General features: G+C 37.0%; 1 long non-coding RNA gene across 2 annotated transcripts; it reads right to left on the minus strand.

Annotated features, from left to right (window-relative positions):
* Positions 1-19,316: 19,316 nt before the first annotated feature.
* Positions 19,317-52,618, minus strand: LOC121485007. Of its 2 annotated transcripts, XR_005986180.1 has the most exons (5): positions 52,403-52,618; positions 42,106-42,184; positions 34,224-34,297; positions 24,092-24,228; positions 19,317-19,781 (listed from the first exon to the last, which is right to left on the minus strand). It is a non-coding gene; the product is annotated as an uncharacterized LOC121485007 (long non-coding RNA). The 2 variants fall into 2 exon arrangements; XR_005986179.1 differs by lacking the exon at positions 42,106-42,184.
* Between the last annotated feature and the right edge of the window lie 19,471 nt (positions 52,619-72,089).

Below are 72,089 nucleotides of genomic sequence, written 5' to 3' on the forward strand. Positions count from 1 at the left end.
TAAAACCATGTCAAATACCACATTTCAGAAGATGCTAAACCCCCAGAAAATGAGTGAAAACTCAACTGGTTTAAAGAAGAGGGTACCAAAAAATTAGAATGTTCTGAAAATAAGGTAGTAAGCTTCCTATCACTACAGATATGCAAGCCAAGATTGACCAGTCACTTTTAAGGGATCATATGCATTAAAAACTTAGAATAAATTATCCTCAAGGTTTTTTCCAATTCTGAGATTCCATGATTTTAAGGCCTAACCTCATACTTTTTAATTAGTTACTATTGGATGAATCCTTTGTAGAATAAATTTTGACTCACTCTTCCCGCCCCCCCCCCCCCCAAGAGAAAGCTGTGGTTGTTCTCTATTGCCTTCCAAATGAAATACTTTGTGAAATGAGGATTACTCCTTCCTTTTAACTTGGTTAAGTTTCTAATGAAGTTTCTACTTGCTTATTCAATCAAGCAGTTTCTTTTCACTTATACTCCCTCTGACTTTCATTTTAGCTCCTCTCCAAAAAGGAGACATTTCAACCCCAAGTCTAAGGTCATTTCCTAAGTAGAAACTCCACTGAAATCAACAGAAGTCATGAGCATCTTAATTAATACCTAACTTTGGAGTTAGGAATATTTTCCCTCATACTCCATCACAGAATTAAACCTGGGCTACTCTCATTTCTGAGTTTCTATTTTGTTTTTACTTCCCATTTCTTAAAAAAAATAACAACTGCAACATTCCTCAAAAAGGTGAGAAGGGTCCAGACTACTAATCTCTCTCTCTCTCTCTAAAGAAAAGAAAGAGAATTTATAGCTTTTAGTGGTTGTGAAAACCAGGAAATAATAGAGAAATCATGCATTCTGCAGGAATTCTCCTGAGTGTATTAAATTAAACTGACAGCGTTGATATCGCTATTCATGTTGAAATAATTAGCAATTCTAAGACTATTAATGGTGTATTGTATCACTGTTTTAGAATTGGTAGGATGAATGCAAAAACCTTTTGGTGACTTTTGCTCCTACTAAAATTTAATTAGCCTTAGTTACTGACCTCATGTTTTATGTAACAGTACACTCCAAAATGATCTCATAAAGAATTGAAGTTTTAGAAGACATTCTTGCTTTAAAAACTAGCATCACATAAAAGTTCTCTGAGTGTTTTTAAACTACTTTTACAAAGTATTCTTATAATTGCTAACATTACCTATGGGACTGACTGACTTTGAATTTAATTGAAGTAAAAATGCATCTCTTTGACAAGGTCACTCTTTAAAGTGGAGCTGCACTACTTTGCATTATAGTTCTGATTTTTTTCTTTCTAAATTAGCTATGATCTATAAAATTATCGATAAAGAATAATACCTTAGCCATCAAATATTAATAATGATTACAAGAGAGAGAAACTACCTTTAATGCACCTAAAATTTATGGGTGGTAATGATCTCTACTAAATCTGGAAGATTGGGTCTGTGTAGCTGGGGGTGGGCAATGCAATGGGGTTCAATGGAAGGCTCTGAGCCAGAATAGATACGCTTCATAAGAGATTTGAGACTATGAAGTCTAAACTAGCTGAAATCAAGCAAAGTCTTAAAAATAAAACAAAACAGGAGGTACCATACATGGTACAGTATTGTTATTTGGGGGTAGATGGGAAAGAGTTCATCCACCAATATTTCCATGTTATTTAATGGAAATCTTATGAATGCTTTGTGATTGCACATTGTTCTGAAAGTACATTATGGAAATGAGTATTTTGTATTAATAGATTATCGTTCTTCGATGATTTCAGACATATTGGACTTCACCTCAGAAAGTTATTAAATGTCTTCTCAGTTTTGAAAAAAAAGGAGAAGGATGTTCAAATCTTCCTTCTAGTGGGCAGCAGGCCTAGAAGCTTACACTAAACTTCCTTCTGAGCTAAAGCCAGAATCATGCTAGTCAAATGAAGCACAAGAGCTCATTATGCTCAAAATGCAATGTCTGAGTGACCTGCGACTTTTTTTCCTTGCAACCTTAGTTCTATAAGACCTCTTATTTGAAAAAAAAATGGGGGGGCATTTTATTTCAATATTATAACTCTATTATGCTAGAAACTACAGGGCATATGGTAGTTGTAGAACTCTCTTGGTTAATAGTATTTACAGATATCACTTGAGGCAGGGATATTACTCCAGAATGAGTCACAAACCGTGAGCATTGCAGTGATGGCTTTATGGAACGAGGGAAGCAACACGGTGGGCTGGAAGGAGCATGAACCCTCGAGGCAGAAGGAAACAAAACAAAACACTGGGTTCAAGGTTCAACTACTTCTAAGATATAAATATGGATAAAACACTAAATTCCTGTGAGCTTCAGTATCTTCAGCCATAGAACAGAGTCAATACAGACTGACTGTTTTCTGTGAAAATCAAATGAGATAATATATACTAAAGATATCTGAATTTCCAAGGAGCTATACATATATAAGTTGCAGTTATTAATAAAGGTAATGCAATTTTTGCCATGTCAGACCCCTCCTCATTTAGCACTCCCTGCAAAGGACACATGGGATACAAAAACACACTCCTCTTCTGATTTTTATCTCATCTCCACACAGAAGAGAGGGTTGTACTAACCCTATACGTGGTCAAATAATTTATTGTACGTATGATTCATGTCATTATAATCAGTCAACAAAGCTATTGACTGCTTTGTATAGAGCAACATGTTAGGCCCTGTGGAATTAAAAAAATAAGTAATGAAAAAAGAAGTGTGTGATTAATTTAAAAGACTAAGCAGAAACATGAAAGAGCTGAAGAATGTTTGCAAAAAATATATGAAATCAAATGAAGCTATCTAGGTATTTATAGACAACTGAACTGTGTCAATAAAGAAGGCTCTGTAAAAGAATTAACTTGTATAAAGGTTCTGGGCCCGGAATAGCAGAGTGCAAAGGGAAGTGGTATTTTCAAGGAGAAAGAATAGTGTGGCACAGTGTGACTTATTCCATGGCCCCCTTCAAGTGCCTATACAACCTAGTAATCATATATTCTTCCCTTACTTCTCCTCCTGACATTTGTCTATTAAATAACTGTAGTTTGAGTGCTGTAGAACCAGATATCTGCCTTCTAGAAGCCTAAGTCCTAAAATTAAATTGAAGCAAAAAACAGACTCCCCTAGGAAGAGTTTAGAATATTGCATATATACTCATCCAAAAAAAAGAAGGTTTTGTGGGAAAGATTACTTTTTTTATAGTGAGAGCTTGAAAGGGCACACATAGGCATTTCTAGCTTTTTCCTCTTCTTTTCTGAGGTAGAGCTGGGTTGGGTTTCTTATTTTCTTTTTACTTATAGATACAATACAGTACTAGAGGCTGAGAACTTGAGTTTTTTTTTTTAAGACTTTTTTTTTAAACTTTTATTTATTTATGATAGTCACAGAGAGAGAAAGAGAGAGGCAGAGACACAGGCAGAGGGAGAAGCAGGCTCCATGCAGGGAGCCCGAGTGGGACTAGATCCTGGGACTCCAGGGTCACACCCTAGGCCGAAGGCAGGTGCTAAACCACTGAGCCACCCAGGGATCCCTGAGAAGTTGAGTTTTAGATACAGTGAGACTTAGTAACCTTGGGCAAACTATTTGCCATCTTGAGTCTCAGTTTTTCCCTTTCAAAATAAGAATTCTGTATAATCTCCAGAATTTTTAGAACAGAGCATATTGAATTCCCTAGGAGGGAAAAAACACTATAAAGATTAAATATTGGCTTCTGTTAATATTCTCTTAAAAACAAAATCCAAAATACCTGTAAGAAAACTTATCTGCCTTCTTCAAGCACAACATTTTTATAAGTTACTCTTACATCAACTGCAACTGAACCATTAGAAAAGTCTACAATGGATTAGTGAAGTTTAAGATGAAACTTAGCTCTTGTTGAATAGAAAGAAGTCTGTGACCCTGAGACATCTAAAGAGGTACCCAACCAAAGAGGAAAGAATCATTCTACCTTATGCTAAATCATTGCTCTTCTGCTTTTATTGAAAATTTTCTAAATTCTCTACTAATTACTCCTAAATATGTACATAGATTAGCCACTCAACTAGAATATTTTAAATTACCATCCAATTTTATTTCTGGACTTCAGCCTCTTAAACTACTCAAGGACAACAAAGGATTCCATTAAAGAAAAACGAACATATCTGAGTTATTTCCCACTGAGTGATCAGGAAAGATGTCTTCTTTAATGAAAGTATAATGTGAAACAACATAAATCAAGAAAATAGGGGAAAGGGTATCTATGTAGAGCCCTACTTTTACAACAGTAACAAGTGAGTAAAAAAAATAAATAGATAAAAACATGAAGCCTCGATATCTTCAACAATTCTACGTGGGTGTTCAAAACCAAGAACTTACCTGTCATTAATACAAGAGAATGCAAGAGATGCTAACTTTTATTTTCTCACATAAATTTTAAATAAAGCCTTGAAAATGGATTCGTTGAGTTGACAGCAGCAGTAGTCAAATCTCATTCTAACCCCATCCCCAGACGAGGTCAGGAAAAGCTCTTGAAAGTGGCTTATTTTACATCATAGCCTCAGGTTAAGCCAAAATAATCCAGGAGGAGGAAAACAACAATCATAACAACAAAAAAATTCCCACAGTGAGCTACACACCCCAGATGCCCAGACCTTCCATGGGATCTTAATGAGGGTCAAAGGTCAGTGCTAAGAAGCCTGGTGAAACAGTGAGAACCAAGATCCTGTTTCCATTTTAATGCCCTTATGTTTATGTTTTGCGTTCTGCAGGGGAAAGGCCGAGACAATTCTACTTCCAGGGAGGCCAGAGAAAAATGCACTGGATGTAGTAGTTTGACAGAAAAATAAGGGTGTGCCACAGGGCCAAAGGTAGCTTCAGTTCAGAAAAATACAGAACTGCCAAAAAATATACTGTTAGCTGGAAGTTCTCATTCAACCCTGGCCTAAAATTAAAGTACATTATTAAAAGAAAGACCATTGTTTTCAATCTGCCCCTTCACCTCTCCACCCACACACCTCCAGAGAAGGCTGCTCATGTTTAAATTTAGCAAAAATATTAGTTATATAATAGTCATGAGCCAGCTCAACATCCCAGTTTCCCAATTTGTCACGCCTGACCTTCCTACGGCACTCTGATACACCCCATCTTATTACAGCTGCTTATTTTGTTTATCTGAGAGACTCAGATTATAGTTTATCATTAATTAAAAGTTACCTGTGTGCTTGGCCATTTCAGTCAAAACTGGTTTTTATCTCTATAGAACAATTTTCCCCTGAGGGTATAAAATGCTAGACCCCCCCTCCCACCAACCCTAACTGCCTTTCCTATCTCAGCTTCTGAACCTTTGATAACCTTTGAAACTAGATCCAAATCAACATTTCATGTAGTTCCTGAGCTTATCATTTTGGGATAACTTTAGCTTCTGGTTTCCAGGCCAAGACTTGCTGGAAATCCTGAAACAACATGAGTACGTTCATCCTAGAGGGAAGTCCAGTGGGGATCGGAAATGCCATAGTCTATTTTGACCTTACCAAATGTCTAGTTGGTCCTGGCTGGGATTCAGGAGGAGTAAGCTTCTCACACCATCCTGTGGTTAAACAGATGAGAGAAAATGTCATGACAGCCTCTCCCAAGAGAACAGGGATTGTGGCTTTTCCTCCTAGGTCTAGTACTGAAAATGAAATAAGTCACAGGCCCTGATGCTTAGCAATTATAAAGTTTTTTGAGTGCCTACTCTGTGCTAGGCTCTGGGATATGCACTTTATGTGGCTTATCTCCTTGAATCCATCCAATAGTCTTCTGAGGGTAGTTCTGTTATTCTCTCCATTTTATAGATGGGAAAACTGAGGCTCAGAGAACTTAATCTTAAAGTTAAAAAGCTAGCAAAGACTAGAGACAGTTTTAAACTCAGTCTGGATCAGAACTAGCAGCCTACCCTCTTCTCCACTATGGAAACTTCTGTCAGCATTGTGTGCCAGAAATCACCTGGTGAATGTTGACACCTGTTTCCTTCACCATCTCTGCCACTTCCCAGAAAGATTCCATTCCCTGAGTTACTTTGGGTTATAAACATCTGAAAGAGAGAAAGGAAGGAAGGAAGGAAGGAAGGAAGGAAGGAAGGAAGGAACGAAGGAACGAAGGAAGGAACGAAGGAAGGAACGAAGGAAGGAAGAGTCTATCCAGGTGATTCTGATACAAACCAGAGTTGGAACCACTGAATACTGCAGGTAATAAAGTAGGTTAATAGATTCTGTCAACTGTAAAGCCGTTTGTGAATGCTTTTTAATCAATATGCTCCTTGGGGCAGAGACATCATCTTATAGATTTTTGCATTATTTTTTTACTCATTGAACAAATGAATACTAAGTGCCTACTACATTTTAAGAACAGCAAAGGCCTTCCATAAACATCAGAGAAAGTCTCTGGGCTCATAGAGCTTAAAGACTAGCTCTGTAAGACCCTACAACAAAGCAGGGTCACAGGGGCCATTCAAGAAGCAACTATCAAATTGTTAAAGTATTTCTACATATTGCTTTGCTTTAACCTTTTCATTGTAGTTTGGGGTAGATAACTCTCTTGGTTAACTACTGCACAAAAAGACTATACATTCTGTATGAACACTCTTCCAGAACCATAACCCCACCTCCTTTCTTTTAAACATTAAGCCCCTATGTGGTTTGGAGCACAAACATGATGCTCTACTGATATGAAGATACTTTTCCCGTGGGGGCAATACTTTCAGTTTTCTTTTCTAGTGCTAGGTCTATGTTCTCAACTCATACTTTTTGGGCACCACTGCAATAATCCACTGAAAGGTGGTAGTTCAGAATGACTATGTCCCTAAGTTCTCAAACTCCAATTTGGTTTGCATCAAGTTTCTCCTTGACCATAAATCAAAAACCTGCTATCAAAACCAAAAGGACAAACAAGATTTGGTGTTTGACATTCTAAAGACATGTCTATGGCCATACCACCCTGAACGCCCCTGATCTCTTCTGAAATTCTGATTTGTGCACTTAAAATTTTGTTGTTGTTGTTACAAATTTTCATGAAATTTATCTGGATTTGTTTCTAGATCTGGTAGACAGGAAATGTCTCAATAGTAGTCATGAATTAATTCAAAACTTGGGGCATGTAAACTACTGATTTAAAAAAAAAAACAAAAAACTGTACCTCCCAGAATATATAGTTGAGAAGACTAAAAACACATTCTTTCACCAGACAAATTCCACTTCTTTAGTCAATTCATTTTCACACGATCCCAGAATTTTTTCCTAAATAATGATTTAAAAAATATACATCTAATAAGCCCCTCCTTAAAATAAGACAAACACATCTCCAATCTCTTTTGGTTCCCTTTTAAAATACATCTGATTTCAGGAAATTGCTGTGATTTTGTTTTAAATGAGTGTGAAAAGTGAGCACATAGTTTTTGACAGTAATAATTCAAAAATAACATATATATTTGATATTTAATATTCCTTGAAAAGCCAAGTCCTCCTTGAGTGCCTAAAATAGGTAATATCCAATCTAGAAACTTTTGTCTAATTAAGAGCATGGCCATGAATTTGGGAAGAGATCAGGCCAAACCTTGACTTCTCTTTGAAACACTCTTTTAAGAGTGAAAATAAAAGTTACATTCACACAGAGGCCCCTCACAGGCCACTGAACAAGGGAAAAGCATTGTTGTTAGAGGGAATGCAGAGGAAGGGAGGGCGGAATCATCTGGATAATGACCCTAACCTCAAAAGCCTAAGCTCACCTCTCGAGGGGCTACCTGGAAATTGAGTGAGACCCAACACTGTCTGAGTGATCTCTCTGGACTACAGAACTGAAAATTGGGCCTGAGAATTTTCTCACTTTGTTTTGCAGTCAGACTATAAACAAAGATATTTTTATTACCTTCTGAACAATTTCCCTTTGCAAACACCATTTGTCAATCATGTTGGGCACACAGAGCATACTCAAAGTCTATGAAAGAAAACTTCCCTCTAGAGTAGCACCCAATCCAACACCCAATACCTATTTTTTGAGTCTCTTCTGCTCACAAACACTGGAAATTCAATGGAAAATAAGACACAGGGTGTCTTCACAGGGTGAAGGAGAATATCAGGAAACTGGGGATGAGGCTGGGAACTGTGTCTTAAATAGAGTAACATTTGCTCAACCAACCAGCTTCATAACCCACAATTATACCAAGGTTTTGTTTTTTTTTCTTCCTGTGGTCACTATATCTAAAGGTTAAAATGTACCAAAATAATAAATAACAGAAAACCTACAAATTACTTTATTTTGCAATTCATTTTCCTTTTATTTTATTTTATTTTATTTTATTTTATTTTATTTTATTTTATATTTTTGTTGTTTTGTTGTTGTTTTTATAAGAGCTTGTCTAGATGCATAGCATCTAGAAGAGTAGCGACTGACATCAAATTTTCATTACACTATTCCAAGACCCCACTACAGCCAGATGTCTTGGAGTTGCTTTACAACACAAATATGGGCACTTTACTGTGACATAAATTTGTAAAGAATAAAATCTGGGGTATGGGGAAAATCCTTTAAAAACAAGCCAGTCCCACCTTAATAAGTTAAACTGTTTGATTAAGTTAAACTTCTGTTCTCTGCAGCTATAAGTAGCCTTCACACCTTATTCATTATATAGTGTTTTGGGCAGGATTTCCTTCATTGTCAAAGTGACCCAAATGATCATATAGTGAAAGCCTGTCTTTTTCAATTCAGTCTAAAAATAATGGACATTTTTTTTCTTTTTTCAAAGGATCTTAATGAAGGTAAAATAATTAAATGTCTCTTTCTGAAAAAACACATTTTCTACACTCTTACCCTCTTAGCCCATTATTAAAAGTTGCCAGGTCTTTACAAAGAAGGGGAAAAAAAAGGATATTAAATCTGTGGTGCCAGGGGAACTGACCAGATATAAACAGGGAAAATAAGATTTGACTCTTTTGGGGTAGTTTGAATACCAAATGTTACCATTTGCATTTGAATAATTGTTTTCTAAGGTGATCTTAACACTACAAAATACAGGCTTTATGAACTCCTTCCCTAAGGATGTGAAGTTACTTATTTCACAAGTATATGCAAAGATTCACCTTATGTTATATCAAAATGGGTCAAATTACAGCATTTCAGAAAATGTGTGTGTGTGTGTGTGTGTGTGTGTGTGTGTGTGCCTTTCAAAGAACAGTAAGGAAAGTGGGCTCCTGAAAGTCGCTCAGATAGATAGCACAGTGGGAGGGAAACAAAACGCCCTTCTGTTTTCCATTAAAGTTATGTTCTGCACCAAGTTTGATTGCTAAACATCTGGCAGTCTTTTCTCTGATAACGTAGTTCAGTGGAGTGGACAATGCTAAGCCTTTGAAGCCCTCCCTGTAACTCTTAGGTGGTAGGTGAACAAGAGCAGAAGATAAGAACTCTAGAATTTTTCCCTTCTATCAAAAGTGGCAAAGAGGTTTACAGTCTTTTATTTTCTTTATTCTTTGAGGTCCCATTGTTTCCATTCCCTTGAATAGGATATAGGAGAAATTATGGGGGAAGTCACAAAAGTGGGCTTTGCCCACTTCCACTATCAGAAACAAAGCCTCTACCTTTTCCTTCACTGAGGGAAAGGAACCGAAAACCAACTGAAATATTCATGATCATGTATTTAAATGCTCTGAGTAATTTATAGTTAGAGAGAAGACAGAAATATTCAAAGTGAGAAGATCTGAAAGATTCTCCTACATTGTTTAGCTCTGATATTATGCATCACTTGTTTCTAAAGAGTCTTCCCTTCATTTATCCAAGCTATCATTTCCAACAACAACAAAAGGAACTCGTTTTAATTAAGAATCAGCATATTGAAGCTGGGAAAACAACATGTAAGTCACCTAACCCAACTTTACATTTTAAAGACAAAGGAGCTGAGGCATAGTGACTTGGTCAATGACACCCAACTAAATAAGAATAATTGAAATAGTTTACAAGATGCACATAGCAAAAGATTTTTTTCACAAATAAGGATGTGGAGGTTTATGAAACTAAAAGAAGGAGAAACAAAAGCTGTGATGCAGGAGAGTCCTATATAGATAACTAGAATGTGTTGGCTATGAATTTGCCTATGTGACTCTTAGCCACCAAAGCAAAGAAAGAAAAATGATCTGTTACATGTTCACTGTTCATAGATAAAAACATCTGTTTTTATTTGGACTCTCACAAAGTCCCCACACTGAAGTGTGAATCACTCCTGGAGTTAATGCATGCTTACAACAGTAAGTCTCATGGGAATCATGCCCCTCAAAGAAATCTTACAGCATAATGCTGAACAAGAGGAAGCTCACTCCTACTAGATACCACCATGATCCCATTTACGTGCATTTTTTTGAAGTTTGGCTTTATCCAGAGAGAAAATTTGCATGGAAGAATGGAAGGACCAAAGATTATTCAATGCACAGTTATCGGTTGACCATTTACTCTCTGTCAGGCTATATTCTAGGTGTCTTATTTACGTTAACCAATTTCATCTCTTCAGCAATCTAGGAGATATATATACTATGTCTTCCCATTTAACAACTGGGGAATATAGGTGTATGACCTGACCAAGTTCATGTAGCTAATGAGGGCTAGAGGCCCACACTCAGGCTTCAGAGCGTAGGCTCTAAGCCACCCTGTGCTATTAACCTAGCACTGCTACTGCTTGACTCCTCAGTAGGTCATTACTCTCTCCTATGTGTGTTATGCTCTTTCAATAGTTCTCAACCTTAAGATTTACTAAGGGGTAAATATTGACACTGAAAATTATCTTTCTGGTAAACAATGCTATTTTTGTATAACAAAAGTAGCTGAAAGTTGATATTTTTAAGCTCTGGAGCCATGCTGAAGAAAAACTATTTCCCAAATTGATTTTTACCAAAACCAACCAACCCTGAGAAATGCTGAAAAGGACAGTTTTCAGATCTCCATAGGAAAACAGAACAGGAAATGCAAGTCAAGTTCCAGGGCTCCCAGTGAAATAATTCACCATAGAAAAGGCTCCTGACACCGCAGGGAAAAGGCACTTCTGCTAACATTTCTAATGTCCCTTAACCATGCTCTCCTACTTACTTTGTAATGATTGCATGTTTTCCCTTTGGGCCTACTAAAGTATTTAATTGCAATTACACTCATTTACATAGCAGATGAGGCTAATTGCTGGTATTAGTTACCAAATGTATGCTTGTATTGTGAGGGTGAAAAAAAATGCCCTACAGAAAAGAAAACGACTGTGCCTCTAATTAAGGAGTTATGAAGTCAGAATGAGCTGGTTCCAAGATGTAAATATGAAATTGAGGGCTTTCAGAACACTATAATGGTTTTTTATTACTCCATCTCACTTCCTTGATTACACACAATGTTTAGGGACTAAAGATAAATACAGTGCAATGTTCATAGTGCTGACCTGATTGCTAGGCACATTCTCTCACACATAGATGGAAATAAATGCAGTTGTCTTGCAAACCCGTGATAAATGGTGGGTTATGAATACCTGGTCTTCATTTACTTGGCTATTCAATTGATAATTCTGGCTCCACTTATTGCAAGAGGAGCCTTGGCATCATCAAATACACACAAATTGGTATTTGACGCTTGTTATGCATACTTGATATACAATAAACAAAGAAATCATGAAATTGGTACAAATTCTTTGAGAAAGACCAAAAGTTGAATACCTCTATGTTGTTCTATTCTTTGATTAATTTCTGTGTTGGCACAATGTTTAAAAATGGCACTCTGTGGTGACTTATCTTGAAGAAGGTTACAATCTCATTGGGAAGACAAAATCTGTACCCTGAAACTATTCTATACATATTTTCCCCACCCACTTCAAGCCAGAAAGACTTTAAGGCAGAATGGTAGCCAATTAGAAGAGACAACAATATTTAGTACTAAGTATAAACCAGAAGATCAGAATGTCAAGCTGTCAGAAACGACAGGAGCTTTAAGAAGATAACATAAATATATATACTTTTTTTTTTCTTAAAAAAGATTTGCAATGGACAAATAGACAACTTTCACAATCACAGTACTTCAACTGCCAGGACTGACAAACTTCATTGTTTAACAGTTTGTCTTTAGAATGATTTTTCACCAGTAACATTTTTTCTAATTTCTCCTTCTTCTTAGTCTGGATCCTCACCATGACCTTATCTCAAGGATAGGTTGTTCCTTTAAAAAGAGAGACAGACAGACAGACAGACTGAGGAAAGGAGAGAAGAAGAGAGTGAGGGAAAGAACGCATGAAAGGAAAAAAAGAAAGGAAAGAAAGAAAGAAAGGAAAGAAAGAAAGAAAGAAAGAAAGAAAGAAAGAAAGAAGAAAGAAAGAAAAGAAAGAAAGAAAGAAAGAAAGAAAGAAAGAAAGAAAGAAAGAAAGATTACTTGCTTTGTTGATTCCCTCTTTACTGAATGCTTAACTATGATATTATAGTGTTCAGTTACCTACACAGTTCATTTCATGAAATGAGTCTGGCCATCAGCCAAACCTCTGACTCTTCTTTTTCTCTTTGTTTAAAAAAACAAAGAAAGAAAGAAAAAAGGAAAAAGAAAAGGAAAAGAAAGAAAGAATTGGAGGAAGAAAAAAGAAATGAAAGAGAAAGGATAAAGAAAATCTGCCATGGCCACCAAAAACTGCATTCCATGGATACCATGGCCTCACCCTTCTTAGTAAGCATTCTTTTTAAATATAAGCCTTTGGTAAACCAATCCCAGGTAGTTATGATGACAAGTAAGCAGAGTGTTATTTTTTAAACTTGTGTGAAAAATCCATTTTGAGTTTCATCTCTTCTCGAGGGTACTCAGGCAGTGCAATCACTAGGCTCTGATGCCAAATGTAAACAGGACATCCTTTCAGATATCCAGGTCCAGCTGGAGAGAACACACACCCTCTGGTTCTTGCCCTGTTCGGGAAACCGACCCCAGTCCTTTCACAGAGAGATGCTGGAGCAGGGAAACCTACTCCTGCATGTGGGATGTAAACAGAATCCTTAAAAACATCTTTTTCTAGCTATTGTTTGATGTGTTCCTCCCCACCCCTTAATTCTTCTTACACCACAGCAGCACCTGCAGGCTAAAATTGTCAGAGACACCCCATGCTTGTGATTTGTCACAATTTTCCATTCACTGGGGAGAGTTTATATCTTAAGCCCTGGAATCAGAGAATGTTAGTAGTAGAAAGCATTTGAGAGCTCATCCAGCACAATTTTTCTGGCTCTGCAGTTAATAATTAGATGCTGAGGAGTGAAGAAAAGGCACAGCCTTTGAGTAGCCTAATCTCTAGGTGAATTACTGCTTTAGGTGCTCTTAGAAGCAGGTGGGTCATAAAGAAACAAAAACATGAATTCTACTCTGAAGAAGTAGTATATGCATATACTTATCATTTCTCTGCGTAATAGAGCAGTATCTTATGAAGAAGTTGTATACGTATATTCCTACCATTTCCCTACGTGGCATAGCACTAAAAAAGCCTCATAAAATATTATATTAGCAAGAGCTCTGTAGCAACAAGAACTGCAGAAGTTTAGAGGTTAAAAGCATCAGTGAGAAATGACAGTTAGGAAATACTTTAGGTAGGAGGCAAAATTCTCGTAGTGCTCTCCACTTCCACACTGGCAAAGGAGAGGAAATACTCTTACTCGGAAGCTTAAGAATGGCTGACTCTAATCCTGGTTGATAAAAAGTTATTTCTATCTCTACTCATCTTCTCATTTTCCCCTACCCTGTTGCATCAACTCACTGAACTCCATTTCAACCTCTACACAACTGCTCTTGAGTATCTGCCCAACTCAACTTGCTTACTTCTCTTTGAAAATTGCTCACAGAAGTAGGTCCTCAGTTGACTGGTCTTCATTAGTTCAGTTTTCTACTTACCCCACTCGACTCCACCAGACAAAGCGATTAGACCAAGGCTCAATGGCTGATCCAAGTTGGGTCAAACCACTTCTCCCAGGAATTTGGAGTTAGATTATCACTGTTCAATTAGTCTCAACATGCAATTAGAAGTATAACAAATACCTCTGAGACCTGTATACTAGCCATGTGTATTTAAAGCAGAAAGAGACAGAGCAAGAGTACTTTCTGGCTTTCATAGGAACTACTTCAATTCCTTTTCAGGGATTGGCTGCACTTGTCCTCAGGCACCCAGCAATGCAACTGAAGAGTCTTAATTAAAACTCAAGTCCTGGAATTAAATATTTTCCCAGTAGTTTCATCTGAAAAGATTTCTCCTGTTCCTAATCATCTATCTAATTCTAGAATCAACCCATCCTGTACACTAAATGTGAATCCAAACTTGTCAATTTTTCTTTTCACCCTCCAAATTTGTCAGAGCACCGCCAAGTTCAAACAAGATTTAAGACTAGTTAACTAAAATCAGATTCTTCCTAACAGCTTTCAAAATAGTAATTAAATGTAAGGAAATACCCATTGGGGTCCCCAGTGCAGTCTAACCCCTAGTGTACTGACTTATCAGAGCAGTCCCACTTTAAGTTAAAACCTGAAATAATGCTGTTACTTCATGTTTTTACATGCCAATATTTACATGATTTAATATAATCATTTTAAAAATAAAATCAGTAAAGCAAACATGCTTATACAATTGCATGGGACAACAATTTAAATTATTTATAAAAGAAGTTTGTCTTTACAATAAGAATTCCTAAGTAAATGAGTAGAGAAAGGACTGATTACAGTTAGAATTGACTTCAAAAATTTCATGCAGAGGTCTGAAAAGGAAAAAAAAAATCCACAAGACTCAATATCTTCATTGGACTATTAATATACATCGCCCACCATCAAGTAAATACATCAGGAATAACACTTGCAGAGACTTTGGTCTTAGCAACCAAAGTGATATTTTCTGAAGAATCACTGACTTCACGTTTCTTCAAGAAGGTCACAGAGACCCTAAAGTATCACATTGCCCTCTGATGTCTTCTTACCAATCCCCCATCATCACTATAGAAGGGCTCAGAACCAGGTCTAAGCCAGACTGTGAAGCAGAGCTCTGTTTTAATATTATCTCCCCACAAAGACTCTTAGAATCCTCACATTGCCTCTTTAGACCAGGGATCCTCCCCATGGTTCACCCCACTTCCACCTCCAGCACTTTTTTTCCTGGACAATGCCCAATGAACTTGATTTCACCGTTCTCCACCATTATCACCACCTTTCCAAGTCCTGGGTTTTTTTTAATATTTTATTTATTTATTCATGAGAGACACACAGAGAAAGGCAGAGACCTAGGCAGAGGGAGAAGCAGATTCCCTGCAGGGGACCTGATGCAACTCAATCCCAGAACCCCGGGATCATGACCTGAGCCAAACGCAGATGCTCAGCCACTGAGCCACCCAGGTGCCCCTTTCCAAGTCATTTTATCTTAGGACTCTTATCCTTGATGATAAAACAACAAGTATTTAGGAATGCTGATAAATTAATTAATTATGTCATCCAGCTAATTAGGTTTATATTTTAAGAAAGCTCTGAGACAATGTTCATATTCAGGGATATCTTTTAAACCTCTTTTACATATTCTATAAGATGTAACATAGTGCAGTTCTAGTAATAGGTGCCAAATATAAACTTGGATTGAATTTCTGAAAAGAATTAAGCCAGATGAATCATTCTAGGTTTTCCCCAATGTCTTTCCATCCATCTCTCCTTTCCTTCCCCACATATCCATATGTTCATGCCAAAAGAGGTTACATTAATCAAACTATATGTGGCTCTAGGTAAAAACCACAAAATAAATCTAGAATTTATTAGCTTTGTTTCTATATTATGGCCCCATTGAAGTCATTTGGACATACTTCATCTCAATTTCCTCTTCAATGAAATGGGGTTATTATTGATCTATCACTCCTAGAGCTTTTGGTACATTCTGTTTTGGTAAAACAATTTGGGAGCCTTCCAGGAAAACTGTCAGGGAAAACTAAATATGGACTATTAATTTAAAAATATATACATCGGGATCCCTGGGTGGCGCAGCGGTTTGGCGCCTGCCTTTGGCCCAGGGCGCGATCCTGGAGACCCGGGATCGAGTCCCACGTCGGGCTCCCGGTGTATGGAGCCTGCTTCTCCCTCTGCCTGTGTCTCTGCCTCTCTCTCTCTCTCTCTGTGACTATCATAAAAAAAAAAAAAATCTTTAAAAATATATACATCAAGCATCTATGGTGCATAAAGCCCTGTATCAGCTTTTAGAGAAGATACAAATATGGCTAAGATTTTCTGCCTTTAAAAAGCCTACTGTGGGAAAGTCTAATGCAGAACTTTATAATCTAGGTAATTTTAGTTAAGATAAAATCACAGTAAAAGCAACAACATTTCTATAACTGTTGTGTAAAAAAGAAAAACACACTCTTATCTTTCAGAAATTTCCACATCAATAAATGAGGAAAAACGATGAAGAACCTCACATGTCCCTGAAGGTGTAGCCCAAAGAAGATAGGCAAGTTCTATAATTTTCTATGCTTGTTTTGGTAGCTCCACAGAAATTGACCTTACATCTCCAGAACTGTCCTTTCAATATCATTCATCTCTATGGACTCTAGGAAATTGTCGTAGAGTGCCTTATAACAGTGTTCACCTTGTTAACGTTAACTGTGAACTTCAGGTCCTGCTGGAGGTACTCAAGGGATAATAATACATAGAATTTCAAAGCCCAGGAGACAGCTAAATAGAAATGAAGATAACAGTTAAGCTAGGAAAAGCCAGAAAACTCTGAGTTCACCCCCACACACACCCAAGTCAACAGAAAGCACATCAAGTAATTTGTTGAACTGTACACTGACTATGTTGCTGGGATGAATTTGTGTTATACCAGGAATTACCACCTCTAGAGAGCAGATTCATCTGAAAATGCTGTCATGTTACAGGGAAATGCTGAAATTTTAACACTGAGGTCCCTTCTATCAATATTACTTTACAGAAAATCCCAGAAATTATATGGTTAAATATGTCTAGGGATGTTTGGAACATTCATCAAGTTGCTGCTATTTCTAGGATTAAGGTAAAGCATTACTTTTCTTCCTAATTTCTTTCATATGAAAGGAACATATTTCAAAAAAAAATGTTCTTTGAATGTTCCCTCCAAAAACAATCAAGGACATTTAGAGACAATGATATTCTCCCATTTTGAACTTGAAGGCTAATCTGCCAGCTTCTTAGCCAACAGTCCAAGGAAAAAAAGATTTTCTTTCCTAAGCGTGTAAATAAAAGCATCACTTACTTCAAAACTTTCCTCTCTTTGGAAGTTATAGTTTTTGAACTTAGCATTAAATGCAGCTGTCCAAGAAGTACGTGTGTAGAGGAAATTGGAGGGTGACAGACAGGGAACAGCGAAAGGGCGTTTTTATCTGGTCTCTGAGAAAGCTTGTGGAAAAATTTTCCAAATACTTTATGGAATAGCAAGAAAAGTCAAATGTTTGCAATTTAGGTAAATTTCATTATATCAATGAAGAAACATGGCAGAAGTATTAAGGCACAAAATTTTCCAAGTTTAGGCTTAGGGAAGTTATTACTGTATGTGTGCACACGTGTACAAGTGCATGTATGCCTGTAGTGCATGTGCATGTGTTTTCATTAGGAAGTTCAAATCTTGAGCAACCCCATTTTTTTCCTTTCTTACCCCCAAATTTCCACCAATATTAATTATGTGCCTAGTTAATTTGTCTTTTATTTAGGTATGACACAACTACAGAAGTTGGATTCCAGGAAGTAAGAAAAGAAGGAAGGAAAGAAGGAAGGAAGGGAAAGAAAAAGATTTCTCTACCTTCCTTCTTCTGTACATTTTCTATAATAATCCTCCCCTGACAGCTACTCCCTACATTTTTCCCTATATCCACTTTGTGAATTCAACATACCAAGTCACATATTGGGCTCTTTGATATTTCAAATAAGTTTTGTTATATGCTTGCAAAGAAAGCAAATATGATCCATTTAAAAATAAATTCACTTCAAGAAACATAAGTAAGAACTTGGAGCAGAAAGATGGATCTTAGCCATTACTGCATCTCTGCAGGCTACCCTTTTCTTCTTTGACCTGATCTGGTAACAAAATTACAGTTTCAGAGAAACCTGGAGTTAACAAAAAAAAGCTAATATTTCCCCCTTATATCTGCTCCTTATCCTTTTGTATCATTTTGTGTTAAAATATCCAGCTTGTCAAGTGCTCTGGCCTTTCAGAGATGAGCACTAGAAATACATAAATACATAGATGTCTTTTATATAGGCTTTTTCTAACTAAATTTAGCTGCAGAAGGATATAAAAGACAAACGTGTTGACAAATGACAAGAATGTTACTCACTGTGAAAATATTATTGCATGCGCACAATTTCCGGTTATGGTGCATATATTGAATGCAACTTTGTTCAAAATGAACTGCATATTAAGAGAAATGCTGCCTTCTGATCTGTTCTAACTTGATTTTGGATGCTATAGAAGTAGCTATTTTAAAAAACTTTGCTCTTAATCTAATAATTACAAATAGAAGGGAATTTGCTTCATGAGATGCCACAAATTAAAAAAAAAAACTCATTTTATTTGGATCAAAAGTGGTTTTGGCCAGAAATTCATAAAAATATTTCAGACAAAGTATGGGAATGATGTAGCTCTGGAGACACATTAAGGAGTGTTACTGCCAACCTCTGCTAAAATGAATGTTTTTTAATAATGATGTGCAGATAGGCATTTGGCTATTTAAATTTATTATCTATATTTCAAATAATTCTAATTCTTTAAAGACAAATTTGGCAGAAGTATTTGTATTTGTGAGGGCCTTAGAAACTCTAACCTCACAAGTGTTAATGTATAATTGGTTCTAATCTATTGGTTACCTAAAGAATATATATTGTAGTTCCAGTATCTGTAGCAATAATAACAGAATCATGTGGTCCAATTTCTTACTTAGCTGAGTTGAACTATATTTAAGTATAAGACATCAAAAGTTTAAAAATAATATATCAAGAATTCATATTCTCATTCTCCATCAAGCCTTAGAATACTTAAATCTCGGTTATTATTATGACACATAAAAATGGAACAAGTTACACATAAAAAGAACAACCCTGAATGCACTCACCTTGGGCAACCCAGGACTTTTGGACATAGAACTGATTTGGCTTGAAAAGACATCACAGAGGGCATCAGACTTCGGCTAGGGTCATAAACCTAGATGACTGATTCCACTGGATTCAACTATTCGGCCAAAATAGCTCTAGCCAAAGGTTATTCAGTATTCTCAGTGTTAATTACAATTGTCCTGGTGGTTTATGTTATGTCTGGAAAAGCATGATGAACAAGCCCATTCTGGGTTAGACAAGGCACGTGGTAGACACAACACTGAACTCAAGGTCTATATTTGGGCATCGGCATGGGCAAATCCTAACTGCATTTGGCAGAAATGCAGGTCTAATGATCCTTCCAAGACTAATCCTAACACAAGCAAATGGCTGGATTTGGTAACATTTTCAGCATACTGCATTACAAAAAAGAAATAGGTCCACTGCATTGTCCAATCTTTTATTGAAGTCAGTATTTAATTCTAAATTTTTCCTATTGTCTTCCCTAGCCTGCATATCTTACAGAGCCATCACACACCATGAGGCAAATATTTTTCCATTAGATCTTCAGGGTGGGGATTCTATTGAGGTCAGTGTTTCAGAGCTTGGTACAGGATGTTCCTTCAGCTTTCTGAATCCTGGCTCAGTGAAATCACTGATAAGCTAAGCCTTTGCTCTTGATTTCCCACAGAACTGAAAAAAAAAAAAAAGTATAGATGAAGTAACTCGGGAGAAATGGGTAAAATGTATTTTCCCAGCCCAGCAAGCTCCTTCTGCCCTGCCCCCCCCCCACAACATACTCCCACACACCATCTCCGTGTGTGTGTGTGTGTGTGAGTGTGTGTGTGTGCGCACGCGCGCGTGTCTTTTTTTTCTTCCTTTTTGGCTTATGCTGTTCTTTTTTGGTCTCTGGCCCTAGTTATGACAGCTGATTGACATAGCTGGCAGTTCCCTTGGTGTCTGGTTAAGCAGAATTCCCCCTGCAAAACTAGGATGCAAAACAAAGAACAGACATCACTGTAGAAAGGAAGACAGAACAAAACAAAACCAAGAGAGAAGCAATGTTGTTTGCTGAAAATATTTTTAAATTTTTCAAAAAGAGAGAGCAAACCTTTAAAAGATTGTTTTAATCGTCTGTGTTCTTTTTTCTTCCCTCTTCTCTTTCTAGCTATCCCTTCCTCCCCCACCAGCTCCATCCCATACACACTGCTTTTTGGCTTTCATTTCTCCATCTGCCTTCTTCCTTGTATTTTTTTCCCTGAGTCATAAACATTTTATCAGGAAGTAGTCTTCCTATTTCTGACCTTCCTCAGAGCCAAGCATTTGTTTTGTCTTATTTATTTTTCCACCTGGAGGGTAAAATCATGATAGCTTCAAGTGAAATTGTGAGCAATTATTGCTCTGCCTCCTTCCATTTAAGATCTGTCTTCCATTCTTCTACAGAAAACTAGATTTCATACTGCCCCCAATTCTACCACATGTAGCATACAACACCCCCAGCTTAAGATAACCTTCACTAGAGTTTTGTCACATGATAAATGGCTCTCTCTATTTTCCCTCTATTTGAACATCTATGGAATGGGTTATTTGCCCAGGAAGTATCTCTCAGTTTTCTATCACATTGCAAAAGATCTCATAAAATTATGTTCATGGAAATGTTGGTAACTTAATATATCATCCTTTTGGTGTTATGTTCCTTTTAATGTTACTAAGACAAAGAAACAAACATATAATGATAAAAATTTAGGCCTTGTCAACAGGCCTACTGAGTTATTTTCCGATTTTAGAATGCAATCATCTATACTAGTTAGAAGAGAGGTTTGTCCTATGTCATAGGCAGGGTCCTAAAATTCATTAGTCTTATTTTTCTTGTAGTAATTTTGTATAAAATTTGAACTCAATACTATTCTGTTGCTCATTTTTATATATTTAGTTCTCCTAAACTTTTAGAAGCAGGCTTAGCTTACAAAGCTTTTTTACCTTCATAGAGAACTCTCATGTTATTTTTATATATGGTTAAACAAATATGGTATAACTGACATAGGATTTGCATCAAGAATATATAAAGAATTCTTAAAACTATGAAAACAAGCAACCCAATTAAAAAGAGGCAGAAGATTTAACAGACATCTCATTTCACCAAGAAGATACGTAGATGACAAATTCCATGTATACAGAGATAAGATACAAAAATGCTCAATGTCATTAGTGATTAGGGAAATATGTAATTGAAACCTTTAGATATTACTATCTATCAGAATGACTAAAATAAAAAACACTGGCCATGCCAAATGCTGCTAGAGATGTGGAAGAAATGGAACTCTTCATACACTGCTGGTGATAATGTAAAATTGTATAACCCCTTTGGAAAATAGTTGGGTAGTCTCTGAAAAACATAAATGCATACCTAACCTATGATCCATTCTACCCCTTAGTACTTACTCAAAAGACTTGAGAGCATATGTTCATTCAAAGACTTACACAGACTTTAGCTTTATTTATAATAGTCCCAACCAGAATATCTATCAACAACCTAAATATCTATCAAGAGGTGACTGTATAAACAAATTGTGTCATATCCATGCAGCAGAATACTACTTAGTATTAAAAAAGAATGAACCAATGTTATATATATGCAACATGGGTAAATCTCAAAATAATTAACCAAGTCTTTTAAAAAGCCAGGAGGAAAAAAGAGCACAAATATTATGATGCAGCTTACATAAAACTCCAGGAAAATGCAAACCAATCTACAGTGACAGAAAGCAGATCAATGATTGCCTAGAGGCAAGCATAGTTGGGTGGGAGAAACAGATCACAAAGAGGCGTGATGTACCTTTTGGGATGATGGAAATGTTCACCCTTTTGAGTGTGGTGATGGTTTCATATATCACATATTAAAACTTGTCAAATTGTTGGGCAGCCCGGGTGGCTCAGAGGTTTTAGCCTTACCTTCAGCCCAGGGTGTGATCTGGAGACCTGGGATCGAGTCCCACTTTGGGCTCCCTGCATGGAGCCTGCTTAACCCTCTGCCTGTGTCTCTGCCTCTCTTCTCTCCCTCTCTGTTTCTCTCATGAATAAATAAAAGAAAAAAGAAAAAGAAATCTAAAACTTGTCAAATTGCACACTCGAAATATGTGCAACTTATTGTGTGTCAGTTATACCTCAATAAGAGTAAATACAGTGTCTTGCCTTCTGAGACTTCTTTGCTCTGTTTTCCATCACCTGAATTTAACTCTTTCCTTTTTCTATTAATTATTATTTATTCTACTTTTAGAAGTTTCTCCTCACTGTGGGACCCTGTCCTGAAAGGGAGCTCTGGCATCAGTTTTGAGAGTATATAGGCAAGGGCCATGGAACCTTTGAACTTTTCAGCATTTTGGGTAAGCAAAACATCTCTGTTTCAGCTGCTGCCCTTAAATGAGCCTGCCACATTGCCAAACAGCACATTTTGCCTATTTGGGGGCTCTCTTCTTCTCATCTCATTGTTTCTCTTCACTTCCTTTCTCACTGATGCCAATAGCATGCAGCTACTGTAGCTGTACATAGTTTGGCACTGTCCACTTGTCTTTTGGGGTTCATGGGAATGCCTTATTGCCTAGTTTTATCCTGTGGCCTATCTATGAGTTTTTTGTTTTGCTACATAGTTTTTCTCTTTTTAAAATAATTGTCTTAGAAAGACTTTATTTATTTATTCATGAGAGACACAGAGAGAGAGGCAGAGACATAGAGAGAGAAAAGAAGGCTCCCTGCAGGGAACCTGATGTGGGACTCAATCCTGGGACCCTGGAATCACAACTCGAGCCAAAAGTAGACACTTAACCCCTGAGCCACCCAGGTGCTCCCCTCTCTTTTCTTTTTTTAGATACAGATTGGGGAAATTCCAAAAGCTACACTGGCAACTGCTGTCTCTCTCTTCTTAGAATCCCTGATTGATGGTCTTTTGAGTTTTTCAGATTCCTTTTTTAAAATTCCTTTATTGCTCTGTTGCAAAAATCAAACACAGCTCTTTCATGAGGCATCACATACTGAAATTGGTTGTTTATTCAATTCAGGGTGCTTGTTGAGTACCTACTGCATGCCAGCTATTATTCCAGGCTTCGGAGATGCAGTGATGTAGGGAGATAATGTCCCTGCTTGTATGGGGCTTTGATTCAACAGGGGAGAAAAACTAATACATAAAATAAGTAAAATATGTGGATGTGGTCTGAATGTTAGCATCCTGATCCAAAATTCCTATGTTGAAATCCTAACCGCCAAGATGATGATATTAGGAGGTAGAGCCTTTGGGAAGTAATTAGGTCATGAGGGCTCTGTTCTCAATATTGGGCTTAGTATTCTTCTAAAAAAGGGCCCCAGAGAACTCCCTAATTTCTTCCACTATGTGAGAGGCCAACAAGGAGGTGCTGTCTATGAACCAGGGATCAGGCCCTCACCAGCCAACAAATCTGCTAGCAACATGATCTTGAATTTCCCAGCCTCTAGATCTATCAGAAATAAATGTTTGTTGTTTCTAAGCTACCCAGTTAATGGTATTTTTGTTACAGCAGCCTTGACAGACTAAGACATCTATGTATAATAATATATTATTTCAGTCTTTTAAATTGTCAGCATGCAGGCAAGTAAAATGTTGGTAATAGATTTTATGATTTTGAAAGAACACATAGAATTAGGAAAAGCAAAAACCTCAATTATATTAAAATTTTAGGTGCAGAATTAAAAGAGAAACCATGAAACAGGCTGAGAAAGAAAAATCAGAGAGATGGAAGTAGGCCAGACAAGATTAGGATTACAAATGAAAATAGAGTTTATAAAAGGAGGGAGGTGTAAAATTTCTAATTCGTATTGCTTGTTCATAAAGAAAGAAGAGAGATAGGGCAATAGAAAAAAGGATGCAAATTCTTAACAGTGTGTTTTGTTAAGGAGAGAGAAAGTTGGTATTTTGGGTTGCAGTGAGGAAGCAAAAGAAGGGATTAGCTATAAAAAAGTGGTGATTTACTTACCACTAGAATCCCTGTTTGGAGCACATCTAAAAATTTTCTAGCAAGTTTTGATGGAATTAGAGCCAGTCACTGTCCTAGACACTGGGTATAAAGAGATGTAAACTCCATCCTCTTCTGCCTCATGAGATATTCACAGTCTAGTGAAAAGGAGAGGAAAATAGACTTAATTTATTAATTATATTAACTATCTTAAATTGGCTGCATCAGCATTGTGTACTTATTATAAACTAGTTAGTGGAATTTTATTACTGCAAAGAGCTTGGCAAATATCTATTCTCCTTTTTACATGATAAAAATGAATCATAAAAAGTTTTAATAGCTTGTCTAAAGCTACTACAGTTCATTAATGAAAGTTTCCTGATTAGAACAGTGTCCAGGCTCCTAAGAATCTTTTTACTTGAGCAGCACAACGCTTTACTAAAAGCATGCCTATTTACCTTATTTTTAAATATTCCATACATGTTTTAAATATTTAAAATCCAAATGTCCAATTCCAGCTAAGAAAGGATTTTTTTAAAAAACCACACACTTGGATATATCTGAAACCATCCTGCTACCAACATCTAGAAATAATGGAAAAACATGACAATATTTTTAATGCATATCTACCTTTGAAAGAAAAAAAAAAAAGGATAGTCCCAGGTGGCAAGAATCAGGAAACTCAAAGCCCTAATTGTAAGCACATGAGCTGACTTTGCAGCTGTCCTGGAATAGGGTCCTCTAGTTTGGCAACAGCCAGGGGCTTAGGGTTGCAAAGCACATAAGACAAGACCTTGGGCCTATATGATACAAGGTATTAGAATTGAAACTGAGCATAAAGTCAAGACTTTCAAAGCCATACCTTCAGAGGAAAGTATAAGAGAAAGAATATAGACCACCACCCAAGAGAGATTACAAGGAAACTTACCATGAACTCTGGGGAAAAGAAAAAAAAAATCCCAAGCCTGCAACATGAACAGATTTAAAGACCGAATTTATACTACCTTCATAGTTCATGATTCCCCTAAAATGATAAATTAACAAAAATTTAATCTTTTCCTAGGGACACGGAGGAGAAATAAAATAAAACCACTCTGAAGGAATACTTCAGTCTAGAAGGCAGAAAACTCATATACTCGCACATGCACACACACACACACACACACACAGAACCACTAAAGATGGTTAAAACTTGCAAAGCACATATAACCAAGAGTCAGCAACAAAACCAATGGAAGGATTAACTTCTTGTAGCAAATGTTGACTGCCCTGTCAGTGTGCTTTGGGCCTTGGACTTTACCACTTCATGTTCATTAATTCCCACCTGCAGGTATCTGCATATGTCTGCCCGAGGGCTGTCTCTGAAGCAACGGCATAAATTACTCTGCCCTTGCAGGTAGCAGACTACATGTTCCAAGGAGGTAACACCCACAGAGCAGCCCTCAACCAATGACTAATATGTAAATATCCCAGCTCCCTTGCTCCTGGGCAAGAGAGGGAGGTGTGATAACTCTGAGACATATGTTCTAGCTGTTTCCCACACATTTCCTTCACCTCCCAAATAAGCCACTTGCTCTTGCATCTTCTCAAGGTCAACTTCTGGAGAAATCAGAACTAATAAAACAATGGAACAACAATTTGAATGAGAATATAAAACATATTTAAAGATTATGTTAAGACATAGTATATAAACATATTTAAAGATTATGTTAAGACATAGTAGAAAGGATAGAAACTAGAAGTCAAGGGGATCCCTGGGTGGCGCAGCGGTTTGGCGCCTGCCTTTGGCCCAGGGCGCGATCCTGGAGACCCGGGATCGAATCCCACATCAGGCTCCCAGTGCATGGAGCCTGCTTCTCCCTCCGCCTGTGTCTCTGCCTCTCTCTCTCTCTCTCTCTCTGTGACTATCATAAATAAATAAAAAAAAAAAAAAAAAAAGAAACTAGAAGTCAAGAACTAAATCTATAGACAAAAGAAGCAATAGATTTGGAAAAGAAATTAATATAAGTTACAGAACAAAAATTGCAATTATTAAAACTTCAGTAAGTGAGTTAAGTAAAAAGTTAGACATAAATATGAGTTGATTAGTGACCCAAAACATAAATCTTGGGAAATGACCAAGATTTTAGCACAGAGAGTAAAAGGAAAAAAAATAAGTGAAACATACAAAAAAAATACATAAAAGCTTGAGGGAATAGACAAAATATATATATTTATATTTTTTTCCAAAGGAGGTATAAGCTAAATGGAATAGAGATAGTACCCAAAGATAGAATAGCTTAGAGTTTTTCTAAAATTAAACAAAGATAAGAAAACTCAGATTCAAGAAACACTAGTCCTGAGGATATGTGAAAATAAATTTACACGTAGGCACATTCCTAGAGAAATTGCAAAATTATCAAAAAGTCTGAGAAGCAACCAAAGAAAAGAGTGTGTATATGGAACTATCCATTACAAGCACAGCAAATTCCTTTCAATGACAACTATAGTCATTAAATAATATCTTCAAAGTGTTAGAAGAAAATAACTACTCCAAATTCATGCCCAGCTGCACTCTTAAGGGTAAGGGCAAAATAAAAATGTTCCTCAGATGAACAAAAACTGTAATGGTCTGCCATTCACAGATCCTTCTTAAGATAACTAGCAAAATTTAGACTTCAGAAATAAGGAAATTACATAAGGAAAAAAAAATGGAATGAAGGAAGCAACAGTGATCAAGTTAACAGATAAATATTTAGGAAAACCTGAATAAACATGGACTGTCAGAAGTAATGACCACTTATTTAAAAGGTAGAGCTAAAACCAAGTCTGTACCAAAATGTTAGATAATAGTAGCATGTTAGATGGGGTTATTAAAACCAGTTAAAATACTCCAATGATCTTTTTTTTTTTTTTTCTCCAATGATCTTATGTTGCTTGAAAGAAAGATACATTGATCACCCTTAGAGTAAGTCAAACAATGTACATTAAAAATGTCAGGATAACTACTAAGAGAAATGGAAAGTATTTCTAACAAACTAGTAGGGAAGAAAATAGGAAAAATAAACTTTGTCAATCCAATATAAAGCAAGGAAGTAGAAACAATAAGTAGAAGTTTATAAGAAACAATAAGTTGTTGTTTCTAACAAACAAAAATGCCCACAGAAATCACCAAAGATGCTATAAACATATACACGCGTGCACACACATCAGTAATCACAATGAAAGTAAACGAACTAAAAAGATGCTCAGATTGGACTTTTAAAATCTAGTTGTGTGGTATTTTAAAGAGATTCAAAAACATTGCAGAGGTAAGACAAATAGAAAATTAATAGTAAAATGGTATTTTTTAAAAGGATATTACTAGTAATTAAAAAACTAAACAGGCCACGGAAAATTCGAGAGAATTATATTGTTCCCATCAGCTATTGCTCTATGGTAATCCCACCCCAAAATTCAGTGAGTTAAAACATGAATATTTATAATTGCTCATGAGTCTTAGATCAGCTGAGAACTTGTGCTGATATGGGCCAGGATCAGCGGACCTTGACTGGGCACCCTCATGCATCTATAGTCAGTGAATGGGTTGCCCAGGGATTGCTGGTCTAGGATAGTTTCATTTGCATGCCAGCTCTTGGCTGAGACAAGGGAGAGGTTGGTGAATGAGCCATGTCTCTCATCATCTAACAGGCGATTGGAAGATTATAAGGAAGATAAGATGTACAAAGACCTCTCAAGGCCTAGGCTTAGAAGGGAACACAGTCATTTCTGATTCATTCTATTAGCCAAAACCAATATGACCATAAATAAGATTATAGGAATTTCCCTTAAAAAAGCAAAGTTTAGAGGAACTTTTTCTTAAGATTTTATTTTATTCATAAGAGACACAGAGAGAGAGGCAGAGACATAGGCAGAGGAAGAAGGAGGCTCTTCTCCCCTGCGAGGAGCCCAATGCGGGACCTGATCCCAGGACTCTGGGATCATGACTTGAGCCAAAGGCAGACATTCAACCAATTGAGCCACCCAGGTGCCCCAATTCAGAGGAACTTGATGGATCTCTGTACTCTGTACTATACTCAATACTATATGTCAGGATATCAGTGGCTAATACATAAGATATCTGGAGAAAAGAGAAATCAGACTGATTTAAAAATGCAAAGGGACACCTGGATGGCTCAGTCAGTTAAGCCTCCAACTTCAGCACAAGTCATGATCTCAGAATCCTGGGATGGAGCCCTGCCTAGGGCTCCCTTCTCTGTGTTCAGCAGGGAGTCTGCATGTCCTTCTACCCCCACCCCACTCATGTGTACTCTCTCTGTGTCCCTTTCTCACTCAAATAAATAAAATCTTAAAAAATAAAAACAAATAAATAAAAATGCAAAATATCAGTGGGTATCCGAAGATCTAAAGAAAAATTGATAAAGATAAAAACAGAAATAAGTAACAGTAGAGACGGGGTGTTTAGAGAATTTTTTCCTGAAATCACCTGCATATATTGCTTTTTAGACTATGAAAACTTTCTTTTCCCACTGCCACTACATGATCACAGCTACCTTCTTGTAGTATGTGTCCTACCTTTTTTATATCCCAAGAAACAGTTGTATACACATGCACTCTAAAGGGTATGGTAGTTTCCCTCCATCAAGACAGTTTTCAAAATCAGAAGAATTTCAACTTGTTCTGAACTTATTTTTATCATACTTTTCTGCTGCTTTTGAATTTAATCTTTCCAATTTAGCTGATAATTAAAGTTCAGGCAGGCAAATTCTCTAAGCAGTTATGTCTAGGGGGTTCCATAAAGGAGTAAAACTCTTACAGACCATCAGAGCATTGGATTGACTAAACAGTTTCTGAGAAAAAGGTCAAAAACAACGGAGCATGTCAAATTAGATTAGAATCCTAAGTCCTTAACCCATTGAGGTACAGAAGAATAACATTTGCACCACAAAATAAAATATATATAATTCCACACACTCACATATATAGTCATCTTTATTCTTTCCTAAACACCTGTACAATCCACTTGATCAAATAAAGTACTAGAGGAAATAATCTCAAAGATTACAGATGACAAACATTTGACTATATTTTAGGACATACCTCCTATATTTTAGGAGGCACAATTTGAGACTAACAAAAGTGCTTTTCAGTATATTCAGTATTTAAAAGGGATTTCCACTTTCATTTTCTCGGTAGCCTTTTGGAATAGCAAAGGAAATACAAACATCCATGTTAGATAGGAAAATGTAGATCCAAAAGAGTAAATAGACTTAACCAGGGTCAAATGTTAGGATTTAATGCCTCTGTTATTAGCAAAAACAGTACAACAAATTTCTTCTTTCTGACCTTCTTCATCCTGATAATCACAATACTACAAATTTAATTCCATCCCTTAGAGTATCCCCAAGTTACCTGCATTTGATTGCTGAGTTTACAAATTAGGAGAGGTTAGGTCTCTTCTTCTTGAATAGATTCCCAAAGTCTGAGGCAGAGATAGTCTACTTATTTATATTGGATATTTGTACATACCCTGAAAACTATTGATTTTAGTTTCTTAGTAACAGAGGCACATGTGGCTAGAGACAAAATTACATACTACCTGATTAAAAGATGTTACAATGACATCATTCTTCTGAGAACTTCTTGTTTTAATTTAGCTCCTGATAAGAAAGAAATATATGCTAAAGGGATAAAAGGGAATAAGTGTCAATGCACTGACTCAAATTTTGGCAATAAATCATGTCTTTTAGGCCAGTTAATATCATGAATATCTAATAGCCTCAATATCCTCTTTTACTGCCTTAGGAAGATGAGACTCTGCCTATATCTATAAATGACAATTGTCTACACAAACTATGCTATTTTCTGGTGTGAGGAAATGCAAATGAGATTGAGCAACAAATAAATAAATAAATAAAATAAAAGCATCAGCTTGCTTTTCCCAGGAAAGTATATCCTGGAGCCTTTGGCACTTTTCTGTTTGCTATTTCTATATTAAGCTAACCTTGAGCTAAAGTATTGTGAGACAATGAAAAAAAAAAAAAAGTAAGCAGCATGCAGAATGGTTAAAAAGGAAAGAAGGGCCATGATCATTAGTCTGAGATATGTGAAAGAGAAATGAAAGTATATAATCTAGTTGGGGAGAGAACATGTACACACATGAAGTGATTTATCAGGTGTGATAGATTGATTATTAGCAAATGTAAATTAATATGCACAAAACTTCCATTAACCAGTACAAACAGACAATTAGTATGGGCTATATATAAATTAACCTCATTTTTTCATTCATATGTGCTGGTGGAGGGGGGTGAAGCACCACACATATACATATTTTATTGTTTAAAAATTTCCAAAATGTGGTTTTGGACCTTTGCTGTTCTAGCAAGTAAAATATAGTAACAATGGATTTTGGATTTTCCAGGAGGGCTCACATTTCAAATACTTGACCTTACTGCTTCCATTAAATCTATCATTCAGGATTTTGTAAAGACTTGAGGGTATTAAACTGAATACCAGAAAACTCATATAGAGCTACAGATTAAGAAATTATAAAAGACTGCCATATATACATGCAATACATGGACATACTCTGTAAGTTTCCTTTATGAAAGATATAAGTTTATTTTATTAACATATTTTTCTTTAAAAATAAAGTTTAAAAAAGATTATAGTTTGTCCAAGATTCCAGCTAATTGGTCTACCAAAGAATTAACAAATACAGAGAAAACATTTCTAGAGACCCGGTTACACTTAAAGCAGTTAATCCAGACACAGGATTTGAGTCATGACTATGAATATGCAAACCAGCATTTTTGATACATTACAATATTCATAAAACATCATGTCAGACAGTGTATATTAGTACACTCAAAAGTTTGTTCTTTGCCTTCCTCTACTCTAAAAACTGGAAAGTTGAATATTCAATTTCCCAGCCCTTTATAAGTAAGCACCCATGGGTCAGTTCTCTACAATGAAAGGTTGGCAGAGTTCTGCTAAAAAAGCCTCCCTTCCAGAATTAAAACACAAAGTGTCACAAAGAACTGTTTTCCCCCTTTTTTGAGGCTTGAAATACAGACAGGATGCGTGGAGGTCAATAGTTATGCTCTACCAATGAGTCAACTGAGTACGAAAAAAGGAAAGATAACCCCAGGGTTGTTGGCCCTGACATTGTAAAGCTACTACATCATTGCCAGAAGCAATCCTTTGTAGCTTTTGTTGTATGTGAGATCAACAAAATAAAACAATACAAAACAACAACAACAAAAACAAAAAGAACTACTCAATAAATACTTTTTTGAGCTACTATCTATTCTGGTTCTTACAGCTGATCATACCCCTAACTAATGAAAATGTCTTCTATTTTTACAAAGTTTAATAAGGGCACTTTCCTCTTTACTATTACCTCATTGTTTCTAACCACAAATGTGTGCAGTAGGCTAAGTGGTATTAGTCATATAACTAGTGAAAATAATAACAATTATAGTAATAATAATAATAGCAGCTTAGATTTATAGCACTTACTATGTGCTGCCAGTATGCCAAGTGTTTTATAAGGCATTATCTTGTAAAAGCCCTAGTCTTAAAAGCACTCTCAAAATTTTTTTAAACTATTAGTTTCAAAAACATACCACAAATCATTCTTATATACTTAGCCAACTCAAAGAACAAATAATTCATAGCCATTTTACAATTTTTTTCCCAAGAAATATCAATAAGAGGCATTTAGCTACATTCCAGTTCTATATATTTGAAAAAGAGGACATTCTTCCTTACACCCTGCTCACTGAGCTGGATTGGATGTTATTCCTCTGACCCCATAATACAATTTCAATATCGTCATTGCACCTCTGTCACATTCTCTTATAGTTATCTATCTCCCCAACGAGATTTTCTTATGCATCTTTGTATTGAGTGCCACCTAACATTTCATAAAACATTATAGATGTGCAATAAACATTTGTCCAGTAAACAAAGAAACTTTTAAAATATTGTCTTCACCCTTTCTTTCTGTAATAATTCTGCTTTCACCTTTCAATTATCATTGGATTATACTATCCTTTATTATGCCTCTAGCAAAAATTCTTAAAAATCTGTAAAGGGTTGGGCTGCCTGGGTGGCTCAGTCCATTAAGTGTCAGGCTTCAGCTCGGGGTCATGATCCTGGGGTCCTGGGATGAAGCCCTGAGCCTGCTTCTCCCTCTCCCTCTACCCTTCCCCTCTGCTCATTCTCTCTCTCTCTCTCTCTCTCTGCCCTCCACCCCTGCTCTCTCACACTTTTGTATGCTGTCTCCCTCTCTCAAATAAATAAATAAAAATTTTTAAAAATCTGCAAAGGGCTTATAGCAATTTAACTTTGTGATTGTAGGGACTGATATGCCTCTAGAATCTTAGCATATTTTAACTTATAAAGAATAAGCCTCTGATGTTCCTTCCCCTTGCTAAAGAAAAAGGAACCCAAACTGGAAATTTTGTTGAGTCAAATTATGTGTTTCACTTAACTGTCAATTCAAACATAATAGTAAATATTATCTGTTCATGAAAGCATGATTTAAGTATAGTTTATATATCCAAAAAGTGAGAAATTTGTCCTCTCTGGCTAATACTTCTCCATATCAATTTGTTTTTTCCACCATCAAAATAACAGCAGTTTTTCCAATGTTAAAATATACAAACATATACACATGCATGTATTCCTGCATACTGATGTATGTGCATACATATATGTACTCACACATATATGCATGTATACACATATCCACATATACATACACACAGAAATAAATAGACATACAATTCTGTAAAAATATGTGATTCCTTGCATTTGTGCAGAATTGATAAAACTGTTAAATCTCAATCTCAAGACATTTTCAAAATAACAACAAGGCTAATAATGAAACCCTAAAGTTGAAAAAACAAAAATGCTTAGTCTCAAATCCTTTAAAAAAATAATTTGCATTCACAATGTGTGCTAAACTTGGCCTTTATATTCACTATCTAGTGTACCTTATACTGAGAAAGCAACAAAATTATTCAAAATTCAAGAAATTATTCAAAATTCAACATTTGTATCTTATTAAGTGTGTTCTTGGAAATAATCTCATTATTTTAGCTATCAACACATAAGGTTTTAAGCAAAGGGTTAAATAAATGTTATTGGTCTATGTCTTGTTTAGACCATTATCAGTTTGTAACTCTATGTTTTTTAAGATACATTGAGTCTTTAAATCAATAAACACAAGAGGAACTAAGAAAGGAAAACTGTTATTGCTATAATTATGTCATAGGTCTGAAATGCTACCTATGAACAGATTTTTGGATGAAAAAATTCAGTTATAAAATTATGGTTGCATGTGGTTAAATTGCACATGTTTGGGATTATATTATATAAGGCAACAAAATTGTGAGCATCATCTTTCCTTTCTTTCTTCTGAGCAAGCAAGATCCCCAAAGTAGCTTTGAGGATACTTTATTTATGGGCCTGCTAGTTCAGGAGCCACACACCAATTCATCATGCTCCTGCTTTGTGCCATCTGTTATAAATAAATATCCCTGCCTGCAACTTTCTGTCGGGGCATGTGTTTACTGTTATGCAGATGAATGCAATATGGGAAGACATTAAAGCTAAAAAAGAGAAAAATTGCTTATGAAAATGTCTATTGAACGTATATATTCCTACTACTTGTATGCAAAGGTTCAGATCACATGAAGGCCTATAGACCAAGCAGGCTCTGACTCAGAGCTCCTCCTTTAGCTTGCAACTACCTGGGAATTAGATGCAAATAAGCAGGGGTAACATGGCTAGGTTAACAAAGAAGTGTCCATGGCCAGGGCCTTCTTCCCAGACTGCTTTACCATTTCACAGGACATACTGCTGTGACCTTGGGGAGAGGACAGACAGGTAATGTGGGAACAGTGTTAGAGAGTTTTGAAGGTAGCAGTCAGCAGTCAAGCTAAAGAGTGAAGAAAAGCATTCGAGGGGTCTTTGAGAAGCTGGATTGACATAGTCAGAGTTCTCAGAAAGCAAAATAATGCTGAGAAGTGTGTAGAAAATGTTTGAAGTGGAAAAGGCCTAGAAGGTTGGGAATGAAGCCAGGCAGAAAAAATGATGACAGGGACTCCAATACTAAAATACCATAAACAACCTCTGGAACAGTTACTGAATTCTCACGTACCTTAAGACAATTGAAGGCCTTTTCTCCTATAACACCTGATGCTTCTCTACCACCTTCCCAGAATTCCCACAGACCTAGAAATAGGAAGGAGACATCCACAAGGACAGAGAATGGAACATTCACAACACATTATATTTCAGTAAGTAGACAGAGTTATCTGTAACCCCTTATGTCAACGAGAAGACACAAGCCCCAGAAAAATCACATAGTGATACGGTGCTGAAAAAACATCTCATTGACTTACTAAAAACTTAACAAGATTTTCCCCCAAATAGGAAGAGCAACAAATTAGGATAAACATTCTAAAGATACCTATTTGATTTTTGGCTGCTTCAACTGACTGTAGTATAGACAAACAACTATATATGAAAACCTTGTGACTATTTTTCATACCTGGAGTATAAAAACATATCAGTTTTCTCAGTGGTGACATAGAAAAATTTGGTACTTAATGAAGGTAACTAACTTTACCTTAAAAATCTGTTTACAATCATTATTTTTTTCTTTATAAATTTAAAAACTATGTAACTTGACTATGAATTTACTAGAATTCCTTACGGCCCACATAGAATGTTTAATTTGGTAAATCTATATGAGGAACGGATACCTCTAAATTAACATAAGAAAATAAATTATTCCCCAACTTCAAGATAAACTACAAACTTCATCCCTAGAGTGTCATTAAAGACTTGCTATATCTTTCCAAAGAGTGTTTTTGAAAGCCTATTCTATTGGCATTTTAATATTCTGCAATGTTATCTGTTAGTCATTTTATTATTTCCTTTAAAGATTTAATTCAATTCTCTTTGATGTGTTTCTCAGAAGATTAATTCTTCCTATTATTTATTTTTAGTACAAGATTTCTCCTTGAAAATAGGCCCTGATCTATTCTTTTTTTATTGGACTTAAATATTTCTGCTTGGAAATCAGAGTTTGTGACTGAATTTGAATTTAAAAAATCAGAAGAGGGGCGCCTGGGTGGCTCAGTCAGTTAAGTACCTGACTCTTGATTTCGGCTCAGGTCATGATCTCAGGGTCATGGGACTGAGCTCCACGTTGTTGGGCTCCATGCTGGGTATGGAGCCTGTTTAAGATTTTCTCTCTCTCCTTCTTCCTCTGCCCCCTTCCACACCCTCTCCCTCTGCACATGTGTGTGTGCACTCTCTCTCTCAAAAAATAAGACTAACCTTTATTAAGAGCAAATATTATCACTCTAACCAATTTGTTTTGTTCATGATATTCTCCAATTTTGAAAATGTCCAGAATCCAAATTTTAAAACTGCATGTTGTAAAAAGTAGGTTACTGGTAAGAAAGCACCTACAATTACTCATTATATATCACACTGCTTGATTTGGGGTTTTAGTAATTGCTAAAAGTGGTAATCACTAATTAATCATAATCAAATTAATAAATGCCCAATTACACTTCTAAATCATGATTTAAATAGAGTTACAGTAAGGACTATAGATATTACCCATGTATTCCTCCATCTGGCAGAGTTCCATATTAAGAATGAGCTTTTACACCTGTAACATTTAAGGTGGCAGAGTGAGTCGTACTTTTAACCTTTGCTCTCATTTAAGCTATTGCCCTGGAAGTTACTGGACATGAGCTTTGCACTAACAAGTTCCACACTTGAACAAATCCGAGTATGAACGAGCATTTGTGGCTAAACATAAAAAGAAGTTGGTGTGGGGAGGGGTGGGTGAGAGTTTCAGGTCTTGATATTTTCTACTTTGCCCATCAGCCTGAGTTCCTTATTTCCTTTCTACCTGAATTGTTTGCCGGAGAGAAGATGACAAATAATGGAACTGATAGTAACTTTCCAGTGAGTAAGAACAGTCCTTCTATCTGAGAGGAAGAATGTCAGGTCTGCAAAAGCCAAATGATCCAAAGTACCCAAAGGAAAAACACTCAATGTGACTCCAGCACCTTGGGTCTCCTCCCAAACAAGCCCTGTGCTGCTATCAGTTTTGATAAGCAGGCTTTCCTCACCCATGAGGCTATAACATGATAATGTCATTCAATAACCCTCACACCCTTTCCTGCTATTTGTCCAGCACAGGAAACTGAGGATTTTCTTGTCGTGTGGACACAGCGGAAATATCTAGCCAGCAAATACTGACCCTTGCATGCAAACAGACCCATATCCTCTTTCCGCCTGACAACTTCCTTCCTGCATGCTAAGAACAATCTACCCTTCATTTTTTTTTTTTTTCCGGACTTTATACTGACTACTCTGAAAGCCCTAGGGGAGACAAATGTAAACTTCCACTCAACAGCTGGACTCTCAGACAAATAGGCTGACATTAAACACGGTTGAAGGCACTGAAGATGCCCTCTAACTATGGTGATATTGTATGAAAACAGTGTCTACACATCACAAACAGACATGTGCTTTGGCAATTGCCTGAAGAATTTGACCTGTCTGGACAACTGCACTAGATATTTCAGATTGGAATCTAAGATATTTAAAATTACATGCCAGAAAGCTCTTTTTAGCTATACTGCGAACTGGACCTTCACACTTGGGAATTAAAGACATAGACATTTAGGCCTGGAGAGGCAGACGACATTAGCAGCTAAATCCACTTTGCTCAATCCAGCAGCAAAGTGAGCTTGCTAGAGATATTAAAAATCACTATTCATCTTTGAGTTAGGTAGTAAGACCTGGGGAGGTTATTTTGCCAAGTTTATCATACTTTACACCTCAAGCAAGGACAAGGGGCTTATCAAATTTCTTTCTAAAATACTGAAAACTTAGGCCTGATAGTCAAAACCCCGGTGTACATTGGCTACATTTAATTATCAGAAAAACTTCTTGATATTCAAAAGACAAAGAAATCAAGCTCTGAAATCTAACCCAAATTTTAAAAAAAATTAGGCATTGTTCACATCTTTATATGAAATCAGTTTCTTAGAATGTGGTGGCTAATAACAGGCAAAACTTAAAAACTGATTTAATATGGTCAATAATTTCATTTGGTTTAAAACATTTCACTTCCTGAACAAACCTCATATCAGGATATGCCTATGCAGCCAAAGCTCAGGAGCATATAACAGGGAGGAGAAGAAGGCTATCTGTTGAAGGCAAGGCTGCCAAGCCTAAAGTCTGTTATCACCAGCTGCCTCTTTCCTCATATGTCCTCAACTGCTCTCCAAAACTTCTACACATAAAATGATACCTAACAATGGTAAAAAAAAAAAAAAAGAAGAATAAAAAGAAAGAAGAAGGAAAGAAAGAAAGAAAGAAAGAAAGAAAGAAAGAAAGAAAGAAGAAGAAAGAAAGAAAGAAAGAAAAGAAAAGAAAGAAAAGAAAAGGAAGAATAAACACTGCTATTTTTTTAGGGCAGTTATTGAATTGGTAAATAGCATTCATGGCCTCTTATGACCTTTTATCAAATTACCCAACTGATGAGTTTTCAGGTCTTTAATCCACACATAGAAGTTTATTTAAAAATATAAAAATATACAATATTAAAAGAAGCTTAAAAGTGCTGAGTGCTGTCACCAGCATTGTAGGGAGGGAAAGACTCAAACTCAGTCTTCTAGTCCCTAACCAATAATTCATCTAATTATATGTTATCACCATAACCAACAAAATAAACATAAAAATAATACTGAAAGTATTCTAAACACTTATTAAGTGCTTCTATTTCATCACAAAATGTGCTAAGAGTTTTGCATGGGTTATCTCATTTAAACTTCACTACTAATATTATTTTACAGTATTATATTACTAGCTGATACTTAATGAGCACTCATGATGTGCAAAGCACAGTTTTTACAGAACTAATTAAATTAATCCTAACAAGAACCCCGAGATAAAAGTGTTATTCTTTTACAGATGAAGAAACTGGGACATGAAAAGACAATTAAATGGGGCTGGGTCTAGGAACCAGGGAATCTGAAAGTTTAGAGCCTAAGATTTTGAGGGAGTCCCTGAGTCTCTGGTTCCTCATCTAGGACATGGGTCTAAAAATAACTGCCCCACCCCCTAACAAGGCCGTAAAGGGACCAAATGAGAAAAGAAAAGGTGTGTGAAAAATTAAAAGGGAATTTCTCTAACCCTTAATGCACACAATTCCAAATCACTAGGGTAAATGACAGGCTGTATGTCAATTAAACATAAAAGCCACATTTCTCCTCTGTGGGTTTTGTTTCTTCACTTCCTTTAACAATTTCTGACATTTTCATAAGCTTGTTCAAAAGAAAGAAAGCCATGCCATTTTGAGAGCAAAGAGCAATTTACTTCATAACTGATTGGGTAAAATGTCAAGAAAACAAAGAAACAGAAGGATATTGGTGTTGGCTGCAGCTATAAAAACAACCCAGTGCAACATGGATGAAAGTTATAGAAAAGCAGCGTAAGAGAGAATCTTATGCATGTATAGTCATTTGCTCAAAGATGCTGCTACCTCAATTCTAATATTCATCCTTGGAAGCAAAAAAGTACTGATAGGCTCATTTCAGTGCTTTCTCTGGGAGGCATGATCTCAGAAGGAAGTCATGGAGCAGCAGAAAGTACTCCAGGTCTCCATCACAGGACCCCAGTGTTAGGAAGGCTCCTTCTCACACCTCACAGCCACACAAGGCTCTAGGCCCATAAAGGCGGCTCATGGAAATACTAACCCTCCCAAGAGAGAAGGTTACCTGGAATGTTGGAATGAACATACACCACTCTTGAATGGCCCTTCACCTTGGTTTGAAAAGGTGGGCTAGAAAGGAAAGAGTTTTCAATAATTTCACATATTATCTGCCTCTGTCCTTTCTTCCATAAGGATAGCTAAATGGTGAAGTGCCTCCACGTGCAAGGTACTGTGCCAAGTAATACACATTATCTCTTTTAATCCGGACCATACCCCTCAATGTAGATATTGTAATCTTAAACATGAAGAATTTAAGAAACAAAGAGATTAAGAGTATATAACTTGTGACCAAGCTGTGACACAAATCCTGAAAATTTGAAACTAGTTTCTGTGCTCCATCCATTAAGGAATAGCTTCTTAATAACAATAATAATAATTAGAAGAAAATAAATAGTGGGTTTATTTCCATTGCTGAAGCAATAGATTGTTGTGCCATGCGAGATATAAAGTCGTGAATAAGGCAGGAATGTCTTGCCTCTGTCAACTTGGAGTTTACTGTCTAGCAGATAAAATAGATATTGAACAAATAATTTTTAAGTGCATCGAATGTTATTTAGAGCTTTAAGTACATATCCTAAAAGAGTATACCTTAAGGACCTTTAACCTAGTCCAGGGGATACCTGCAGAAGTACTATGTAAATGGAAAGAGGGAGGATGAGTACACATGAAGTAGATAAAAGGCAGATGAAGAGCCTTCCAGAGAAAGGTACTGGTGAGTGAGTGTGTGTGTGTTTAGAAAGGAGCATTTCAACACAAACCAACTGCATACATCCCTCGCTGCATACTATTCATTTACCAGGAATGGTATGAGTGTTCTCTGTTATACAAAGATGAGTATGGTGAAGCCACACTTTCACAAACTCACAATGTCATAGAAGAGACAAAGCCATACAGAAATACAGGAAAAACAGTGGTAGGTGGTGTAAGGAGATATAAACATGGTGTCAAGGAAAGGTAAAGAAAGAAATTAATATTGACACGAAAGAGAGCTTTTCACTGGTCCTTGAAGGGTGGATAACCTTCAAAATTTGCTGAGTGATCTACTCATGCAGGGGGAACAAATAGGAAAGTAGGGGTTAGCCAGCATATAAAGGCTCAGTAATCCCTACCCTCAGCCTAAAATAGGAATAAGAATCCTAAATGAGTGAATTAGGGGTAGCTAATGAAAATTGAGGCATGAAGATGACAGCAGAGACAGCAATACAAGAGTAAGCAGGAGGGCTTGTGCTAGATGAGTTCCTGGCATTGTTCCCACTCAGTTTTTCCGTCTCCTGGAAAGTGTGGTGTTGGGAAGGCAGTCTGAGTTTAAAAAGGTAAACACAAGCCTGGGCAGATATCTGCACCCTATGCAGCAATGTGAACAGAACAAAGACATAAAAAAGAATGAGAAAAGACATTTCTCTCTTCAGAGAACAACAGCAAAATCATAGTCCAGCAAATTACGTTTTTGTAATTGGGAGCACAAAGCACCTGAAATGGAGTAGCTAATTGAGTACGTGTAAAGAGAACCTTAAAGCCCAGGAAATATACACATGAACTTCACAGAACTAGAAAAAAAAGCAAGATGGAAAATGTGAATTCAGAAAAAGAGAAGGAAGAAGCTGGAGAACTGACCTGTGACTAATAAACAGTTGTCAACTCCCTCGCATGATACACTGTAATAAATAATAAGCAGAAATACACCTGTACAATATGCCTACAATAAATAATGACAAATAAAAAATATTGTAGAATTATTTATAGTGCCTGAAGCATGTATTTTGACATATATTATTTCAACTAATCTTGTAAACCACCTTGTAAGATAAGTATAAATCATGTCAAAATGGAATGCCAGCCGATACTTATCTATTGAGAATAAATGGCCAAGAAATAAGATTCTAAATACATAAGTCCTGTCCTAGACCAGTCATCTCTCCATAAGTTGTCTGAATTTAAAAAAGAATGCCCAAGGGAACAAAGAATGATTTATTTATTACTATCTGAGACTTTGACCTCAACACTGACATGGACTCTAGCCTTCTGGGCTAGATATGGAAGATTTCTTTTGCTCTAACAAAGGAGATTCAACTACAGTACAGCCAAAGCAATTCTAAAACCTCCTACCCCAACCCCAGCCCCCCATCCAAAGCCTAACCCTAGATCTTACTGTTTCAGTGGAAGAAAATTCCAGTCCAAAATACACATGCCAGTCAGAAGCAGTAGAAATCACATAAGTGAGAGTGCCTGCCCTGGATCTCAGGCTAGACTTTGGGAACTTCCTCCAAGTCACTCTCACTTTACCAGCCATGTTGAAATATGAAAGATGGCCTATTGCCTCTACAGGAAACTTTATCCAAGTTCAAGAGGCAGAGGCAAGTAGGTCTAAAAAGGCCATACTCACGTGTGAGCCAGTCTTCAACCTGGTACAGCCTTTAGCACTGCATCAACAAAATGAACCCAAATGATTCGTAGCAATGTTCCCCTAGAGAAGAAGCTCTCAGCTTCCTCCTCCCACAAAGAAGTATTAGTATCCCTACTTTAGAGCTGTCAATGGCTTGACTAAGAACATACAATAATGAAAAATTAAACTAGAAATAGAATCCCAATCTTTTACTTCAAATTCCTTGCTGTTAGTTAAAAGGAGAACTCAAAAGTTTTACTAAATTAGTTTTCATGATATGGTTTGTATGTTCACAAATAATACTTTTATCTCCTAAGTCCCACCTTAAAAACTCATTTTGGAGAATAGAAATGCCTCAAGCAAGACATATATTAAATAAAACAGCAATCCTGTCACTATGCTGATGTCTTCTCTGAAATACTCATGTTAGTGCCCAAGGAAGGACCAGAAACAGATCACACCCTGATTTATACTGCCCTATTTGCTGAATATGAGGAGTGCATAGAGAGGCTGTAGATCTGAGTCCATGTGTATTTGGAAATCCTGAAGCAGGGGCCCCCACTATTGTATTTTTCAACATCTTTGCAAACACAGGGGAAAGCCCCAGGAGTTGTAAATCTTATTCTAAGAACCAAGATTCTGTAACAAGGGACTCATAAGACCTGCCAACAAGTTGGTGGGTATATTTTGGAAGCCATTTTAATCTAATATTTTGCCTCAGGAGAGCTTGTTTGGTTTTAATAAAAGTCCTCAACAAGGATGGATGACCCAGTACATCATTTCTCTTGCTTCTAATTTAAGAATCTGGTACATAAAAGCGTAAAGAGTGTGAAGGAAATGGATCATGACCTTATGACATTTGGCATGATTTCTGAGGCAGGTGTCAGATAGGTTCATAAGCAACTATCTTGCCAAATCTTATCAAAACCTAAAAGACAAAAAGAGAAGAAAAAATACACACTTTATAATTGACATCAAAAAGGAAGTCATTTTATTTTTAGTTCATTTGCTTTTGGAAGGAGAGCCAACTAACTGGAAAGAGTCCATAATTTAACCAACATCAGATCGTCTTACTACATTCCCCACTGAAACTTAATAAATGTTAGTTTCCAGATTTACTGACCTCACAGTTTTTTCCACTTAATGATCACCAAGCACCTTTAATTACTTTAAATGAAAACAAAATGAAGACCTGAAATCTCATGATCAAGAATTGATTTCTAGTGGACAAGCAAAATTGTTTGGTCTATTTTTATGGTTGATATAATTGTATTCAAAACCCATAAACAATGTTCATCCACTTCAATACTTTTTCAGCTCGTCTTCGGTCATAAACTTTAATTAAAACAAAACATCCCTTAGGTAAATCAAAGGAAGTACCATTGAAATAATATAAACACCAGAGGAACCTTGGGCTGTTTCCATGCTCAAGTCTGATTAGATGGAAAAGCACCAAGCACTTGTGTGAGTAGACCAACCAATAGAGTTTGTGACTATGAGAACTTCCTCTAGTATTAAAGACCTTTGGCATAGTTTCTGGGAAAACTTGTGCCAAATTTCTCTATTCCAAGAGAGGGTTTTTTACTTGGAGGCTGTGGTATCTATAAAGGCTATCTTTCATGAGCAGGGTGTCCTCTATTTAGCTGTCAGAGGGCCTGTCTATCGCAGGACTCAGACTGTCTGTCCCATTTGGCTGATGTCAGAAACTTATGCTGGAGTTATGGCAGAGAAAGCATGTTTTCCATTACGCCTGCACCAAAGTGTTGATTAAGGTGGCACATGTCAGACCTGGGAGTAGCCAGCACTTAGAAATAGTATAGACCTTTTACAGATGCTGAAATTGTTTCCAGAAAATTCAACATCTCAGCCTATCTTTTTCTTTTAAGATAGAAAAGAACTGAGAGCATTTTGTACTAGCTTATTTTTAAGCTAGTACTTTAATCATATCTAAATTTTTTTTTGGTACCATATTCAGACCTTTCCTTTGTGTTTGCGGTAAAAGAATCTTGATAATTGACAAGTGGATTCTATAACAGGCAAGGATTTCAAATTTTACTTGAGATTCAGTGCTCTCTATAAAGGGTCCTCTTCATAAGAAAATGATTCTTAAGCTTTTTAGGATTCTGAGCTCTTACAAAAGCTGTCAAAACTATGCAAACTTTCTCAGAAAACAATTGTCCAGGATCACAAACCTATGTACAACACTTAAGAGTTCCAAGGGCCTCAGATTAAGGACCACTGTTATAAATAAAGCCAGAAATAAGCATATAGCTAGAAGATTGAATTTTTGCTAGTAGATAGGAACAGAATCTCTTCACAAAACATAAATACCAATAAGGCCATGTATTTTAAGCAGTTGTTAGGGGTTGGTAGATTGTTCATATCTCGGGAGGTAGTAAAAAGCAGAGGGAGGGTATCCCGAAGGCCAGCAAGCCCTATTTGTAAGTCTCCTTTCAAAGGACAACTTCTTGGAGAATATATTGGTTTCCAATGACCATTAGTCAAAACTACATTACTTCTCTTTTAGGTAACACACAGACAGTGTCTAAAAGAGACAATGACTGGGGCTGCCAGATTTAGCAAATAAAATACAGAACAGGGAGTTAAATTTGAATTTCAGATGAACAATAAATAATTTTTAGTGTAAGCATGGCATGTCCTATGCAGTATTTGCAATTACTCATTGTTTATCTGAAATCAAATTTAACTGTATTTTAGCTAGCAAGCCTATCATGATCCAGTAATTCATAGCCAGATCACTGGCTACTCCTGACAGTGGGATCTAGGTTTCTATTATTTTCTAAACAGTAAGTAATGAGAACTACTGGTAGATTTCACAAAACCGCTTCAGTGTACTCTTAGGCTATCAGTAATTAAGGCTAGCCTAAGCGATAAGAGATTGATATTTATTATTCTCATTTTCCCCCTAATTATTTGACCTTGGCTCATGAATTAATCTGTTCATCTTTCTCCTCTAAATCTGGATGTTTGACATTCTTCAGGGCTCAAGCTTGTATACTCTTCATCCTTTCCCATTTTGCATTTTCCAGTACCTTATCACTTTAATAGCTTTACTAACAACTCCTCAATCCACACTGCTATCATTCTAATTCCAGATTGCTTCTTCCTGGTACCAGTTGAGCCTTATATCAGAATGGACTCATGAAACCCCATAATGGGGTGCCTGGATGGCTCATTCAATTAAGCATTGGACTTTTGATTTTGGCACAGGTCATGATCTCAGGGTTGTGAGATGAGTCCTGTGTAGGGCTCCATGCTGGACATGGACCCTGCTTAAGATTCTCTCTCTCTCTCTCTCTCTCTCTCTCTCTCTCTCTCTTATTCTCTCACTCTGCCCCTCCCAGACCCCTCACAAGAACTCTCTCTAAAAAACAAAACAAAACAAAAATATAATAACATCTAGGGATCCCTGGGTGGCGCAGCGGTTTGGCGCCTGCCTTTGGCCCAGGGCGCGATCCTGGAGACCCGGGATCGAATCCCACGTCGGGCTCCCAGTGCATGGAGCCTGTTTCTCCCTCTGCCTGTGTCTCTGCCTCTCTCTCTCTGTGTGACTATCATAAATAAATGAAAAATTAAAAAATATATATATATTAAAAAATATATATATATAATAACATCTCAATCCACCACCAAATAGCAAAGCATTGTTTTTTTTCTTAGTTCCCTTTTTCCCTTATTCCACACTCCTACAATTAGTTAACTAAATCCTGTATATCTACCCATTCAATATTTTCCCATTCACTACATCCTTTCATTTTCCTTTCCCAGTACTCTAGCTCAGATCCTCATCATCTCTTTCCTTGTATTAATTGCATTAGTCTCAAATTCATCTCCCCACTTTTATTCTTTTGCCATTTCTTATCCTGAAATGTAAGGCTCTTGAAAATATCGCCAAACTTCCTTTCCAGGCTAAATACCTCTCACCCTGTAAGTGTTCTATAAACCAAGCAAAATGATCTATTCCTGATTTCCCAAATATATCTCTCATTTTCAACCTAAACAATCTGGCTTTTACTATTATTCTCTTATCCAGGAACATTTTCTTACCACCCTACCCTATCTCTCATTTAACTGTCAAAATGCTATTGCTGCCTCCTTCATGAAATTTCTCATAATTTGCCTTTCTGCATCTATAAACTCTCTGCATCTATTTTGTGGCATACATTACATTGTACCTGGTAAATGTACCACTGGTTGACTGACTTTATCTTATCCTTCTCTTTGAAAAAAACTTCATAGGCCAAGCACAATCCCTCAACAAAGTAGGCATTCAATAAATAGTTGCTAAAATTAAATATGATTTTCCAAATCAGTTGTCTGAAATCAATGCCTAAGTTTTCCTTTTACTTAGGTGGCCAACGCAGAGTTGACAGGTTCTCATTTATAAATGCTAAATGTATATGTAGTGCCAATAACCTATAACTGATACTTAGTTCTATAAATAGTGAACTTTCTTAGAACATTGAATATACTCATCATCACAGTCCATGAAATATTTGAGTTTTGTCCTTAGGTTCTTGGTCCAGTCCAGGTTTTGGATTTGCTTAGTAGAGTAGATGCTTAAGATTCCTTATACATCTTTCTACACTGATTTACCTGTCTACCAGGTGTTCTACATTGCCCTCCAACTGCTCATTTTAAGCTATTTAATTCTGCAATGCATGTTTCATTGCTGATATCCTTAGAAAATTTTTCTGCCTGGTAAAATAAAACCTGTTCTTTGTCAGTTTAATAGATGCCACTAAACTACTTCGTAGAAACACTGGGAAATATGAATAGCATGGGTGGCCAAGACTTTGCTTCCAGATTTTTACTTTATTGCCTTTTGACTTTTACAAGACCTACTTAAGGACAAAGATTGAATATTGCTTAGCCCTCTGAGGGCCATGCATTCATGACAGGCATTTCCTTTGCCCGTGCACTAATTCATTTCTTACCACCTCTGAGAAAGTTTATTTTTTCCAAACCCTGTAAGGTCTATGAAACTGAAAGTAACCTCTGAATCACCATGTTACTATATACAGTGAGGTTAGCTTGGTAGTTCTAGTTGCTGCTACAAAGTTTGGACTTGGGATATGTGTAAAAGCCTCAATGGAACACAGACAAATATTTAGCAAACAAGGTGATTTAGAAAATAAACTACCTTCCAAACCACAGAGAAATTGTCTCTATTATAGCTGGTAAAAAAAAAATCTAGACAAAGTATAATTTTCAAAAGCAGATGTTTGTGACAATCATCTGGACCAGGATGACTTAGTGCCTTAGTTATAATTAGTGTAAATTAATAATAATAAGAGAGATAGATGGTAGGATAGATGGATAGAGAGAGAGAGAAATAAGTAGGTAGGTAGGCAGGTAGATAGATAAAGTAGATGATAGCAAACAAAATCCTAAGAAATCAAGTCTTCCTAAGAATATTAAAAGTTGGAAGAGAAAAAGCCAGAATGCTGTTGATATTATCTTTTTTGAATTTGTAGATAATTGATATATGAAATTATATTCATTTCAAGCATACAACATAATGTTTCAATACTCACATATGTTGTTAAATGATCATATAAGTCTAGTTAACATTCAAATTTTTAATGATTTTTGAAATAGTTATTCTAGTCTGAATCATAAGTCATTTACTTCTATCTCCCTTCCACTAGACTGACATGGGGTAAATGCATTTTTCATATTTATACCTGACAAAATGTGAGCATATTTCACTAAATAGAAGACCCTGAAGACCATAGATTACATCTTATTCATCTTTATTTGTCTTCCCATCACCTGGCCCAGGGCTTTGCATGTTTTTAAATGTCCAATTATGGTTATTGACTTTGAATTTGGTCAGTCTTGTAGTATAAAGACAGGTGTTGTCTAAACTAGCTGTATCAAACCCCTGTAAGTACAAGTTCTCTCTGTATATTAATAAGTATTGAGACTCCAGTTTTCAGATGAAATTCTCAACCAACATTTATCATACTGACATAAAAATGTATTTGTCTTTCATTAAATTTGAAAAAAAATTAAAATAATTATTATTTAGAAAGAAAAATGGAGGGAAATAAAGTGATTAATATTATAATAGTAAGAAACTAAATACATTTAACTCTAAAATGACAAATAAAAGTAACCCAGTTGAATTTAGTTAATTATAAATTTTTATCCAAGTGTTCAGACCATCCAAATGTCTGCTTTGGAACATGGTTTGATATAAGGATAACATTGGAATGAAATTCAATAGGCTACAAGGGTATGAAACTGCAATGTTCATTTCCATCTTTTTTATTTTTTAATTTACTTATTTATGATAGTCACACACACACAGAGAGAGAGAGAGAGAGAGAGAGAGAGAGGCAGAGACACAGGCAGAGGGAGAAGCAGGCAGAGGGAGAAGCAGGCTCCGTGCACCGGGAGCCCGACGTGGGATTCGATCCCGGGTCTCCAGGATCGCGCCCTGGGCCAAAGGCAGGTGCTAAACCGCTGTGGCACCCAGGGATCCCCCAATGTTCATTTCCAAATGGGGATCTGCTGTGGGGCACGTAGAGCCAACACAATTGAAGCACTTATGTGTTAATTGTATGTTAAATATTAACTTTTATAATAACAATTCTATATACAGAGTCATGAAACATTTTTTACATCTTCCAAGAACTTCCACACACTGTTGTGATAATCATAGTCCTGAGGTGAAGCAGGACAAACACTGATCTTCTCAATTTACAGTTAAGGAAATGGAAATACAAGGTTTTAAATAGCGTGCCCAGTACATCTTCTTTCAGTTAGGGGCAGAAAGAGGATGGTGCTCATCAAAATCAAAGGTAGACTATCTCTGCCTCCTTTATCCATTTCACCAGAACATACATAGCAGAGTGCTGGCATGTTATAAACAACCATTTCAGTCGTTTATTTATTTGAAAGTGATTTACTGAGTATCCATAATGAAAGAAAGAATAAAAGTCATCTGACCTAAGATCAAAGTTTTATCTTAAATGTACAGCAGTAAATTCAAAATGAAAGTGGATAATGCCATGGCACCGCCCTAGATTCTCCCTTCACAACTGAGGCATTCTTTCTCCTGATTTACAGATCACAGCTGTGTCCCCCTATAGAAATCGCTCTTGTCCAAATGAAATTGTTTTGCCCAAGGTTATGTTTCCTCCTGGGGACAGCCTATATCCAATGAAATGTCAATACAAGGTTACAAAGCTTGAGCCCTTTGCCTCAATTTGGGAAATCTCTGGAGGATCATTCAAGTTTTAAGACTCCCAGTGAGATCAGCTGAGGTTGTTATTGAAACCACACTGCAGCTTAGCATCTTAGCTGTCCAGGTCTGCTGCCCTTGCTCCCTCATAGGTGGTGTTCCTAAGACTCCTCAACATCTGTATCCAAATCTCCAAACCTGTTTCCCCAGGATCCTGATCTGTGATGGTTGGTACAAGAGTCTTATAGGGAAGAATCTAAAATGAGATGTTCATTTCTGGATACATCCAGAGTCTCATTAAACTTTAAGCTTAAAAAAAAAAAACTTTAAGCTTCAGGTGCCTCTTGGTCACTTTGGACTCCTCTGATCAAGAGATCAACAGGTAAAGAAAGTAATCACTCTCCAAACAATAACAATTGGCCCTGATAATCAAGTCTATTTTTATACAAAAAGGACAAAGAAGAATATGTTTGGGACACAAGTGATCCACTGGGACATCTCCTGATAAGCTAGTGGCCCATTTTAATAGTTAATGGACACCTCACTTCAGCCTTGAACTGAGAAAACCATGGTGACCATAGGCTGATAGATGAGAGTCTGGTCCTTCCAGGTAAGCCATCTGGATCAGCCCAGTTGTTAACCAAGGGTGAGGGGAAATCTTGGATGCATAGTTAGGAAGGGAAAGGATGACTATTCGGTACAGCTTTGAAAATAGCTATTCTGACTGGCACTAGAGTTTCTCCAAACTTTCTCCTGAAAGTTTTTCCAGGAAAAGAAACCAATCAGAATGGAGTTTCTCTTCCCAAATGGGGTGAATTTACTATATTAAGCAAGCTGATTCGAGTGGCAGAGGGATAGACTATACTGGAGTCTGTGGTGTGCTGCCCAAATCCCTCTGAGGTTTCAAGTCATTTCTTTCCTCAACTGTTACCTTCCCCAAGAATTGCCTTTGGCCAAAGAGAGCTGTTTGACCAAGTTTATGTCCTTTCCCCAGGGACAGATCACATCCAGTGATTGATCACTGCAAGGGTACAAAGGTTCGACACACTTGCCCATACTTGGAATACCTCTGAAGTAATATCTCATATTCAGAACTTCCTGCAAGCTGGTGGTACAAATCTATTACAATTTGAGTCCTCCTTCTGTCCAGTCCTGCTTCCCTTTACTACTCAATAAACTTCCTACAACCAAATAGCCAAATTAGTCTGTCTTGCAGGGAACCTCATCTTTGAAAACTAACAATCAAACTGGATATAATTCTATCCTTTATATTATACATCCTTAAATGACCCATAATTTGTTGGGTGTTTTTTTTTTCCTTCCTCTGGGCTAAAATTTGTCATTCAGTTGACAGAAGCAAAAGCAAGAAAACAGAATTACTACTTTTTTTTTCTTCTAATGATTCTGGCCCTTGGGTTATGGTCACCTCATTTCTCAGAAAGTGGACTATAACACTATGAAGCTTTAATTTTATCTTATGCAGTGAATTTTTTTTCACAACAAATATTTCATAAGGCTCGTCCGCCTGCTGACTCAGAACCCATGTGGTAGCAGGTCTGACAAAACAGATTGTCATGATCTATTAAATCAATAATCCATGCACTAAAAAAAATTTACACTATGAGTTCCACTCCACTCTCCAGTGTGCGTTACTACAAAGCTTGGGGGAAAAGACCAGCTGCTGCAACTTGTGCATAAAGAGGTAATTTCCAGGGTTTTTTTTTCTTATGTGATACTGGAATCACTCAATGGAATTTAGTCCTAAGGCATTCTAGTTCAGTCATACAAAAATTTATCATCACAGACCAAAAAGACATCAAGTTGAACTGGGACCTCAAGAGATCATTTCTCGCAGCCTAACTCAAAGCAAGGTTTGACAGGATTACTTCAAATATGTTATTCTGTAAACTGTTCTTATAGATTTTCAAACAACATCTCCAGGACTCCAAAATCTTCATTGATAGTAAATTCTTCTGCATGTAATAATATTTTCATTTTTCTATATTGAATAAGTAATGTATTTGGCCAACATTTTCCTAGTCGTCTCTCTTATACTTGGAGAATAGAAAAGCCTGCTTCAGTTTTTCTTTAATAAGTTTATTTTAACCTGTCATTAGATCTTGTTTTCCAAGCTTTCATCTGAACTCTAAATCTTTTTGTTAAATATAGGGGCCTTAGTGAAAAATTGACTTACTGAATAAAAACAGTAGAGTCCTCACTGATGACATTTAATCTTATGAACACTAAAGAAAGATGATTAGTTTGTAGCTGACACAATTGATTGAGAAAAAATCCTCATCCCCCATTATGGGGTAATAAGCAAATGAACAAAAGAACCACACAGTAAAGACAGTGGACCAAAAATGCAGAAAAGGAGCTTGAGTCCTTAATGGTATCTCTGATTTACTGAATCAACAGCAGCCTGTCTCCTGACTTCTTGTTATATGAAAACAATAAAACTTTGTTTCAGTCACTATTCATTAGATGTTCTGTTACTTGCAGCCAGCACAATCCTGACACCATGATTATGATGATGAGATATTACATCACTTCTACAAATGATGTACATCTCAGAAACAGTCCTCCCTTCTTAGTGCAAATGTTTAGTCAGTGTCTGCTAGTATCCATTTGTATCATTCTCATTAATGCAAAATATTTCTCTGACTCTTGTTAGTTGTTTTCCCTTCCTAACTGCCTAACCATACCACTTTTCTCAGTTCAGGAGAGGACAGAAAATGGTGATGCCAATGATGGCAAGAGAGAAGGCATAGGGTAAATTACTAAGTCTTTGGTTTTAATGTTACCACATGCTAGACATGGGGATTTTTAATGAAATTATGTTATGCTGGCTTTGAGGGGTAGGTGGAGAGGGATATGGGCAAGGAGAAGAATCCTTAGTCATCTCAGAATCCAGTTGCATCTGAATTGTTTTTGTTTGTTTGTTTGTTTTGTTTTGTTTTGTTTTGGTGGGTGTCTTATTTCCATTCCTTGCCACATGAAAAGTAATAAAGCACATCTACCGAGACCTCACTCAAAATTATTTCCTTAAAGAAGAATTTCTGGCAAGGTCAGTTTCTTTCCCAACCAAGAAGGATTAGTTTTCAGTACCAAAGTTCTCCTTAATAAAGTTAGCAAAGTTAGCAATTGTAGGGTAGTCCTACAATTTCAACTCCAACATCATAATGAAATTCCAGTTTTTACTTTTGTGGGCATAGAAGGTAGACATTTGCATAAGTCTTATATATGGCAATGCTATCAGGAGGCTCAAAGTATTACCCTTCTTAATGCCACCAATACCATAACCACAACCACCACCAAGTGATATGGTTCCTTCCTTTGGTGGATGTTATTTATTTCCTGGGTTTCTAGAAAAACACTTATGGATGTGAAAATACATTGCTAAGGGAAAAATCTGTTTTTTCATGCTACTTTTTTTCAGATATTTGCATAATTTTCTTTTAAAATTACAGAGAGAATGATATTGAAAAAGGCAGATTTAAAGAGATTGAGAAACAGAGAATAAGGAAAAAATTATGTACCATGTAAATTCTTGATTATCTTAGTTTTATTAAAATTTTCAATATTCCTCAGTTTATGGAAATGCTATGTCCAATGAGCTATAAATAATATTTTTAGGAGTTCGAAGTTGAAGGAACTAGAGCTCAGTAGGAATTCTTAATATGTGATATGGTTTTGTTATCTTAGATGAAGAAAAATCTATATTTCATTGGTAATAAGACAGTGCTGGCCTCATTATAAAGGTGTACTGAACACAATTCAATTATCTAAAATGTCCTATTCCTCCAAACCCTGTTTTTCAATAAGAGATTACTATAAAACCACGTTAGAATTCCTCTTAGAAATGTAGGTAACATTTTGAAGTTTATCCATCATGCTCATCATAATTAAATAGGAACATGAAAGATCACTTACCAGTAGAGTGTCATCATTCATTCACTTGCCTTCTTTGGCTCTTAAATGGTCAGTACAAGTCTCCACTTTCAAAAGGAATTTATTTTCTTTATTGAAAACTATAAAATAACCCAGTTTCCTTAAGAATCTTTTGTAAAAATATCATAATTGGTGAACAAAAGATGCTAAACTCTATCAAGATTTGTTGGCAATTTGCTACCATCAGACCAACTTAAGCACAAGTTTGTACCTTGCCCAATTCTATCTAAAGACTACATAATGAAAAACCTTTTGACAAGTTGATTAATAATACGGAGCTGTTAAAGTTCAGCTGAGTGAGCAATTAAACATTCCAAACAGCAATGAACCTTCAGAAGGTAATTTATGATAATTTTATGCACAAGAGCTCAGTGGCTTTTTAATTTGATAGAATGTTAGTAGCAGGAATTTCTAACAAGGGAGTGTCAGGGTTCCATACATCACTGAGATTACTTAAACATTTCAAACGTGGCTGATGAATGAAGTTTCTTGAGATGTAGGGAGATACAGAAGGTGTTGGAAGGTTGAGATTATTCATCATATCAATTATTGAGAGTGGATGCACTGACATCATACTCCCTGATCATATTTTATGTCCACAGTAAAGATAAGTCAAGCTTGAAATAACAGACTTTCCCAGCTACCATTTCTGTAGGTAATTCAACTCCCTTTACTTCCCTCCACTCCTTTACACTTTCCTTCAAACTCATTGCCCCTCTCATATTTCTACCCAGGCTTTTTAATATCCAGATCCCTTTCTTGAAAAATCACAGTGAAATAACTAAGGATAAAGGTAAGAAAAGAAGAGCCAAAATGGAAAAGAAAGAGAATGAGTACAAAGCTACAATCATAGATCCACAGAGTGAAAAAGAACTGAGGGAATAATCTAGTTTAGCTTCACTAACACACACACACACACACACACACACACACACACACCTCAAAAATGGAAATCCCCTCTACTGTATCCCCGGCAATGACCATCCAGCCCCTTCTTTAGCACTTTCATCCTTGAATTAACACACCACCTCTCTTTCCTTTCCTTTGCAGATTAAAAAATAACATGGTCTGTTTTAAGCAGGAGCGAATTTCTCTTTCTTCAATTTCTATCCCAGAATTCTTGAATTTTAAAACCAGAAGACACCCTGGAGATCACTTAGGCTAGAGTTCACACTTTTATTTAGGTCATGCACCATGATGTATCCTGTTGACATGATTATTTGACTCATACATTTTTTCTTTTCTTTTAAATGTAAATGAATTATTCACCTTGAAATACTAAGTTATTTTACATGAAACCTAAATTATCAACTTGAAAAACTGAAAAATTAGAAGTTCTAGAAATACATGTTCCTCTATTCCCAAATAGCAATATTTGGCTGGAGCTTAGTTAAAACTGCCCATTTAAAGGAAACATGTTCTCTTTAGTTCATCACAAGCCCCTACCACCCCCTGTAGTCTTATACTTGGGAATATTTATTCATGTACGATACCAGCGTGGACCATGTAGAAGTTTGAGTTTGTGATCCCTGATTTAGATTAACCACTTTGTTTTATAGTCTAGGAAATCACATCAATAGTAATAACAGACCTTAACCAATGTCGCCAGCTAGTTAATGGCAGAACCAAGATCTTTAACTTCTGATCCAGTGCTCATTTCATTATATGGTAGTTTTAACTTATCATCTTTCTCATCACTTATATGTGTTTTCCTTTAGTGTAAAAAGAGGAAAAATGCATTAACTGGATTGTAACAAAAGTCATGCCTCTACATCAATTTCCACTTATTGAAATAAGAATAAGATGAACCTAGCTAAATTTGACCCATAAGCAAGTATACTTTCACATGGTAGTGTTTTACTGTCTATTCAATTTTCTCCATCTTTAATAGTTTCCTGCTCTAAAATCAAAGTAGCACATTAATTAGAAATTGCATCACTAGAGTAATAACAACTATGGACTGTCTTTATACGTATTTCTGTTTCCTTCTATATATGTTAGATAGCTGCATAGCACATATCAAATGCTGACACAAAGTCAGTTATGTTTCTCTGCTACAAACAGAGAGATTGAGTGCAAGATCACCATGACTATTTCCTAATGCTTTTATTTCATCAAATGGGTTGGAAAACAAAACCAAACAAATAAACACAAGCTCATCTAACTATCATCTCTGCAGATGTCGTTTCTTGGTAATGTGCTATTATAATTCATGTCAGGTAAACAGTCTTGCAGATGAAGTCAGAATTATTCAGGCAAGTTTCTTCATACCCCGTAAAGCTGTTTCCCTCACATGGGAAACTTCCACAAAGACTACTTGTTTACAGAGACCATGTGCCTCATGATCCTCTTTTGTGTTTCTCCCTCCCTGGTACTGAGCATATGTTTTTAATGTTAACACTCCCTCATCTATAGAGACCATCTGCTTATTAAAAAGAGTGTTCTCCTCCCTTCTTAGCCAGCTTTTTTGCATGGTGAATCCTCTCTGCCAGTTCCACAGATTCGAGGGAATGAGAAAACGTTGTGTCTCTAGTTCCAAATGAGAGGTTTTGGGGATTTAAGCGGCCTTTGTAGAAGGAGTGGAAGGTGCTTGTATGACTTCAAGAAAGAGAGGTATTATGCACCTGAAGGCCTGAAGCTGTGCTTTTTCTGCCTGCATAGCCTTTGGATAAAGCTCAAGGGTCCTATTTCCCCTATATCACCACCACTTAACCTTATGGTTCTTAATTTTCTATCTTTGCACCTATACTTAATCTCAGGAATACTATAATAATAAGATGGTTTCCCTGAAATTAATACACTTAACCTTGAAAGTTAAGGAGGAATTGGTTAGGCAGGTGACAGGCAGAAAAATTTCAAGTTCAGAGACATAGTGTTAGAGCATAATAATAATATATAGTAGGACAAATTGCTCAGTATTTTTAAAAAGATTTTATTTATTTATTTGAGTGAGAGAGAGGGAGCAAGAGAGCATGATGGGGAGTGGGGGCAGGAGCAGAGGGAGAAGCAGACTCTGCACTGAACAGGGAGCCTGACTCAGGGCTCAGTCCCAGAACGCTGGGATCATAACCTGAACCAAAGGCAGATACTTAACCAACTGAGCCACCTAGGAGCCCCAGTTGTTCAGTATTTTTAAAGCTTATGGTGTGCCTAAGGGAAAAGCAAGAAACAATGAAAGAGAATTGGAAGAAGTCAAAATATTGAGCATGAAAAGCCTCACAGTTATTTAAGGCTGATTTGGCTTGTAAGTCATGAAGTTGAATTTTGATGTCCTGATTTGGGGGGGAGTAGTTATCAATTCAAAAAATTAGAAAGGGCAGGATGCCTGGGTGGCTCAGTCAGTTAAGTGTCCTACTCTTGATTTCATGATCTTAGGGTTGTGAAATTGAGCCCTGTCTTTGGCTCCAGGCTGGGCAGATTCTCCCTCTTTCTTTTTCTATCTTCTACTGAAGATTCTCCCTCTTTCTCTATCTTCTACTCAAAAAAAAATTAGAGGGCAAGAATAATTGTTATAGCTGCCTTGATTTGGAGATGCAGAGGAGAATAATCTTGACATGAACTCTTTCTTTGGGCTTGTGCTCCAAAATGACCTCAGCAGTCATCAGCCTTGTGGAGTCTTCTCCACCTAAAGCACAGCTGCTATCTACAACTTTACTCTGTATTGCCTGGAAGAGGGTGTGTTTGAAAAAGAAAACTTCATAGTATGATGTGGTAAACTTTTCCCCAAGTGAAACAATCCCCACTGGTATTTGAAAGAATCTTCATAACTTAATTGGGAGTTTGCAAAGGGGAGAGAGATGTAGCAAACAGCATGAGAAAGTAAGAAAGGGTAACATATCTCTTCTACACTGAACTACCAACTTCTTACTCAGGAAGGAGAGACATGGCCAGAAAGTGACAAGAAAATCAAGCTTCTGGCATGCAAGAGCTCTCCCCTCTGCTTCAAATATATAATAAAGACAGGAGAAGACCTGGAAAAGTATTGGTAGTTAAAATGCCCAAATGCTTTACTGCCCAAACTGATATATTTTTGAGTAAAAGAAAGACATAATTAATAATTTGGGGACAGTAGCTATAAATTAGATGGACCTGGGCACAGTGGGACAAATGATCATGTCATTTAAAAGACACCCAGATTTAAAAGGCTGTCTTCCAACTGATCCCTCTTCACTGAGTTATCTCTGCTTTCTTTCTTATATTGCCCACGCTTCCCTGACTTAATGGTTAGTATCACCATCCACCAGGTAACAAAATCTAGAAATTTGACTTCTACATTTCTCTCCCCTGTCATGTTACTCCCTTGCTTAACATCCTTCAAAGATTCAAAGCATACCCACCCTTAAAAGAAAAGCCACACTCCTTATCACAGGCTTGTATGATTTTGCACCTCACCATCAACTTAAAAAGCTTCCACACACCAAAACAAATGAACAAACAAAAACAAATCTCCGCAATAAACAAAATAAAAAGACAACTTATAGAATAGGAGAAAATATTTGCAAACCATATATCTGATAAGGGGTTAATATCCAAAATGTACAAAGAAAAGATGAATGGATAAAGAAGATGTGGTTTATGTATACAAGGAATATTACTCAGGCATTAGAAATGACAAATACCCACCATTTGCTTCGACATGGATGGAACTGGAGGGTATTATGCTGAGTGAAATGAGTCAGTCGGAGAAGGACAAACATTATATGGTCTCATTCATTTGGAGAATATAAATAATAGTGAAAGGGAATAGAAGGGAAGGGAGAAGAAATGGGTAAGAAATATCAGAAAGGGAGACAGAACATGAAGACTCCTAACTCTGGGAAATGAACTAGGGGTGGTGGAAGGGGAGGAGGGCGGAGGTGGGGGTGAATGGGTGACGGGCACTGAGGGGGGCACTTGACGGGATGAGCACTGGGTGTTATTCTGTATGTTGGCAAATTGAACACCAATAAAAAATAAATTTATTATTAAAAAAAACAAAATGTACAAAGAAATCATACAATTTATTAGCAAAAAATATATATACACATATATCTGGTTGAAAAATAGGCAAAGGATCTGAATGGACATTTTTCCAAAGAAGAAATACAAAGAGCCCAAGAGCCAACAGGTCTATGAAAAGATGCGCAATTCCACTTATCATCAGTGAAATGCAAATCAAAACCATAATGAAATATCACCTCACACCTATTAAAATGGCTATTATCAAAAAGACACAAGACAACAAGTGCTCCTGAGTATGTAGAGAGAAGAGAATCCTTTTGCACAGTTGATAGGAATGTCAACTGGGAAAACCACTATGGAAAACAATATGGAGATTTTTCCAAAAAATTATAAATAGAACTACCATATGATACATCAATTCCACTTCTGGGTATATACCTGGAGGAAATGAAATCACTCTCTCAAAGAGGTATTTGCATTCCCATGTTCGTTGTAGTATTATTTACAATAGCCACAACAATCTGAATATCTGTCAATGGATGGATAGATAAAGATATGGTATATATATATATATACATATATATACATATGTAATGGAACATTATTCAGCCATAAAACAGAAGCAAACCCTGACATTTCCAACAACATGGATGGGCTTTGAGCACAGGCATTCCATAAGTGGAATAAGTCAGACAGAAAGACAAATACTGTATGATAACACTTGTATGTGGAATCTAAAACAAACAAACTCACAGAAACAAGGAGTATATTTGTGGTTTCCAGGGACTGGGAGGGTGGGAGAAATGGGAGGTAGTGGTCAAAGTCATAAGAAGAATAAATTCTAGGGACATAATTAATATGTAGCATGATGACTATAGTTAACAACGCTTTAATGTATGCTTGAAGGTTATTAATAGCACAGTAGATCTTAAATGTTCTCACCACACACACACACACACACACCTTGAACAGTAACCATGTGAGGTAACGGATGTATGTGGTAATCATTACACAATATAAATGTGTACAAATCTTCACACTGTACACCTTTAACTTACATAATGTTGCATGTCAATTATATCTAAATAAAGCTGGGGGGAGATACTGTCATAGAATTTTTCTTAAGCTGGTTCACTTGCATATTGTCTGTTTCTCCTACTGGTAAGCAAGAAACGATACCGTTTTGTTCATCTTAAACTGCCAGTGATCTAGTCCAGTTCCCAGCACTTCAAAGACACATATTAACTCTATTTGAATGAATCTTGAATCACTGAATAAGGTCTAAGCTACTTTTCTACCATTAAAACCTATTTCTGTTAATGAAGACAAAAGGTAGGAAAGGAATGATAATGAGCCCCAGCCCTGCACACCAAAAATAAAACAAGATCAAACAAACCTCACAAGACTAAGTTTTTAACCTTTCCCTCAAGCATGCTTCAGGCCTTTCAGCCCCCTGCTGAAGAAATTACCTCCTAGAGAATTGTGAGGACCTATATGGGGTCCATTCAAGAGCTCCCCCTTGTAACTCTCAGAACTTCTCTCCTGCTGTTTCTAGAGTTTCAGAGATATCAGCTTGATATACTTTAAACATGGCTAGGAACCAAAACTGGGCCTGCTGGTGGATTTCTCGTAGCTCCGGGCTAAACATCTTTAGTTATCTGACAATCAATATGCACGAATGTAATTATTTGTTTTCTAGGAGTTAGATGAACAAGATCATTCTAAATTCTTGTGTTATTAATACATGGTAATGAAAGTGAAATATTAATGACTTAGTCAAGTGTATTAAGAATTTGAAGTGCTGTGCAAACTGAAAACTTGCATCTTAGAGGGGGAAAGAAAAGCTCAAATGCACCAGATGGCTCAGTGACAGCCATTTCATTTAGTGCAGCTCAGCAGATATGTTTGATAGCCTTCAGGAAAGGCCATCAACTATGCAAAGGAGGGTGCTATACCTGATTGTCTGGGAAGGCCTTGCCCAAAAACATCAAAACGATGTGAACTGTGCTTTGTGTCTCAAGAGTGTCTCAAGAGTGTGCAGCTCTGAATGAGAGATTAGCGTATCTCTGGCCATCAGTGAACTGCATTGGCAAAGTCTGCTGGTTCGTCCTCTTCCCCCACACTGAGCTGTCATATGTATGGCTGGCCTTACAGTAATGATCTTCATAAATTAAAGTGTGATGGAGTAGAAACAGCTCCAGACTAGGAGTCAGCCTGCCTAACCATAGAGCAGCTGGATGGCCTTGAGCAAGCAGTATCATGCTTTTGGGTCGAAGTTTCCTCATCTCCCATCTGCAAATGATAAAGCCTTCCTCTCTACCTCTCTGGGATCACAGAAAAGATTTAAAGAGATGACACTTTATAATTTAAAAAAAAAAAGCTGACTGCAAAAAAGCAGAGGATAAAATTGTTTTGAGGCCGGAGTTACTTTCTTAACTGTTATATTTTTTAGTCTAATTATTCATACTTATGTAAAGAGCATATCATTCAGTAAGAGTTTCTTCTTGTAGAAAATATTTACTCAAGGATTGTTTTTCCTTTATTGACTTTTGTAGGGAGGATGATCTATATACTAGGCATATATCTGCCTGGTTTGTATCTCAGCGTACTATCATGAATTTATTCCTTTTGATAATTTCAAGGTAAAGAGTACTCAGGTAAAATGACAGGAGATATCTATCTATATGTAAGTAGATATCCCCTGCATTTTACGTCCTAAAAAGAAAACCACGTAATTAATGTATTCACATTTCCCCCCAGTCCGATGCTATAGTTAAATATCTACAAGCCACAAATCTCATACTTCATCAAGAATACAGAATGCTGGTTTGCCATAGAACAAATGGAAGGAACTAGTCCAGGACACATGACAGAGAATGGAAGGCAATAATAATTTGAAGAAGAATTCCGACTTTTCCAGTAGGGAGAATGCTTCTCGTCTTGCCTTTTGTTTATTATGATTCTACCAACTCTCTGGAGAAGACAGCCTTTGAGTCAGGAAGAATTGGCCTACCAGGACACTCCCAAAGAACTGGAACTGAGAAGCTAAAACTCCCGTCATCCTCCAAAAGAGAAGCCTGAGAGGTAGCTTAAAGCGTAAAGATCAATGTGTTTAAAAGACTGATAGAATTTTCTTATTAGCCCACACCTATCTGTTGTTCTCAATAAATCACAGACAATAGTCATCACTGGGTACTAGCAAGGGAGTTCAAAGTTCAGAAATTCTGATAGTTCAATAGCAATTTTCATTTGCTAATCCTTAACTTCCTTCTCTTTGCTAAATTCTGTTTCTCATTCTGCAAATATATACTAGACACTTCTGAATTTTATCACTAGTTATTTCCTCTGGCTCTGTCCTAATGATTTATCCTTATAACTATCCTGAGTTTGTTTATTTATCCATCCAACAAATATTTACTTAGAGCCTGCTATGTACCTAGCAGTGGTCTGGACACCAAAAAAGGATATAGATGAACAGAACATCTCTACTCTCAAGGATCCTACAGTCGAGTCAAAGTTAACCTCATTCAAACATTTTTAGTGACCTGATCATCAACATATAAAAAACTATTACTCTGTCATAGTCAGGGTCAGATAGGCTAGGCTTTCAGTTACAAATAAAATTGCAAATCACAGTGGCTTAACACAATGAAGGTGTATTTCTCATTCATGTCACAATCTGATACAGGTTGCATGGCTATTCTGTGCCTGTCTCTCCAATTGGAGACTCAGAACCATGCTGCTTCCAACTTAAAACTCTGTCATCTCAAAGTCACAGTAATTTAATTTACATATTACTGTCTCCTGCCTCCAACCAAAATGACACATTATTTCTGCTTATATAATATTAGTGAGAATTAGTCACATAAGCCCACCCAAATGCATGGAACCTGGGAAATACTGAAAAACAGATGAAATTTTAATGAATATTACTATTCACTGACAGACTTCTAAGAGAAATACAAACAAGTCCTAGACTATCATATTTGTTCAAATTTTGAAATATATGTAGATAATTAATGTAAGCTAATTCCTAGCACAATGATTGATACATAGCAGGCATGCAATACATTTCTTAGAAATATCTGTAGCAGGCAGCCCAGGTGGCTCAGCGGTTTAGCAACGCCTTCAGCCCAGGGCCTGATCCTGGAAAACCCGGGACTGAGTCCCATGTTGGGGCCCCTGCATTGAGCCTGCTTCTCTCTCTGCCTGTGTCTCTGCCTCTCTCTCTCTCTCTCTCTCTCTCTCTGTATCTCTCATAAATAAATAAATGAATAAAATCTTAAAAAAAAAAGAAATACTTGTAGCAAAGAATAAATGATGTCAATGGAACTAATGATTTAGACAAACATCAAAGATATTCAATAAATGGTGCTGGGAAAATTGGACTTCCACATGCAGAAGAATGAAACTAGACCACTCTCTTGCACCAGACACAAAGATAAACTCAAAATGGATGAAAGATCTAAATGTGAGACAAGATTCCATCAAAATCCTAGAGGAGAACACAGGCAACACCCTTTTTGAACTCAGCCACAGTAACTTCTTGCAAGATACATCCACAAAGGCAAAAGAAACAAAAGCAAAAATGAACTATTGGGACTTCATCAAGATAAGAAGTTTTTGCACAGCAAAGGATACAGTCAACAAAACTAAAAGACAACCTACAGAATGGGAGAAGAGATTTGCAAATGACCTATCAGATAAAGGGCTAGTTTCCAAGATCTATAAAGAACTTATTAAACTCAGCACCAAAGAAACAAACAATCCAATCATGACATGGGCAAAAGACATGAAGAGAAATCTCACAGAGGAACACATAGACATGGCCAACACGCACATGAGGAAATGCTCTGCATCACTTGCCATCAGGGAAATACAAATCAAAACCACAATGAGATACCACCTCACACCAGTGAGAATGGGGAAAATTAGCAAGGCAGGAAACAACAATGTTGGAGAGGATGTGGAGAAAGGGGAACCCTCCTGCACTGTTGGTGGGAATGTGAACTGGTGCAGCCACTCTGGAAAACTGTGTGGAGGTTCCTCCAAGAGTTAAAAATAGACCTGCCCTACGACCCAGCAATTGCACTGTTGGGGATTTACCCCAAAGATTCAGATGCAATGAAACGCCGGGACACCTGCACCCCGATGTTTATAGCAGCAATGTCCACAATAGCCAAACTGTGGAAGGAGCCTCGGTGTCCATCGAAAGATGATGGATAAAGAAGATGTGGTTTATGTACACAATGGAATATTACTCAGCCATTAGGAACGACAAATACCCACCATCTGCTTCCACGTGGATGGAACTGGAGGGTATTATGCTGAGTGAAGTAAGTCAGTCGGAGTAGGACAAACATTATATGGTCTCATTCATTTGGGGAATATAAATAATAGTGAAAGGGAATAGAAGGGAAGGGAGAAGAAATGTGTGGGAAACATCAGAAAGGGAGACAGAACATGAAGACTCCTAACTCTGGGAAATGAAGTAGGGGTGGTGGAGGGGGGGGGGTGAACAGGTGACAGGCACTGAGGGGGGCACTTGAGGGGATGAGCACTGGGTGTTATTTGTATGTTGGCAAATTGAACACCAATAAAAAATAAATTTATTGTTAAAAAAATAAAAATAAAAAGATAAGAGAAACAAACACTCTACCACTTTATATTGCTCTTAACTGGCAGTTAAGTTGTAAGGATGATAGATACTTAAGAGATGTAAGCAACCATCTTGAACATTTTCAAAGAAAAAAATTGTTTTGTTTGTTTGTTTTGTTTTGTTTTGTTTTAAGAGGTGGGGTTTGACTGTAGTATGGTAAAGATTTGGATAGTAAAGATTTGGATAAATAAAAAGGTTGTATCTGGTAAAGACCTTATGATCAAGGACATATAAGCAGGCAAATGCAAAGTGTACTTAAGATCAAAAAACCTGGTTGGATAAGAAGATCCATGTAAGAAAACTACTAAGAGAGAAGGTTGGAGAAAAAGATTCAGAAATTTGAGCTTAAATGATATACAAAATAAATATTTTGAACAGAAGAGTAGCAACATAGAGGTCACAGAAGATAATTTTGGTTCCTATTGCTGTCCTCAAGCCCATTCTAGATGAGATTCTGAGGCCTAAGTCCTGACTCAAAACAAAATATGAGGCTAAGGAGAAAGAAAATGTAAAGTCTTACACTAAACCAATGGAAAACAACTGCCCAGCATTATGGCAATGTCAAACTATATGTCTAAGAGGTATAAATTGGTGTAGCAAACTTAGGCTAGTTATGAGAACTCTGGGAATTTATGAAAGACAAATAATTCAAAGATTTGAATTGAAGTTAGAACTAGGTTTAGTACATTAGTCAAACAGGATACATTCTTTAATTATTTAGAAAAATGATTTATACATATTTATAACTTATTATATTGAAAATATTTCTTTTGAAGAGGGAATGGGTATAGATAATTGGGCTCATATAGGTATTTTTGTGGAAAGCTTATTTTAAAAATCAAATTTATGATAAAAAAATTGAACCATGATAATGGCTGTTCAGTTCACAAGCATATTCTATAACTGTTTCCTGTATTTTTTTCTGATACATTTATATATGATTCTAAATGTAAATATTTCACTCTAAGATTCATTTTTTTCTTAAATAGTTTATTTATTTATTCATGAGAGACACACAGAAAGAGAGGCAGAGACATAGGCAGAGAGAGAAGCAGGCTCCCTGTGGGGATCCTGATGCAGGACTCAATCCCAGGACCCAGGATCATGACCTGAGCCAAAGGCAGACACTCACCCACTGAGCCACCCAGGTGCCCCTCCCTCTAATATTCTAAAAGTAGTTTGCAAACATTTGGTTCAAAATTTATCACTGGAAACATTGTTTAGCTTCATATTATTAACCCTAAAACAGGTAAGTACTTTGTTGGAAGTTGAGGGGTTAGCTCAGACATTTGTAATCAAGCCATATGATACTGAATCTCATGAAACTACTATTTTACCTAAGGAAAAACTAACAAATATTTTCAGTAAGAAGAAGAATGTGACAAAACATATCTCAGTAATGAACAAATAACAAGCCTGAATCCATTTTGCCAATATCCTGTTCATCATTTAGAATAGTGGTTTTCAAACTGTGGAGTGCCACCCAATTGCTGAGCCATAACATCAATTGAATAGGTCATAGCTTGAGTAGGTCATAGTTCATTGATGAGAGAAGGAACAGAATAGGATAGAATAGCACAGCATAGAACCTAACAACTCAAGAACTAAAGACAGATACTTATGAAAATTTTGCTTTTGTTAATTATGTATGTATATATAGTGGGATGCAACATAAAATTATTTCTTACTGATCAGGATCAAAAGTTTAAAAATCACTGACAGGCATTGTAAAAAAATATATGTAATTTTAAATAGTCATGTCAAAATAAGAAAATAGCTACTAGTAATCATTGTGGTTATAACATAGAATCACGTCTGCAAAAATATATTTCTTCTTAAGCATGTTAGGTAGATCTGGAGAGCATCTGAGTATTTCCTAAACATTTTCACAAATTTTTCTTAGTTGTTCTAGGTCTAGCCCTTCTTGGCAGAGAAAAAACAAATTTGGGGTTAAGTGGTTCTACTTTTCCTGCTATCTTTATTCCATTTGTTTCTAGCAGAAGACCCATTCTTTTTAGTCTTTCTTGTTTTAAGCCTAACTGAAACCAAGGGGTTTTGGTGGGGAGGCTGTTTTTTTTTTCTTTTGGTCACCTACTTTCTCACCGGACTTCAATCCCTCTGCCTTTAGTTTCTTGATCCCATTGTAATTGATTTGTGTCTATCTCTATGTCAATCCTGAGTCATGTAACCTTTCTTCCATTTTTGGCTAATGACTTTTGGATAAATGAATTCATTTGAGATTTCCTATGCAACAACAATAAATTATTTAGCTCTCTCTCCTTTTCCTCTTTGTCATTTACAATTTCATACCAGCAGATGGTTTTACTTGTTACCATCTTTCTGGGGTCCTTTGCTTAGCAGCCTTGAATCCAACGTTCCCAATATTTCCACTTTCTCATGGCTATATCTCACCAATACTAGTACAACAAATTTCTTACCACACCACTACAGCTTTATTCTCCACTGACCTCTGGTTTAATTTATTTTTTAAATGTCTACTCTCTCTTAGTTCTTAAGCATGCTCTTGGCCTTTTGGTAAATCCTTCATTTTCTCCTGCCTCACTTGACCTTTCTCTTGGCATCCATGCATGATTCTTTATTCTTCAGTTCAATTTGAACATTAAAGCCCTGTAGCTATTCCTTGCATAACAGTTCCTTCAGATTCCAGTATAGATTATACAGTTTTTCTCTTGACATTATTCTCTACTGACCTCTTTGATTCCAAAAAACTGGTGACCTAGTTTAAGTAGACCTTTTATAAAGACAGTTTTCTTCATTTTCTGAAATATTGGATGCTATCTCTGAAGTTATTTCACTTTTTACAAAGTAATAAGCAAGGGAGTTGCTGTGTAATAAACATAGGCTCTCTCACAATAATAGTAGATTGTAGAGTAATTTATTCTAATTTGATGAACTTTGGAATTCTTATCATTTTTTCCCTTCCATGAGGCAAACAATGCCAATGATTTGTGAAGGTCTGTTCTGCCTTCACACAGCAAAGTATCACTTTCTTTTCCATTTCTCGCTGGGACATGCCACAGAGCACTGCAATGGCTTTGTCAGCCAAGGGGTCAATGACATTTCAGCACAGAATCACCACCAGTTTAGGACAAGTAATCCAAAGCAGATTTTACCAAACTGTTGACTCCTACTTTCCTCCTTTTGCTAAATGAACCTTATTTCCCCTTTGCCTGGGTGTTGTTTCCTCAAACTCAATGTTCTTACACACTTAAGATCACTCTGGATATGGCAAAAGAAAATCTGAGAGCCTAATATGTACTACTATGGTAATGACTTACATGTTACCTCTCACTAGAGAACCTACTGGAAGAAGGTAATATTTAATTCAAATATTTTAATTTCACTGGGAAATTCAGGCTTGATTGTTTGATAAATTTAGGAAAACATGCTAACATAAAAGGGATATGAGTTCCAGATAGAATACAATAAAGATTTATAGGATTTTTGAGAAACCGCTGCCCATTTCAAATATTAAGAACTGAATTTACATATTTTTTAGCCTAAGAAAGAATGACATCAGGAGAGTCTCAAGGATTAAATTCTGGTTGGGGCCTATGTATTAGCAATACCATACTGCCATCCTTCTTTATAGAAAGTTATAAGTTTCCAGAATTCACAGGAGTCTGGTTGGCTTCTATCCAGGACACGAGTGTAGAGAAGAGGTAATCAATATGCTCTAGCCTGTCCTGCAAGGTTTATTTTAAAGATTACTTTGAGTTATAGTAAGGTTTTTGTGAAATATATCATCCTTACAGAGTAAAGCAGATCCATGGAGGTGTCCTGGATGGGTCTTTAGGGAACCAGAGTAAAATGTCAAGAAGCCCTCGAAATCTCTGTTTTTATTTTATGAGGAGTAGGAGGTCGATAGCAGTGATTGGTAGAGCTCCATTGATGAAAAGGTCCATAACATGGGAGGATGTTTCCAGCCGTGATTGGCAGAGGGACCAGGTTGCAGGTTAGAGGCAAGAATTAAAGTTGCATAAGAAATATGAGTTAAGCCCAAACACTGGGTAATCTAGAAATAGCCTTGTCAGAAAAGCCATGCTAGAGAGAATTACAGAAATCAATTTTGGTTGCAAGCAAAGCCTTGTTTAAGATTTCAGCTTGCTAGATACTAACAACTATGAGAGATTTTTTCGATTCAAGAAAATTGGAGGCAAATGCTTTGGGATACTACTGTGTGATTGACATGGTTGAGTTCCAGGAGAGAATTGTGGTGTCTTTAATAATGAGGTTTAGGAAATCTTCACATGCAGTACACTGTAGTAGTAGTTTTTATCACTCTAAATATTACCAGTAGGTGAAATAAAAATCTTTATGAAATTTTTTGTAAATTATAGCAATGATATTGGTGAATAGTTGCTATCAGTTTACTTCAGTATTTATTTATTTTCTCAGAATTTGCAGAGTCTTCTTTTTAAGTTGATCAGTTTGTGATAGGTGAGAGCAAATTCTGTGACAACTAAAAAACTTTAAGTAACAGACAACAATTATAATAGAACAGCTTTAAAAAATAATAGAACAGCCTTTAGTGGTGATGAGAGAAGCAGATGGAGACTATTGGAAGTCCACTGGACCCATGAGCCTAATCAGATAAAATAATTACAAAGGTAATTTGACTAAAGTAGCTAACTCCTCATAAACTCTGGATCCTGAGGGAAATTTCTCAGCTCTGTTGGGGTTTTTTGTTGTTGTTTTTTAGTTTTTTTCAAGTATAATTAACAGACAGTGTTATATTAGTTTCAGGTGTACAATATAATAATTCAGCTATTCTATACATTACTCAGGATTCATCCTGATAAGTATACTCTTAATTCCCTTTGCCTATTTCACCCATCTCCCACCCCAACCTCTGGCAACCACCAGTTTGTTCTCTGTATTTAAGAGTATGGGTTTTTTTTTTCATTTGTTTGTCTCTTTTTTTCTGTTTGTTTTGTTTTTTAAATTCCACATGTGAGTGAAATCAGATATTGTCTTTCTCTGTCTGAATTATTTCACTTAGCATTATACCCAATAAGAGTTTAATATCTGAAATATAGAAAGAACTTACACAACTCAACACCAAAAAAACAAATAATCCAATTTAAAAAATGGGTAGACAACCTGAATAGACATTTTTCAAAAATATATATACAAACAGCCAACAGACACATGAAAAGATGTTCAACATCACTAATCATCAGGGAAATGCAAATCCAAAGTACAATGAGATATCACCTTACATCTATTGGAATGACTAGAATCAAAAAGACAATAAATAAAAAGTATTGTTGAGGATGTGGAGAAAAAAAAAAAAAAAAACCTTCCTGCATTTGAGCTGGTGGAAATACAAATAGGTATAGCCACTGTTGGAATCAGTTTGGAGGTTCCTCAAAAAATTAAAACTATAATTACCATGTAATTCAGTTTACTCCATTATTGGATATTTACCCAAAGAAAATGAAAACACTAATGTAGAAAGGTATATGCACTCCTGTATTGATTGTAGCATTATTTACAATAGCCAATATACAGAAACAACCCAAGTATCCATCAATAGAGATCATCAAAGAAGATGGGAGATATATACATAGTGGAATATTAGCTCATCCATAAAAAAGGAATGAGATCTGAGGGGGAGGGGCAAGATGGCGGAGGAGTAGGGTCTCCAGGTCACCTGTCCTCAGCAAATTACCTAGAAAACCATCCAATCATCCTGAAAACCTACGAATTCGGCCTGAGATTTAAAGAGAGACCAGCTGGAACGCTGCAGTGAGAAGAGTTCGCGCTTCTATCAAGGTAGGAAGACAGGGAAAAAGAAATAAAGAAACAAAAGGCCTCCAAGGGGGAGGGGCCCCGCGAGGAGCCGGGCTGAGGCCGGGGCGAGTGTCCCCAGGACAGGAGAGCCCCGTCCCGGAGGAGCAGGAGCTGCACCGACCTTCCCCGCGGAAAGGCCTCCCGGGGAATTGGAGCAGGATCCCCAGAAAGGCGGGGATGCCCTCGGGCTCCCTGGGACAGTAACAGAGGAACTGCGCCCCGGGAGATGCGCCGAGCTCCCTAAGGGCTGCAGCGCTCGGCGGGACCCGGAGCAGCTCGGAGGGGCTCGGGCGGCGGCTCCGCGGAGGGGGCTGCGGGGCTCCGGGAACAGCTCAGCGGCGGCGGCTCGGGCGGAGGAAGAAGCTCCGCGCGGAGGGGGCTGCGCGGCTCCGGGAACAACTCGGAGGGGCTCGGGCGGCGGCTCCGCGGAGGGGGCTGCACCGCCGGGAGCGCGAATCCAACAGCGCAGGCCCCGGAGCACAGGGCGCCGGGACACAGCCCAGGATCCGGCCTCCCCCGGGACAGTCAGAGGCCGGGAGGGCCCAGGACAGCAAGGACGCTCCTGCCTGGAACTGAGCAGATCAGCGGCCCCGCCCCGGAGCCCCCAGGCCCTGCAGACGGAGAGCCCCGGAGCTACTGCGGGGGCTGACTCCAGGGTCCCAGAGCTGCCCCTGCCACTGTGGCTTCCTCCCGGGGCCTCACGGGGTGAACAACCCCCACTGAGCCCTGCACCAGGCAGGGGCAGAGCATCTCCCCCAAGTGCTAACACCTGAGAATCAGCACAGCAGGCCCCTCCCCCAGAAGACCAGCGAGACGGACCAGTTCCAAGGGAAGTCAAGGGACTTAAACTACACAGAATCGGAAGATACTCCCCCGTGGTTTTTTTTGTTTTTGTTTTTGTTTTTTTTTGTTTTGTTTTGTGCTTTTTTTTTTTTTCTCTCTTTCTTCTTGATTTCTGATTGCTTCCCCCACCCCCCCTTTTTTTCTTTTTTCTCCTTTCTTTCTTTTTCTTTTTCTTCTCTTTTTCCCCTATTTTTTTCTTCTTTCTCTTTTTTCTTTTTCTCTTTTCTTCCTTCTCTCTCTTTTTCTCCTTTTCCCAATACAACTTGTTTTTGGCCACTCTGCACTGAGCAAAATGACTAGAAGGAAAACCTTACCTCAAAAAAAAGAATCAGAAACAGCCCACTCTCCCACAGAGTTACAAAATATGGATTACAATTCAATGTCAGAAAGCCAATTCAGAAGCACTATTTTACAGCTAATGGTGGCTCTAGAAAAAACCATAAAGGACTCAAGAGACTTCATGACTGCAGAATTTAGATCCAATCAGGCAGAAATTAAAAATCAATTAAATGAGATGCAATCCAAGCTAGAAGTCCTAACGACGAGGCTTGACGAGGTGGAAGAACGAGTGAGTGACATAGAAGACAAGTTGATGGCAAAGAGGGAAACTGAGGAAAAAAGAGACAGGCAATTAAAAGACCATGAGGATAGATTAAGGGAAATAAATGATAGCCTGAGGAAGAAAAACCTACGTTTAATTGGGGTTCCTGAGGGCGCGGAAAGGGACAGAGGGCCAGAATATGTATTTGAACAAATCCTAGCTGAAAACTTTCCGAATCTGGGAAGGGAAACAGGCATTCAGATCCAGGAAATAGAGAGATCCCCCCCTAAATTCAACAAAAACCGTTCAACACCTCGACATTTAATAGTGAAGCTTGCAAATTCCAAAGATAAGGAGAAGATCCTTAAAGCAGCAAGAGAAAAAAAGTCCCTGACTTTTATGGGGAGGAATATTAGGGTAACAGCAGACCTCTCCACAGAGACCTGGCAGGCCAGAAAGGGCTGGCAGGATATATTCAGGGTCCTAAATGAAAAGAACATGCAACCAAGAATACTTTACCCAGCAAGGCTTTCATTCAAAATGGAAGGAGAGATAAAGAGCTTCCAAGACAGGCAGGAACTGAAAGAATATGTAACCTCCAAACCAGCTCTGCAAGACATTTTAAGGGGGACTCTTAAAATTCCCCTTTAAGAAGAAGTTCAGTGGAACAATCCACAAAAACAAGGACTGAATAGATATGATGACACTAAACTCATATCTATCAATAGTAACTCTGAATGTGAACGGGCTTAATGACCCCATCAAAAGGCGCAGGGTTTCAGACTGGATAAAAAAGCAGGACCCATCTATTTGCTGTCTACAAGAGACTCATTTTAGACAGAAGGACACCTACAACCTGAAAATAAAAGGTTGGAGAACCATTTACCATTCAAATGGTCCTCAAAAGAAAGCAGGGGTTGCCATCCTTATATCAGATAAATTAAAATTTACCCCGAAGACTATAGTGAGAGATGAAGAGGGACACTATCTCATACTCAAAGGATCTATCCAACAAGAGGACTTAACACTCCTCAATATATATGCCCCGAATGTGGGAGCTGCCAAATATTTAAACCAATTAATAACCAAACTCAAGAAATACCTTGATAATAATACACTTATACTTGGTGACTTCAATCTAGCTCTTTCTACCCTGGATAGGTCTTCTAAGCACAACATCTCCAAAGAAACGAGAGCTTTAAATGATACACTGGACCAGATGGATTTCACAGATATCTACAGAACTTTACATCCAAACTCAACTGAATACACATTCTTCTCAAGTGCACATGGAACTTTCTCCAGAATAGACCACATACTGGGTCACAAATCGGGTCTGAACCGATACCAAAAGATCGGGATAGTCCCCTGTATATTCTCAGACCATAATGCCTTGAAATTAGAACTTAATCACAACAAGAAATATGGAAGGACCACAAACATGTGGAGGTTAAGGACCATCCTGCTAAAAGATGAAAAGGTCAACCAGGAAATTAAGGAAGAATTAAAAAGATTCATGGAAACTAATGAAAATGAAGATACAACCGTTCAAAATCTTTGGGATGCAGCAAAAGCAGTCCTGAGGGGGAAATACATCGCAATACAAGCATACATTCAAAAACTGGAAAGATCTCAAATTCAAAAGCTCACCTTACACATAAAGGAACTAGAGAAAAAGCAACAAATAGACCCCACCCCCAGCAGAAGAAGAGAGTTAATTAAAATTCGAGCAGAACTCAATGATATCGAGACCAAAAGAACTGTGGAACAGATCAACAGAACCAGGAGTTGGTTCTTTGAAAGAATTAATAAGATAGATAAACCATTAGCCAACCTTATTAAAAAGAAGAGAGAGAAGACTCAAATTA

Source organism: Vulpes lagopus, chromosome 2 (genome assembly GCF_018345385.1).
Source record: "Vulpes lagopus strain Blue_001 chromosome 2, ASM1834538v1, whole genome shotgun sequence".
Classification (NCBI taxonomy): domain Eukaryota; kingdom Metazoa; phylum Chordata; class Mammalia; order Carnivora; family Canidae; genus Vulpes; species Vulpes lagopus.